The sequence below is a fragment of the Cucurbita pepo genome, chromosome 6 (assembly GCF_057944985.1).
Source record: "Cucurbita pepo subsp. pepo isolate OVF chromosome 6, ASM5794498v1, whole genome shotgun sequence".
Taxonomy (NCBI): Eukaryota; Viridiplantae; Streptophyta; class Magnoliopsida; order Cucurbitales; family Cucurbitaceae; genus Cucurbita; species Cucurbita pepo.
Window position 1 is genome coordinate 7,124,280 of NC_141803.1, and position 60,948 is coordinate 7,185,227.

Sequence of the window (60,948 nt, forward strand, 5' to 3'; positions counted from 1 at the left end):
GAGACCATGACACATGCATAGGCATCACTATACGAATGATGACGACATCGCAATTCGAGACCATGACACATGCATAGGGTAGATGCATTTATTTTCTTAGCCTTAGGCTAGAATATGATGTTTTTAATTTAAATATTTATTTATTTTATTTAGTCTTTCATTGTGTCGTTTTAAACATGTTTTCGAATACGTAAGTCCATGACAGTGTTTTAAGATAGAGTTTACGTTTTATGAAGAAGTTTAAATGCTAATTTATGCATAGAAATGATTATGCTGTGATAATGGTAACAACTCTAGCTAAGTAGAAATCTAGCGTGTAAAATAGGGTGTACTTACAAGAAAAACAGGGTGTACTTAAGAATATGCACGTAGATATGCACTTATCAGAAAAAACAGGTAAAATAGAGTATGTTAACTCGAGTTAGAAATATAGTTTTTTTTTTTTTTTTTTTTTTTTTTTTTTTTTTTTTTTTTTTTTTTTTTTTTTTATGGACCTAGAACAGTATAAGTTGTGTAAAATAGGGTGTACTTACTGTACATGGTTCCATTCACTCCGCCACTTAGATAAAAAGAGTAAACTTACTCAGAGTTGCTATCAATTTCATAATGTAATCATTTTTATGCGGAAATAACGTAATCAAAACAATGTCATAGACTTACGTGTTCGAAAATATCTTTAAAACGATACAGCAATAAACTATAGGCTAGAATAAGACGTTTTTAAGTCTAAGAAAATAAATGCGACTACCTTATGCATGTAAAATGATCTTGAGTTGCGATGTCGTCGTCAGTAGTACAGGGATGACTTGCCTTTACCTGAAACAAGCAGGTGGCTTGAGTATTTTAAGAAATATTTAGTAAGTGACCCATTTGTTGAGGTTAAATGGAAACACATAGAATCATGAATGGGACCTATCATATCAGTCTATTTTTCTACGGCGACTATCCTAAGCGGGGTATTGGATGTGTACTTAATTTTCCAACACATGGTTTATATGTGCGAATATGGACCCACCAGTATGTTTGCATACCTCCTAGGCCTTTTTTTGTTCGGGCGAGCATTCTCTAGTAGTTGTTGAAGCTAGACATCCATTAGGAATAGTGACCGTCATGGTAGCATTATGGTAAACATAATGATCATTTTCCTGCCTTGGTACTGTATGCGTCCATACTATCGTAAAAGGAGAAGGGGTATCCCCCGATGCATGAACACACAATAATGCATGAGGTCACAACATTTTTTTCGTTTTCATTATCATGTACTACAACCCCGTTCACACAAGCTTTCCTCTCCAAATATGGTAATGGTAGCAAGTGTATGCTCATCATGACTTAGATCCTTTCTCAACTGTACTGCTAACACCATTTTCATCCCTCTAGGCTAATGGGTGTTTTTATGGATAATTATCGGGTTCGACCCCGTTATTACCAAGCTTTTTGCTAGGGGCATGGGAATAACTTTGTGTTCTAATAGGAAGTTCGTCCTTAACACGATGTCGAATTCGTCCATCTTGACTATCGCAAAGTCAGTTCATCCAATCAAAGTCCCCAACTTAATGAGAGTTCTTTTCGCAACTCCTAAGACGGGTAAAGCTGTCAAATTGATGATCTTCATCTTTGCTACATCTTGATGCCAAAGGATATTCAATCATTTTGCTTTGGTCTCTGTCATGGAGTTGTGGGTGGCTCTAGAGTCGCCAGTAGTGCTTCTGGTCACTCTATGGTTAACTCAGACCTCAACATACATAAAACTGCAATCCATTAGCTCGGTTGTGTCTTCCACTCTCTTCTGAAAAGGTAGACAGTATGTACCTTCCCGTCCTCAAGTTGCTGATATCTTCACAAAAAGTGTTTCTAGACCTCTTTTTGAACTGTTTAGATCCAAGTTTTACATTCGTTTAAGTTCAATGATCAACTTGTAGGGTGGTCTTAAGGATATTTAGCCTTGAATTATAATTTATCATATGTATCATATTTGACCGTTTATTATAAGTAAATATCCTGTATGATACTTGACTCCCATTACCGCTTATTATAAATATCATATTTGCCCTTTTATGATAGTCAAATATATTGTATTCATATATTACTCCTCCTCCTATGCAAGGTTCAATCCTTATCATTTCAAATTTTTTGTGAAGGATTTTGGACCGAAAATAACTGAAATGGCTAGGATCAGGTAACACTGGTCTACTTTAAACCATTTTTTCTTCTTTCTTCTTTTCTCTCTCTTGTTTCTTTTACCTTCTTTCATTAATTATGGTTTATGTTACTTTCATGTGCCTAATTAACAAAGTGGCACTAAAATGACCAAAATAACCCTCAACCCTTGAGGGTTGACTTTGAATTTTCTTTAATTTTTCTACCATTTTAGTTACAGAAAATTTTCTAAGAATATTTCTCTTCTACTGCATTTTAAAATTTTGCTTCTAAGATTCTAAAAAAATTTCTTGAATTAAAATTTTAAACTATGTTGGGACTTGTGTGTCACACTATTTCAATGCTCAGCTTGACAAGTGTCAAGCTGAATGCCCCTTAAGGTGCCACAGTGCAAAAAAAGCATGTGTCTATGTCTTGATGCTACCCAAAAATTTCTATATTATTCACGCATGTTTGGATAGCACCTTGACAGTGTACATATTTTTCCTATATATTCTTCTTTTTATAGTCGAATTGAGGGAGACCAATTTCACGAGAAAATTCGTATTTTTGATTTATAAATCTTTTTTGAAACTAGAAAACCTTTCGATACCATGAAAGAATTTTTAAGCTCGTGATTTAGGAGATCGCACATGACTGAAAATCAACACACGACATTAGTTCTCTCTTTCTCTTCTATTTTACCGTTTTTGTTATGTGTCTTACGTTTTCGTTAATATCATGTTTGTTATTGAAAACTAGACAACATGTTGGTTTCATAATCTTGCATGAGAGTCTAACATGCTAAATCAATTTCATAATGTCAAGGATTTCATTTTCAAGGTTTTGAAAATAAGACTGCGACTATAAATCAAAAGAAAATCTGATTGCAACTTAGTGTTGTTTCAGTTTATTACAAACGAGAATGAGTTTGGGTTATATTTATAAACAAATATCAAAAGACCAATATGATGTAAGAAATTATCAAAACACCCCTATGATGAGATTTGTTATGAATGTTGTTTTACGTGCTTTTCATTGTGTTAGAGAGAAAGATAGGCTATTGCGATCTGTGCTATAGGGGATTGATGGATGTTATCTCCCCATTGAGCATGTTTGCATGTATGTTTGCATTATACAATATGTTAGCTCCAGGTGTTTGACTATGTGTTCTCTCTGTAGAACATGTTTATCTGCACAAAACTAGGGCTTTAGAGTTAGGTTGACTAGATGATGACTTGGGTCAGGTTGCCTCCAATAGACTGAGCACTTTAGGATCGTGAGCGACGGCCAGAAGATCTAGACCCTAGTGCTTCAAGACTAAGAAATATTCAAGGAGTCAAAATAGAACAACCTAGAGCTAGAAGACCTTGTTAAGCCCTAGCTGCCTTAGGAACCCAATAGACCTTTTCAACTCCCAGATATGACCAAGGTGTAGTTCAAATTATGGATTATGCAATTAAGTGATCGATAGGTGTAACTACCTAGAAAAGCAAGCATGAGAGAACCAAGTTAAGATTAGGGCGCTATAGCTAGTGCGACTTACACGTTGACCAAGTTCAAAATGTGTTCCATTAGACCCTACACCCAGTATCATTAGTGGCGATTATAGGTCCCTAAGAACCTCGTAGGACTCCACATCCTAGAAACGAGAGATAGGTTTAAACTACCTAAAAGTCCCTAAGAACCTCGTAGGCCTCCACGACAACCAAGAATGATCATGGTAGCTCATTAGGCTATAGCAATGTGAACAGTCTCACATGTCTGTCCACTACCCTTTCCACTTCAGTATCGTATTGTTGAGACTCTACTTCGGGTTCCATACCATGGATCTAGGCGTTGCTTGTTAGGTTCATGCGACATGTGCCCCAACCTAGTGTAAATGACCAAGGGTCTCCTAAAACAGAACCCTTGTACTGTTGTTGGGTTTTATGTCCTAAAACTCATAGTTTGTAAACACAAACATATTCTATTTTCAATAAAGTTATTATTGTTCTTTATTCAGTAAAGATTGTTATTGAATAAAGTGAACTTTACGATCATTAATCTAAATCCAATAAACTAAGAACACTCTGGTTATAGTATGATTACTTGAACTATATGTAGAGACATGAGAGTGGATCAAGTTCAAGTATATAGTCAAAATGATCTATAGTATAAGGATAAGGCTGAGTACCTTATTTTGGGGACACTATGGATGCTGCCCACTTTTGTATATGATATAAACAATGTGATCACTAAATTGTACATGTGGAGACATGTGAGTGGGGGCGTCCTATGCAATGAGTATTGCCTAAGATCGGACCATGAAGAAAACCACTCTCACTTTATAATGTCGTTTACTGTTGAGACTGATTTTCTTTTCATTCGATAACCTAGATTTGCATGGGTGAGAGTGGCTCTAGTTCGCCGACTCAATAGGTCTCCCATTTCAGGGGTAAGACTGGGTGAATGGTTGGGGACGTGGGGTGCAAGATGGAATTCACTCCTACCAACTATTAGGGATAGAAGAGAGGTAGTTCCCTTAAGCATTGACTCCAGGTCTTGAACAAGGGGCCCCACCCTCTCATTGGCCTGAGAGGGATTCGTTTACTGGTTGGACCACAAACCAATTGTTCATTAGAGGATCAGTGAGACATAAGGAACAAGAAGTAACTTCAGGGGTAAAACGGTAAATTGACCCAGCTCTAGTTACAAACAACCTGTGAAGGATCGACTTGTTAGGCTTATGGAGCCTGATACTTATTTATAGCTTGGTCAACGGTTATATCCAGTAAAGCTATATCCAGTAAAGCTATATTTAGTAAAGCTATATATAGTAAAGCTATATCCAGTAAAGCTATATTTAGTAAAGCTATATATGGTAAATAGCTATATATATAGTAGATGGCTAAATCTGGTAAAGCTATATATAGTAAACTATACCATATATATATCTGGTCCGGTAGAGCTTTGAAAATGTACTTTTCTATTCTCTGTACTCTCTTGTTGTACATGCCTGAAGTCATCAATAAAAAATCCTTTTAGCCAGAGTTCTCCTTGCAACTTCTCTCTATCCTTCTCTTTGTGTTCATCTAGATCGAGCGTGTGCGTTGTTGTGCGATCCTAACAACTGGTATCGATCCTAACAACTGGTATCAGAGCCAGGCAGTGTCAGAGCCAGGCGGAAGTCAGAGCTAGGCAAAATTCACCACGATCTGTGAAGATGGAAAGTTCAAAGATTGGAATTGAGAAGTTCGATGGATCCGATTTCGGTTTCTGGAAGATGCAGATTGAAGATTATCTATACCAGAAAGATCTTCACGAACCTCTGTTGGGGGTGAAACCAGATACCATGACCACAAAACAGTGGAAGCTCAAGGATCGATAAGGCCTTGGGGCTGATCCGGTTGACGCTATCCAGAAACGTGGCGTTCAACATTATCAAGGAGAAGACAACGTCAGGTCTGTTGAAGACGCTGTCGAATATGTACGAAAAACCGTTGGCTATGAACAAGGTGTATTTGATGCGGAGATTGTTATGGTAGTTCTGGCTGATCCTATTGCTGAAGAACCAGACGTGGCTGATCCTATTGCTGAAGAACCAGACGTGGAGCAAGTTGCACCTGAACAGGTGTTGAGAAGATCATCCAGAACTACCAGAGCACCAGACAGATATTTGAGCTTCTGTTGTACCATCACTCTGATTTGTTGTACTCTCCTCCATTGTCAGACCTCAGGCATTTGATCTTCAAGCCGGTCTGATTTTCAACTTCAGCTTTCCACTTCTTGAAGGTGGTAAACACATCTGACTTATGTTTCAGAAAGTAAACCCATACCTTCCTGCTGAAGTCATCGATGAAGGTGACGTAGTACCTTGATCCACCAAGTGATGAAACTGGAGATGGTCCCCAGACGTCTGTATTGCTGAAACTCCAGAGGGGGTTGCGTCGCTGAAGCTCCAGAGGGGGTTGCGTCGCCCGGAAGCGTCGCTGAAGCTCCAGAGGGGGTTGCGTCGCCCGGAAGCGTCGCTGAAGCTCCAGAGGGGGTTGCGTCGCCCGGAAGCGTCGCTGAAGCTCCAGAGGGCGTTGCGTCGTCCGGAAGCGTCGCTGAAGCTCCAGAGGGGGTTGCGTCGTCCGGAAGCGTCGCTGAAGCTCCAGAGGGGGTTGCGTCGTCCGGAAGCATCACTGAAGCTCCAGAGGGGGTTGCGTCGCCCGGAAGCGTCGCTGAAGCTCCAGAGGGGGTTGCGTCGCCCGGAAGCGTCGCTGAAGCTCCAGAGGGGGTTGCGTCGTCCGGAAGCGTCGCTGAAGCTCCAGAGGGGGTTGCGTCGTCCGGAAGCGTCGCTGAAGCTCCAGAGGGGGTTGCGTCGTCCGGAAGCATCGCTGAAGCTCCAGAGGAGGTTGCGTCGGCCAAAAGCATCGCTGAAACTCTAGAGGAGGTTGCGTCGGCTGGAAGCGTCGCTGAAACTCCAGAGGAGGTTGCATGGGCCGGAAGACTCTTGCTGAAACACCAGAGGTGTAGCAAGTGGGAGTTGATGTTGAGTTGCTCAAAGATTCACAGACTGATGTTGTAGCAGATACTCATGAAACTCCTGAGACTCTTGCTGAGAAATCAGAGGTGAAGCAAGTGGGAGTTGATGTTGAGTTGCTCAAAGATTCACAGAGTGATGTTGTAGCGGATACTCATGAAACTCCTGAGACTCTTGCTGAGAAACCAGAGGTGAAGCAAGTGGGAGTTGAGGTTGAGTTGCTGAAAGATTCACATAGTGATGTTGTAGCAGATACTCAAGAAACTCCTGAGACTCATGCTGTTGGCGAGGAACCCGGTCTATCATTCAAAACACAGAAGGCGATACCATTTCACTCGGAGGTTAGTTGAAGATGGTGATGTGTTTTGAGAAGATAGAGGGTGCAAAGAATCCAGCAAACATGTTGACAAAATGTGTTGATGTTGGAATGTTGAGGTTGTGCAAAACCTCAATTGGTATGGTGCAGTGAAGATGCTCATGGTCGTTTGAGAGTGAAATTCTTGGTTGACTGGATCAGTCTCCAAGTGGGAGAATTGTTAGGCTTATGGAGCCTGATACTTATTTATAGCTTGGTCAACGGTTATATCCAGTAAAGCTATATCCAGTAAAGCTATATTTAGTAAAGCTATATATAGTAAAGCTATATCCAGTAAAGCTATATTTAGTAAAGCTATATATGGTAAATAGCTATATATATAGTAGATGGCTAAATCTGGTAAAGCTATATATAGTAAACTATACCATATATATATCTGGTCCGGTAGAGCTTTGAAAATGTACTTTTCTATTCTCTGTACTCTCTTGTTGTACATGCCTGAAGTCATCAATAAAAAATCCTTTTAGCCAGAGTTCTCCTTGCAACTTCTCTCTATCCTTCTCTTTGTGTTCATCTAGATCGAGCGTGTGCGTTGTTGTGCGATCCTAACAACTGGTATCGATCCTAACACGACTTACTAATCATGGTGATATCAAATAGACAGAAATATATCTATAGTGAGGGGAGTGCAACTACTAGGCTATAGTGGAGTGTCCTAGTAGTTAACGAATGTTGGTTAACTAGGTTAATAAGTTTAACTGGTTAATCTTGGATCGTTGGAGCCCATGATCTATAGGTCCAATAACAGTATATATTCATACAATATCAAGATCAGCTTGCAATTATGATCTGGAAGTGTATCCGGCCGGGACAAGTGTTCGTATCTATTATGCCATAGTCAAGAGGCGCTCAACGGACCTTGTTGAATCTTATCAACCCTTTATAGATAGAATTAGCTTTTTCTCAAATGGATTCTCTAATCTATCTCTGTATCGTTTACTACCCTTATACCAAAGGAAATTGAACGATCTTGCTTGCTTTGCTTGGTTCTTCCCTGCCTGAGAAATTCTCCCTTTTAGTTGATTTGACTGATGGATGCGGATTATAACAACTATATTCATTGCTAACTAATACTACTATATAAATATAATGGAATAGCTATGAAAGAAAGAGAGAGTTTTCTTATTTGAAACGCCTTGTGATCTTCAACCCATTATTTAGTGCTTCAATAGAATTACCGGGAGTCAGTACTATAGTATAGCTTGTTTCCAATACTCAGCTGATTGAACCAAGCCTCTGCAATTTCCGAATCTCCCTGTCGAATGGATTCTCTAATCTATCTCTGAATACGCTTTATTTATTTATTTCAATTCATAAGATGGAGATATCCCACCCACCGAAGTAAAGAACCGTTTCCCTCTACTAGCTCATATCGGGCTAAACCAAAGAACAGTGTGACGAGTGAGTTCGAAGTGTTCGAATTCAAATTGGGAATATGTGCTACATATATACGATATATTTAACCGCATTTTTGTTTTATTTACGAATTAAACAAAAAGAGAGAATCTGAAATATTTAAATAACATTTAAATATTTTAATCAATTATGTGTCAGAATTGATTGAGATTAACATTTGAATTAATATTAAATATTAATTAAATAGTTTAATTAATCATTAAATGTTACTTTAATTTGAAATTAATTGTTGAATTAAAATAAAGAAAGTCAAAATGTTGACTTCATTTAATGGAAAAGTACATGTTAGTGGAATTTTGAGGTGTCAAAATTTGGTTTAACCAAACTTGCATGCTTGCCAAATAAACCCCACAAGTTTGAGTGGAATTTTAACACCATCAACTATAAACTCGATCCTGAGCGTAGGTTAACCTAGTAGCTAACCGGCACACAGGGGATCGCTGCCCCCAAACTTTGAAGACTTTATGGTCCCGTGGGAGAGTTGTCAGGTAACCCCCATGGATAATGCTCAAATTGTTATTCAGATTCAGATCCAACTATACTGTCTTGCAACTTATGAGTTCCCGCCTCAACCTAGAACATTGATCATCCACTACATAAGCAAGACAAGCCACTTAAGTAGTAGAAAAGAAGAACGAAAAAATCGCACAGACCCCTATGTGTATGCTTCAGTTTAGAGTCCTACTCGAAAGTTGGGGTACCCAGTTGCTTAGAGAGCATTGAAACCTAAGCTCAAACTTCCTAGAGCAAAGAGTAAAGCCCGTGATACTTACTAAGTTAACGATGCATTGAGAGCCTACAAGTAGGTTGGTTATTGAGTATTATTATACTCACCCCTTTCTCTTTTCTTTTTCAGGTGTTTACAGGCTGCTGCTCGAGGTGAATGAGCGTTCACGAGTTGTGTGGTCATAGTGGGGGGTTGTTCTAGAGTGCTAGCCTATTTTTACATTTTTTAGGCTTTTATATTTTTGTTTTATAATGGATTCCTCGTACGAAACTTCGTCCTGTAATTGGACTTAATTTTTTATTTAATTTTTGTGTTCACTTTTCTTTTAATTTAAATTTTAGTGGATTTTATTTTTTTAAATTTTTTTTAATTATTTTCGCTTTCATCTTTTTAGTCTGTATTCGAGTCTCACATGCTAGAGCTCTCACTTTGCATGCAAGAGGTACCATAAGTAGGATTATCTACTTAGTAAGTAGCCTACCACACTCTTTTTTTCCTTGTTCTTGTTGTAAGTACTTAGGCTGACTTTGATCCTTTTATTTTGAGATCTCAACCTTAGTTTTAATTTAAGGGTCTTAGTCCTATTGTTTTTGGTGTGTACTCAGTAAGTAGCCTGTCATAGCGTGTCACACTCTTTCTTTCTTTGTTCTTGTTTTAAGTACTTGCGTGGACTTTGGTCCTTGAATTCTGTGATGTCAACCTTAGTTCTGATTTAAGGGTCTAAATACTATTTTTCTTGGATTGTAAGTGTACTTAGACAGACTTTGGTCAATGGATTCTAAAATCTCAACCTTTGTTCTGATCCGGGGGTTTTAATATTATTGTTCTGGGTTCTTGTCTTCAGAACTTGGATCTTGATTCTTATTCTATTCTTTGATCGTTGTCTTGCTCTTGGTCACTTTCTAGGTTGTTTTCTTTTTGTCTTGTTCTCTCATACACTCCCCCTAGGATTTATGGTACTAGTCATGAGCTTGACAACTTGTGTCCAATACTTCGTATATTCCAAGTGACACAGTCTGCATCATACGCTCCAAGCAACACAGTCTGAAACTACGTCCAAGGCTTCATGCATTCCAAGCGACGTAGTCTGACCCCGCATCTAGATTTCATACAAAATTTCGTAGCATTTAGAGGTTATCTAGATCATGAAATGAAGGTAAATTTCTTAAGGAGCATTATGGTCATTTTACACTGTTACTTGGTTTAACTAATTAACCATATCCAATGACAACCAAATTTCATATATAATCTTAACATGTCATTTTATGCTTAGTATTCAAAATTCATAGGCAGTAGAGTTCATTTAGTGAGATATTTGAACGTTACTTAAATCTCGAGCAATTTGATATATTTGGAGTCTTCACTCACGGTTCTAGGTATTTTTGTTTCATATTCCTTTAATTCATACTTGATTTAAGGTTTATACAAAGATCCAAGCAATTTCTACAAGTATTTCTTAAGAAGAATCCAAAATGGCTACTTACCTCGTTATGGACGTTCAGGACCTTTATTGTGTAAGGGGGTTGTAGCTCATATGGTATAGCGCTCGCTTTGCATGCAAGAGGAACAAGGTTCAATTCTGTTCTGATCTAAGGGTCTGGGTACTTTTTTTTTCTGCTTCTTATCTAAAAAACTTGGATCTTGATCCTTGTTCAGTCCTTGATCGTTGTCTTGTTCTCCAAGACACTCCCCTAGTATTTATGGCACTAGTCATGAACCTGGCATCCTGTGTGTCATGAACCTGACATCTTGTGTCCAAGGCTTCATACGTTCAAAGCGATAGTGTTAACCTACGTCCAAGATTTCATACATTTCAAGTAATAAAGTTTGAACCTATGCCATGGTTTCATGCATTCCAAGCGACATAGTCTGTACTCGAATCTAGGTTTAATAAAAAGTTCCATAGTATTTGGAGGTTCTCTAGAACATGAACCAAAGTTAAATTTTCTTATGTGCATTATGGTCATTTTAATGTTACTTAAATCACGAGCAATTTAATTGGTTCGGAGCCTTAACTCACGGTTCTTGGTGTTTTTCTTTCACATTTCTTTAATTCATACTTGGCTTAAGGTTTATACAAAGATCCAAGAAATTTCTACATGTACTTGTTAAGAAGAGTCCAAAATCGCTGCTTACCTCGTCATGGACGTTTAAGACATTTATATTATAGAGGGGGTGTAGCTCATATGGTAGAGCGCTCGCTTCGCATGCGAGAGGCACAGGGTTCAATTCCCTGCACCTCCATTGTGTTTGTTTTGAAATCTTAGGTTCTCCTTCTTCAGAGCTTCTTACCTCATCATGAAGTTCGAAACTTTATTCTATAAACGGGGTGTAGCTCATATGGTAGAGTGCTCGAGAGACACGAGGTTCAGTTCCTTGTACCTCTATTGTATTTATTTGTTTTTCAGATTCTTGTCTATTCTTGCCTATCACACTATTTCTTTCTTGTTGTAAGTACTTAAGACTCTTTATCATACTTGGTTTAAGGTTTATATAAAGATCCAAGCAATTTCTACAAGTATTTCTTAAGAAGAGTGCAAGATGGCTACTTACCTCGTCATGAACGTTTGGGACATTTGTTTTATAAAGGGGATGTAGCTCATATGGTTGAGCGCTCTCTTTGCATGAAGAAACACATGGTTCAATTTGGTGCTAACTCTATTTTGTTTGTTTTGAAATCTTAGGTTCAAATACTTATATTATTGTAAGGATCAGATGACTCGATAAGATGGGTAAATTTTATACTTTTATAATTTACAATACATTTATTTTATAGATTCATATGTAATTAAAACATGAAATTAATGAATGAGTATAAAGATTCTAGCCTATAACACTATTTCTTTTATTTCTTTTCTTGTTCATGTTGTAATTACTTGGACTCTTTAGTTCTTATCTTTAATTGTGAGTTCTTATCATGATCTATCTTTAGGACTTTGATCCTTAACTTATGAGGTCTCAACCTTAGTTTCGATCCAAGGGGCTTGGTACTATTGTTCTCGGTTCTTTTCTTAAGAACTTGGATCTGAATCCTTGTTCTAGTATTTGATCGTTGTATTGTTCTCCAAGAAACTCCCCCTAGTATTTATAGTACTAGTCATGAACCTGACATTCTGTGTCCAAGGCTTCCTACGTTCCAAGCGACACAGTCTGAACTTGCGTCCAAGGCTTCATACATTTCAACCGACATAGTCTGAACCTATGCCATGACTTCATGTGTTACAAGCAACGTAGTCTAAACTCGTATCTAGGTTAAATACAAAGTTTCATAGCATTAGGCAGTCGTCTAGATCATGAACCAATGGTAAATTTCCTTAGGTGCATTATGTTCATTTTACATCGTTACTTGGTTTAGCTAATTAACCGTATCCAATAACTACAAAATTTCATATAAACTATTAACATGTCGTATTATGCTCAGTATTAAAAATTCCTATGCAGCGAAGTTCATTTAGTATGTTATTTTAACGTTACTTAAATCCTGAGAAATTTGATCGGTTCGGAGCCTTAACTCATGGTTCTTGGTGTTTTTCTTTCACATTCCTTTAATTGAACTTGGTTTAATGTTTATACAAAAATCCAAGCAAATTCTAAAAGTACTTCATAAGAAGAGTCCAAAATGGTTTCTTACCTCACCATGAACGTTCGGGACCTTTATTATATTAAGGGGGTGTAGCTCATATGGTAGAGTGTTCGCTTCTCATGCAAAAGGCATGAGATTCAATTCCCTCCACCTCTATTGTTATTTGTTTTAAGATTCTTATCTTTAAAACTTGGATCTTGATCCCTGTTCTAATCCTTGATTGTTGCTTCATTCTCCAGGACACTCCCCCTAGTATTATGGTACTATTCATGAACCTGACATCCTTTGTTAAAGGCTTCATACGTTCAAAGCGACGTACTGTTAGCATACGTCAAAGACTTCATACATTAAAAGTGACACAATTTGAACCTATGCCATAGGTTCGTGCGTTGAAAAGCGACGTAGTCTAAACTCGAATCTAGGTTTAATAAAAAGTTTCATAACATTTGGAGGTCATCTAGATCATGAACCAAAATTAAATTTCCTTATGTGCATTATGGTCATTTTACACCATTACTTGGTTAGCTAATTAACCTTATCCCATGATTACCAAATTTCATATAAACTCTTAACATGTCATATTATTCTCAGTATTAAAAATTCATAGGCAGTCGAGTTCAGTTAGTGGGTTATATTAATGTTACTTAAATCACAATCAATTTAATCGGTTCAAAGCCTTAATTCACGGCTCTTGGTGTTTTTCTTTCACATTCCTTTAATTCATACTTAGTTTAAGGTTTATACAAAATTCCAAGCAAATTCTAAAAGTAATTCTTAAAAAGAGTCCAAAATGGTTTCTTACCTAATCATGAACGTTCGAGTCCTTTATTCTATAAAGGGGGTGTAGCTCATATGGTAGAGCGCTCGCTTCGCATGCGAGAGGCACGGGGTCCAATTACCTGCACCTCCATTCTTAATTTTTTAAAATTCTAGCCTATCGAACTTGAATCTGGATCCTTTAATTACACCGTTACTTGGTATAGCTAATTAACCTTATCCAATGACCACCAAATTTTTCATATAAACTCGTAACATATCATTACACCGTTACTTGGTATAGCTAATTAACCTTATCCAATGACCACCAAATTTTTCATATAAACTCGTAACATATCATATTATGTTCAGTATTAAAAATTCAGAAGCAGTAGAGTTCATTTAGTGGGTTATTTTAACATTAATTAAATCCTAAGAAATTTGATAGATTCGGAGCCTTAAATCACGGTTCTAGGTGTTTTTCTTTCACATTCCTTTAATTCATACTTAGATTAAGGTTTATACAAAAATCCAAGCAAATTCTATAAGTACTTCTTAAGAAGAGTCCAAAATGGCTTCTTACCTCATCATGAAAGTTCGAGACCTTTATTCTATAATGGGGGTATAGCTCATATGATAGAATGCTCGCTTCGCACATGAGTTTGTTTTTAATGAGAAATAAAACACAAGAATTTAAAACACAACTTTCAATACATTTATTTTATCCATACATAAGTAATTAACAAATGGAATGAGTACAAAGATTCTAGTCTATTACACAATTTTTTTCTTTTTTCTTGTTCTTACAGCCATACATTCTTTACAGCGCGGCATCATGATCTAGACACGCTCATGACCCACTTTAAGAGAAATTAAGTCTTAGATATATTTTTCGCCCCGACTTTTTTGCTTCGTCGGACCTTTGCGAGGTTTGTCTTCGCCAATCGAACATCGGTTGTGCAGAATCCAAGCTCGTTCGATCACACACTCCGCCTGCACGTGCATGTTCAATAGTATGCGACACAACTGACTTACCTCTACACTAGGCCAAGTCATTCGCCTCGACCTTGTCTCTGCTCGGGCAAAGGACTCTCAATGCACCATCGCGTCTCATCTTGTCATTTCGATCTCCATCGACATGGCTAATATGTCTTGATACCGTCTCGAGTCTCAGGGTGTCGTTGGCCATCAAAACTCACTTGGTCATGCTATCGAGAATGGGCCCGCGTGTCGCTCATCTCATCCGGACTTGTCGAACATCCATCCATCCGGGTTCTATCGAGGCATTGGCCCTCCCGTGCCCATGCCTTGTCACTTACCGATACCGTGTCGAATAGCGGGTGTATGTAGCAACCTCCAACACGCGGGCTAGAACGCAACACCGCACACCCGTGCCGCCCGGTACTGTCCTTGAAAAAACCCATTTCAAAGGAAGCTGCACGAGACACTAATCTCGACACGCTCGCCTACACTGTGACACACGTATGTGCCAGAGGGTAGCTCACTTAGGCCATAGGGTACCGGAGTTGTAAGTACTTGAACTCCTTAGTTCTGTTCTTGAATTGTATGTTCTTATCATGATCTATGTTTAAGATTTTGATCCTTGGAGTATGAGGTCTCAACCTTAGTTCTGGTCTAAGGATCTTGGTACTGTTATTTTATGTTCTTATCTTCAGAACTTGAATCTTGATTCTTTTTCTAGTCCTTGATTGTTGTCTTATTCTCGAAGACACTCCCCCTAGTATTTATGGTACTAGTCATGAACGTGACATCCTGAGTCCAAGGCTTCTACGTTCCAAGCGACACAATGTTAACCTACGTCCAAGACTTCATACATTTCAAGTGACACAGTCTGAACCTATGCAATGGTTTCATGCGTTCCAAACGACATAGTCTAAACTCACATCAAGGTTTAATACAAAGTTTCATAGAACTTGGAGGTCATCTAGATCATGAACCATAGGTAAATTTCCTTATGTGCATTATGGTCATTTTACACTGTTAATTGGTTTAGCGAATTAATCTTATCCAATGACCATCAAATTTCATATAAACTTCTAACATGTTGTATTATGCTCGTATTAAACATTTATAGGCAGTAGAGTTCATTTAGTGGGTTATTTTAACATTACTTAAATCCTAAGAAATTTGATCGGTTGGGAGCCTTAAATCACGATTCTAGGTATTTTTCTTTCACATTCCTTTAATTCATACTTGGTTTAAGGTTTATACAAAGATCCAAGAAAATTCTAAAAGTACTTCTTAAAAGAGCCCAAAATGGCTTCTTACCTCATCATGAACGTTTGAGACATTTATTTTATGAAGGGGGTGTAGCTCATATGGTAGAGCGCTCGCTTCGCGTGCCTGCACGGGGTTCAATTCCCTGCACCTCCATTGTATTTTTGTTTTAAGATTCTAGCCTATCACACTTGACAATTTGGATCTTGATTCTTTTTCTACTTCTAGATTGTTTTCATGTTCTAAAGACACTCCCTGTAGTATTTATGGTATAATCATGAACTTGACATCCTGTGTCCAAGACTTTATACATTCGAAGCAACACAATATTAACTTATGTCCAAGGCTTCATACATTTCAAGTGACACAATCTAAACCTATGTAATGGTTTCATGCGTTCCAAACGACGTAGTCTAAACTCGCATCTAGGTTTAATATAAAGTTTCATAGAATTTGGAGGTCATCTATATCATGAACAATAGGTAAATTTCCTTATGTGCATTATGGTCATTTTACACCGTTAATTGGATTAACTAATTAACCTTATCCAAGGACAACCAAATTTCATATAAACTCCAAACATATCATATTATGCTATGTATTAAAAATTCATTGGCAACAGAGTTCATTTAGTGAGTTATTTTAATGTTACTTAAATACTGGGAAATTTGATTGGTTCGGTGCATTAACTCACGGTTCTTGGTGTTTTTCTTTCACATCTCTTTAATTCATACTTGGTTTAAGGTTTATACAGAAATCCAAACAAATTCTAAAAGTACATCTTAAGAAGAGTCCAAAATGTCTTCTTACCTCATCATGAACATTTGGGGTCTTTATTCTATAAAAGGGGTACAGCTCATATGGTAGAGCGCTCGCTTCGCCATAGCATTTGGAGGTTTAGTTTAGCTAATTAACCTTATCAATGACTACAATTCGACAGAGGCTGGACTCGAATATAGATTTAATTACAAAGTTTCATAGCATTTGGAGGTCATCTAGATCATGAACTAAAGTTAAATTTACTCATGTGATACACCGTTACTTGGTTTAGCCAATTAATCTTATCTAATGACTACCAAATATCATATAAACTCTTAGCATGTCATATTACGCTCAGTATTAAAAATTCATAGGCAGAGGAGCGGAGAGTTCAGTTAGTGGGTTATTTTAATGTTACTTAAATCATGAGCAATTTAATCGCTTGGTGTTTTTCTTTCACATTCCTTTAATTCATACTTGGTTTAAGTTTAATACAAAGATCCAAGCACATTCTAAAAGTACTTCTTAAGAAGAGTCCAAAATGGCTTCTTACCTCGTCATGAACGTTTGGGACCTTTATTTTACAAAGGGGGTGTAGCTCATATGGTAGAACGATCGCTTTGCATGCGAGAGGCACGAGGTTTAATTCCCTGCACCTCCATTGTATTTGTTTTAAGATTCTAGCCTATCTAAGGGTCTTGGTACTATTGTTCTGGGTTCTTATCTTCAAAGCGACACAGTCTAAACCACCTATGCCATGGGTCTTGGTACTATTGTTCTGGGTTCTTATCTTCAAAGCGACATAGTCTAAACCTATGCCATGGTTGTAGTTTGAAATTGAATCTACTTTTAATAAAGTTTCATAGCAATGGGTGGTTATCTAGATTATGAACCAAATGTAAATTTCCTTATGTGCATTATGGTCATTAATTTCCTTATGTGCATTATGGTCATTTACATTTTACACCATTTTACACCGTTACTTGGTTTAGCTAATTAACCTTGTCCAATGACTACCAAATTTCATATAAACTCTTAATATGTCATATTATGTTCAGTATTAAAAATTTATAGGCAACCGAGTTCATTTAGTGGATTATTTTAATGTTACTTAAATCACGAGCAATTTGATCGATTCGGAGCCTTGACTCACGGTTCTTTGTGTTTTTCTTTCACATTTCTTTAATTCATACTTCTGAGGTTTATACAAAGATCCAAGAAAATTCTAAAAGTACTTGAAGAGTCCAAAATGGCTTCTTACCTCATCATGAACGTTTGGGACCTTTATTTTATAAAGGGGGTGTAGCTCATATGGTAGAGCGCTCGCTTCGCATGTGAGAGGCACATGGTTCAATTCCCTTATGTGCATTATAGAATTTGGAGGTCATCTATATTATGAGCCATAGCTAAATTTCCTTATGTGCATTATGGTCATTTTACACCGTTAATTGGATTAACTAATTAACCTTATCCAAGGACGAAACATATCATATATGCTCGCAGAGGTCATTTATTGAGTTATTTTAATGATCGTTCGGAGCATTAACTCACGGTTCTTGGTGTTTTTCTTTCACATTCCTTTAATTCATACTTCGTTTAAGGTTTATACATAGATCCAAGCATCCAAAATGTCTTCTTACCTCATCATTAACATTCGGGGCCTTAATTCTATAAAGGGGGTGTAGCTCATATTGTAGAGCGCTCGCTTCGCATGCGAGAGGCACGGGTTCAATTTCCTGCACCTCTATTGTATTTATTTGTTTCAAGATTCTAACCTATCACACTATTTCTTTTTCTTGTTTAAGTACTTGGACTCTTTAGTTCTGTTCTTGACTTGTGAGTTCATCTTGTGTCCAAGACTTCATACGTATTCGTTCATGCGTTCAAAGCTAATAGTCTGGACTCAAATATAGATTTAATTAAAAAGTTTCATAGCATTTGGGGGTCATCTACCTCTTGAACCAAAGTTAAATTTACTCATGTGCATTGTGGTCATTCTGCACCGTTAATTGGTTTAGCTAATTAACCTTATCCAATGGCCACCAAATTTCATATAACCTCCTAACATATCACATTATGCTCAGGATTAAAAATTCATAGGCAGCAGAGTTCATTTAGTGGGTTATTTTAATGTTACTTAAATCCTGAGAAATTTGATTGGTTTGGAGCCTTCACTCACGATTCTTGGTGTTTTTCTTTCACATTCCTTTAATTCATACTTGATTTAAGTTTAATACAAAGATCCAAGCACATTCTAAAAGTACTTCTTAAGAAGAGTCCAAAATGTCTTCTTACCTCATCATGAACGTTCGGGACTTTTATTTTATAAAGGGGGTGTAGCTCATATGGTAGAGCGCTTGCTTTGCATGTGAGAGGCACGGGGTTCAATTCCCTGCACCTCCATTGTATTTGTTTTAAGATTAAAATTGAATGAGTACAAAGATTTTAGCCTATCACACTATTTCTTTTTTGTTCTTGTTGTAAGTATTTGGACTCGTTAAGTCTGTTTTTCACTTGTGATTTCTTGTCATGATCTATCTTTAGGACTCTTATCCTTGGATTATGAGGTCTCAACCTTAGTTCTGGTGTACGGGTCTTGGTACTATTATTATGGGTTCTTATCTTCAGAACTTGGATCTTGTTCCTTGTTCTAGTCCTTGATCGTTGTCTTGTTCTCCAAGACACTCTTAGTATTTATGGTACTAGTCATGAACCTGACATTCTATGTTCAAGGCTTCGTATGTTCCAAGTGACACAGTCCGAAACTACATCAAAGGGTTCGAACATTTTAATTGACACAATTTAAACCTATGTCATAGCTTAGTGCGTCACAAATGATTTAGTATGAACTCGCATCTAGGTTTAATACAAGGTTACATAGCATTTAGAAGTCATCTATGTTAGGATCGCACAACAACGCACACGCTTGATCTAGATGAACACAAAGAATGGGATGGTGAAAATTGCAAGGAGAACTCTGGCTAAAAGAATTTTTTTTTTAATTTTTTATTGATGACTTCAGGTATGTGCAACAAGAGAGAGTACAGAGAATAGAAAGTACATTTTCAAAGCTCTACCGGACGAGATATATATATGGTTTAGTTTAATATATATATTTAGCCATCTATTATATATAGCTATTTACCATATATAGCTTTACCGGATATAGCTTTACCATATATAGCTTCACTATATATAACTTTACCAAATTTAGCTTTACCAGATATAACCGTTGACCAAGCTATAAATAAGGAGCAGGCTCTATAACCTAACAATTCTCCCACTTTGAGACTGATCCAGTCAACCAAGAATTTCACTCTCAAACGATCACTGCACCATACCAATTAAGGCTTTGCATAACCTTAGTTTTCCAACATCAACACATTTTGTCAACATGTCTGCTGGATTCTTTGTGCCCTCTATCTTCTCCAAACACATATCGTCTTCTTCCACTAACCTGCGAGTGAAGTGGTATCGTCTTCTAATGTGTTTTGTCCTTGAATGATAGACTGGGTTTTTCACCAACTGTATGGCTCTCTGACTATCTGTATAAAGGATCTTCTTGCACTGCTTCCTACCTAATTCTTCTAGATAGTCTGTCATCCATATCATCTCCTTTCAAGCTTCAACTATTGCTACGTACTCTACTTTAGTAGATGAAAGAGCAACGCATTTCTGAAGCTTGGACATCCAACTCACTGCTGTTCCATCTATAGTGTAGATATATCCAGATATGCTCTTGCTAGAGTCTACATCTCCACTCAGATCAGCATCCACAAAACCTTGCAAAACTACTTTGCCATTGCCATAACAAAGTGAAGTATTGAATGTACCTCTCAGATATCTCAGAAGCCACTTCACAGCTTCCCAATGTTCTTTCCCTGGATTTGCCATGTACTTGCTAACAACTCCCACTACATGTGTTATGTCAGGTCTAGTGCAGACCATAGCATACATCAAACTCCCAATTGCAGAAGCGTACGGAACTGATGCCATGTGCTCACGTTCCTCAACTTTCTTGGGAGATTGCCCCTTTGACAGTTTAATATGATTTGCCAAGGGGGTAGTCCTGGGTTTAGCATCATTCATCTTGAATTTGGACAACACCTTCTCAATGTACTGCTCTTGGGATAGATTTAATGTGCCAGCAGATCTATCTCGAGAAATCCTCACCCCAAGAATTTTCTTTGCTGCACCCAAATCTCTCATCTCAAATACTGAAGACAAGCTTGCCTTCAAGTGGTTTATCTCCCTCATACTTGATCCAACAATTAGTATATCATCCACATACAGGAGTAGAAACACATAAGAATCAGTGTATTCTTTGAGGTAGCAACACTGATTCTTTTCACTCCTGTGGAAACCACTCTTGCACATGAAGGAGTCAAACTTCTTGTACCATTGTCTCGGAGTCAAACTTCTTGTACCATTGTCTCGGTGCTTGTTTTAGTCCATACAAGCTCTGATAGAGCTTACACACCATGTGCTCCTTGCCTGGAGTTGCAAACCCTTCTGGTTTTTGCATATAGATCTCCTTATCTAGATCTCCATGTAAAAACGCCGTTTTTACATCCATTTGCTCAAGGTGCAAATTCTCCGATGCAACAATACTCAGCAGAATTCGGATAGTAGTTAATTTCACAACTGAAGAAAAGATCTCAGCATAATCAATGCCTTTTCTTTGTGAATATCCTTTAACTACTAACTGAGCCTTAAACCTCCTTCTGCCATCTGGTTCAACCTTGTTTTTGAACACCCATTTGTTCAACAGAGCTCTCTTTCCTGTAGGCAACTCAGTCAGCACCCACGTATTATTTCTTTCAAGTGAGCTCATCTCATCATCCATGGCTTCCTCCCACTTGGTTGAATCTTCCACTTGTAGGGCCTCATCAAAGAACTCTGGTTCTCCTTCGTCAGTCAGCAACAGATAATGTAATGAGGTTGAATATCTATCTGGTGCTTTGATAGTTCTGGATGATCTCCTCAACACCTGCTCAGGTGCAACTTGCTCCACGTCTTGTTCTTCAGCAATAGGATTAGAAGTTTCTTGAGCTTCTGTTGTACCATCACTGTGTGAATTTTCTTGCCACTCAAGTTCAACTCCCACTTGCTTCGTAGTCTCAGAGTTTATCTTCTCTCTGTCCTTGTACATGACATTTTCATCAAAGGTCACATCACAGTGTCTTAGAATTTTCATATTTTTCTCATCCCAAAACCTGTACCCGAACATGTGAGAGCCATAGCCTATGAAGTAGCATTTCACAGCCTTAACATCAAGCTTATCTCTCTTCTCTGGATCAACATGAACATACGCAGTACAACCAAAGGTTCTCAAGTGAGAGTACTTGAGTTCTTTTCCTGTCCATACTTCTTCGGGCAATTTGAACTTCAAGGGTACTGACGGCCCTCTATTAATCAAATATGCTGCTGTGTTCACAGCATCAGCCCAGAATGTCTTTGGCAGTCCAGAATGAATCCTCATGCTTCTTGCTCGCTCATTCAATGTTTTGTTCATTCTTTCTGCAATACCATTTTGTCTTGCCTTACCGGGAATTGTTCTTATTAATCTAATTCTCTCAGCTGCACAAAATGTTATAAACTCTGATTTGTTGTACTCTCCTTCATTGTCAGACCTCAGGCATTTGATCTTCAAGCCGGTCTGATTTTCAACTTCAGCTTTTCACTTCTTGAAGGTGGTAAACACATCTGACTTGTGTTTCAGAAAGTAAACCCATACCTTCCTGCTGAAGTCATCGATGAAGGTGACGTAGTACCTTGATCCACCAAGTGATGAAACTGGAGATGGTCCCCAGACGTCTGTATGGACCATTTCCAACCGCACTTTCTTCGGTTCTCTGGCAGCCTTTGTGAAACTAACTCGTTTCTGTTTGCCCATAACACAGCTCTCACAAAGACCCATATCAACAGATTTTAAGCCTTCTAAAGCTCCTTTCGTAGTCAGCATCTTCATTCCTTTGACGCTCATATGTCCAAGTCTATTGTGTCATAGACTTGAATTGGAAGCACTCTAAGCAGCAGCAGTCATGTTTATACACTCTGCAGTAGTGTATAAGGTTCCGGATTTTGTGCCACGTGCAACAACCATGGCGTCCTTCACAATCTTCCTGGAACTCTTTCCAAACTCTGCTGCATAGCCTGTGCTATCCAACTGACCAATAGAGATCAGGTTCTTCTTGAGACCAGGAATGTATCTGACATCTTGTAATGTCCACTGATTTCCTGCTGGAGTTTGTATGGAGACATCTCTCTTTCCTTCAATCTCCAAGGTTTTGTTGTCGGCAAGATACACCTTCCCGAAATTTCCTGATTTGAAATTTCGAAACAATTTCTTACTTGGAGACGAATGGAACGATGCACCTGAATCCAAAATTCAGGATTCAGCTGGGCTGTCCACACTAAGGATTAAAACGTCCTCAGCATCTTCTGTTGTATATATAGAATCATCATCATCTTCAGATTTATGATTCTGCTTCTTCTTCAGTTTTGTACAATCTGTCCGAAAGTGTTCTTTTCCCCCACAGCTCCAACACGTTACGTTGGGTTTGTTTGGAGATTTTCCCAGGTTCTTTGATTTTGAATGCCCATGTTTGTTTGAGCTCTTTGATTTGCTTCTTCCCCTTCGATCAATACTGAGAGCATTGCCTGATGAATCTCCAGTTTTCCATTTGCGAATACTTTCGTTGAGAACTACATCTTGAATTTCATCAAATTTCAGTTTATCAGATCCTCTAGAACTGCTGATTGCGGCAACAACAGTATCCCATGACTCGGGTAAGGATGACATCAAAATCAACGCTTTAATTTCATCTTCGAAATTAATTTCCACCGAACCCAGTTGACTTATGATCATATTGAATTCATTTATATGATCAGCAACACGTCCACCTTCTGACATCTGTAGATTGAACAATCTACGCATCAATTACACCTTGTTCCTAGCCGACGGTTTTTCATTCATATTTGACAGCGCCTTCATCAGATCTGACGTTGTCTTCTCCTTGATGATGTTAAACGTCACGTTTCTGGATAGCGTCAACCGGATCATCCCTAAGGCTTGTCAATCCTTGAGCTTCCACTGTTCCGTGGTCATGGTATCCGACTTCACCCCCAATAGAGATTTGTGAAGATCTTTCTGGTACAGATAATCTTCAATCTGCATCTTCCAGAAACCGAAATCGGATCCATCGAACTTCTCAATTCCAATCTTTGAACTTTCCATCTTCACAGATCGTGGTGAATTTCGCCTAGCTCTGATACCAGTTGTTAGGATCGCACAACAGTGCACACGCTCGATCTAGATGAACACAAAGAATGGGATAGTGAAAATTGCAAGGAGAACTTTGGCTAAAAGGATTTTATTTATTTATTTTTTTTATTGATGACTCCAGGTATGTACAACAAGAGAGTACAGAGAATAGAAAGTACATTTTCAAAGCTCTACTCGACGAGATATATATATGGTTTAGTTTACTATATATAGCTTTACCAGATTTAGTCATTTACTATATATAGCTATTTACCATATATAGCTTTACCGGATATAGCTTTACCATATATAGCTTTACTATATATAACTTTACCAAATATAGCTTTACCGGATATAACCGTTGACCAAGCTATAAATAAGGAGCAGGCTCCATAACCTAACAATCTAGATCATGAACCAAAGGTAAATTTCCTTATGTGCATTATGGTCATTTTACACCGTTACTTGGTTTAGCTAATTAACTTTATCCAAGACCACAAAATTTCATATAAATTCCTAACATGTCATATTATGCTCAGTATTAAAAATTCATAGTCAGCGGAGTTCATTTACTGATTTATTTTAACATTACTTAAATCTCGAACAATTTGATCGGTTCAGAGACTTAACTCATTGATCTTGATGTTTTTCTTTCACATACCTTTAATTCATCTTGGTTTAAACTTTATACAAAGATCCAAGCAATTTCTACAAGTACTTCTTAAGATGAGTCCAAATTGACTACTTACTTCGTCATAGACGTTCGGGACCTTTATTCTAATGAAGAGGGTATTGCTCATATGGTAGAGCGATCGCTTCGCATGCGAGAGACACATGGTTCAATTCCCTAGGTTTAATACAAAGTTTCATAGCATTTGGAGGTCATTTAGATAATGAACCAAAGGTAAATTTCCTTTAGTGCATTATGGTCATTTTACGCCGTTACTTGGTTTAGCTAATTAACCTTATCCAATGACCATAAAATTTCATATAAACTCTTAACATATCATATTATGCTCAATATTAAAAATAAATAGGCAGCGAAATTCATTTAGTGGAGTATTTTAACGTTACTTAAATCAGAAGCAATTTGATCATTTTGGAGCTTTAACTCACCGTTCATGGTGTTTTTCTTTCATATTCGTTTAATTCATACTTTTTTTAAGGTTTATACAAAGATAGATGTAATTCTACAAGTATTTATTATGAAGAGCCCAAAATGGCTACTTACTTCCTCATGGACGTTCGAGACCTTTATTTTATAAAGGGGGTGTAGCTCATATGGTAGAGCGCTCGCTTTGCATGCGAGAGGCACAGGGTTCAATTCAATTCCCTGCACCTCCATAATAATAAATTTATTTTATACATACATAAGTAATTATCATTTTTTTTAAAAACAAAAGGGCAAGTACTTAGCCACACTCTCAATTTTCTTGTTCGTTCTTGTTCTAAGTACTTACACCCTTTAGTTCATTTTTTTTTTTTAAACAAAAGGGCAAGTACTTAGCCACACTCTCTCTTTTCTTGTTCGTTCTTGTTGTAAGTACTTACACCCTTTAGTTCTGTTCTTGATAAATTTTTCATGAGAAATAAAACATAGTTTGAACCTTACGATAAATTTATTTACGGTAAATTTCCTTAGGGGCAATGTAGTCATTTTACATCGTTGCTTGGTTTAGCTAATTAACCTAATCCAATACCCACCAAATTTCATATATAATCTTAACATGCCAAATTTTATGATATGATTGACATGCAAAACGATGAGCTAGCATGAAATACAACCTCGACATATGCATGAAAGATATGATAAACGATATGAAAAATAATATGATATGAAGGAAGATTCTAGTTGTGCATTAAATGATAATGAAAATGAAAAAATGTTGGGACCTCATGCATTATTGTGCGCTCATGCATCGGGGGATACCCCTTCTTCTTCAATATATTATGGACGCGTATGCTACTAGGTAGGGGAACGCTCATTATGTTTATCATAATACTGGGTCACTATTCCTAACGAGTGTCTTGCATCAACAGCTACCACAGAATGCTCGCCCGACTAGAAAGAGGACTAGGAGATGTGCAAATCGATTGGTGGGTCCATACTCACATGTGTGAACCGTGTGTAAAAAAATTAAGCACACATCCAAATTGTCGGTTAGGATAGCCGCCATAAGAAAATAGACTCTTATGATAGGTCTCATTTATGAAATTGTATGAGTTTGCATTTAACCTCAATAGTGGGTCACTTACGAAGTATTTCTTAAAATACTTAAGTCAAATGCTACTTCTATTTAAGGTAAAGGCAAGGCATCACTGTACCAATGATGATGACATCGCAATTCGAGACCATGACACATGCATAGGGTAGATGCATTTATTTTCTTAGCCTTAGGCTAGAATATGAGGTTTTTAATTTAAATATTTATTTATTTTATTTAGTCTTTCATTGTGTCGTTTTAAACATGTTTTCGAATACGTAAGTCCATGACAGTGTTTTAAGATAGAGTTTACGTTTTATGAAGAAGTTTAAATGCTAATTTATGCATAGAAATGATTATGAGATGATGGTAACAACTCTAGCTAAGTAGAAATCTAGGGTCGTTACAATTTCCTAAATCGGAGAAAGTGCAAAAATGTCTAATTCCTATCGGGTTGACTTTGATTTTTTCTCTCATTTTATTTTATATTTTCTTTGGTCCCGGTGTATTATTTTAAACATTTTTCTCTTCTACCACATCCTGAAATTCAACTAAAGTCTTTAATAAAATTATTATATTTAATAATAAAAAGGAAAAGTAGGAGAATTTGTACCTATCTAATTTGAGTATAGCTTATTTGGTAAAGGTTTTTTTTGATGTGAGAGGCATCAAGGTACAATTGGAACACCCAAGGCATAGGGTTTATACTCACTTTTTTTTTTTTTTTTTTTTTTTTTTTTTTTTTTTTTTTTTAATATTTATTATTATTATTATTTTAAGACCTAGAACAGTATAAGTTACGTAAATAGGGTGTACTTACTTTACATGGTTCATTCCCTCCACCACTTACCTAAAAAGAGTAAACTTAACTAGAGTTGCTATCAATTTCATAACATAATCATTTTTATGCAGAAATAACGTAATCAAAACAATGTCATAGACTTACGTGTTCGAAAATATCTTTAAAATGATACAGCAATAAACTATAGGCTAGAATAAGACGTTTTTAAGTCTAAGAAAATAAATGCGACTACCTTATGCATGTAAAATGATCTCGAGTTGCGATGTCGTCGTTAGTAGTACAGGGATGACTTGCCTTTACCTGAAACAAGCAGGTGGCTTGAGTATTTTAAGAAATATTTAGTAAGTGACCCATTTGTTGAGGTTAAATGCAAACACAGAATCATGAATGGGACCTATCATATCAGTCTATTTTTCTACGGCGACTATCCTAAGCGTGGAATTGGATGTGTACATAATTTTCCAACACATGGTTTATATGTGCGAATATGGACCCACCAATATGTTCGCTTACCTCCTAGGCCTTTTTTTGATCGGGCGAGCATTCTCTAGTAGTTGTTGATGCTAGACACCCATTAGGAATAGTGACCGTCATGGTAGCATTATGGTAAACATAATGATTTTTTTCCTGCCTTGTACTATATGCGTCCATACTATCGTAAAAGGAGAAGGGGTATCCTCCGATGCATGAACACACAATAATGCATGAGGTCACAACATTTTTTTCATTTTCATTATCATGTACTACAACCCCGTTCACTCAAGCTTTCCTCTCCAAATACTGTAATGGTAGCAAGTGTATGCTCATCATGACTTAGATCCTTTCTCAACTGTACTGCTAACACCATTTTCATCCCTCTAGGCTAATGGGTGTTTTTCTGGATAATTATCGGGTTCGACCCCGTTATTACCAAGCTTTTTGCTAGGGGCATGGGAATAACTTTGTGTTCTAGTAGGAAGTTCGTCCTTAACACGATGTCGAATTCGTCCATCTTGACTATCGCAAAGTCAGTTCGTCCAATCAAAGTCCCCAACTTAATGAGAGTTCTTTTCGCAACTCCTAAGACGGGTAAAGCTGTCAAATTGATGATCTTCATCTTTCCTACATCTTGATGCCAAAGGATATTCAATCATTTTGCTTTGGTCTTCGTCATGGAGTTGTGGGTGGCTCTAGAGTCGCCAGTAGTGTTTCTGGTCACTCTATGGTTAACTCAGACCTCAACATACATAAAACTGCAATCCATTAGCTCTGTTGTCTCTTCCACTCTCTTCTGAAAAGGTAGACAGTATGTACCTCCCATCCCCAAGTTGCTGATATTTTCACAAAAAGTGTTTCTAGACCTCTTTTTGAACTGTTCAGATCCAAGTTTTACGTTCGTTTAAGTTCAATGATCAACTTGTAGGGTGGTCTTAAGGATATTTAGCCTTGAATTATGATTTATAATATGTATCATATTTGACCGTTTATTATAAGTAAATATACTGTATGATACTTTACTCTCACTAAGCTATAAATATCGGTTGAATCCCTATCATTTGAAATTTTTTGGGAAGGATTTTTGACCGAAAATAACTGAAATGGCTAGGATCAGGCGACACTTGTCTACTTTAAACCATATTTTTTCCTCTTTCTTCTTCTCTCTCTCTTTCTTTTACCTTCTTTCATTAATTCCGGTTTATGTTACTTTCATGTACCTAATTAACAAAGCGGCACCAAAATGACCAAAATAACCCTCAACCCTTGAGGGTTGACTTTGAATTTTCTTTCATTTTTCTACCATTTTTAGTTATAGAAGATTTTCTAAGAATTTTTCTCTTCTACCTCATTTTAAAATTTTGCTTCTAAGATTCTAAAAAAATTTCTTAAATTAATATTTTAAACTAGAAATTTGCTCGTGTTGAGACTTGTGTGTCACAATATCTCAATGCTAAACTAGTGTCAAGCTCAACGCCCCTTAAGGTGTCACGGTGCAAAAAAGCATGTGTCTATGTCTTGATGCTACCCAAAAATTTCTATAGTATTCACACATGTTTGGATAGCACCTTGATAGTGCACATATTTTTCCTATATATTCTTCTTTTTATAGTCTAACTGAGGGAGACAAATTTCACAAGAAAATTGGTATTTTTGATTTATAAATCTTTTTTAAAAACTAGAAAACCTTTCGATACCATGAAAGAATTTTCAAGCTCGTGATTTAGGAGAGCGCACATGACTGAAAATCAACACACGACATTAGTTCTCTCTTTCTCTTCTATTTTACCGTTTTTGTTATGTGTCTTACGTTTTCGTTAATATCATGTTTGTTATTGAAAACTAGACAACATGTTGGTTTCATAACCCTGCATGAGAGTCTAACATGCTAAATCAGTTTCCTAATGTCAAGGATTTCATTTTAAAGGTTTCGAAAATTAGACTGCGACTATAAATCAAAACAAAATCTGATTGTAACTTAGTGTTGTTCAAGTTTATTACAAATGAGAACGAGTTTGGGTTATATTTATAAACAAATATCAAAAGATCAATATGATGTAAGAAATTATCAAAACGCCCCTATGATGAGATTTGTTATGAATGTTGTTTTACGTGCTTTTCATTGTGTTAGAGAGAAAGATAGGCTATTGTGATGTGTGCTATAGGGGATTGATGAATGTTATCTCCCCATTGAGCTTGTTTGCTTGTATGTTTGCATGATACAATATGTGTTAGCTCCCGGTGTTTGACTATGTGTTCTCTCTGTAGAACATATTTATCTGCACAAAACTAGGGGTTTAGAGTTAGGTTGACTAGATGATGACTTGGGTCAGGTTGCCTCCAATAGACTAAGCACTTTAGGATCGTGAGCGACGGCCGGAGGATCTAGACCCTAGTGCTTCAAGACTAAGAAATATTCAAGGAGTCAAAATAGAACAACCTAGAGCTAGAAGACCGTGTTAAGCTACCAGCCACCTTAGGAACCCAATAGACCTTTTCAACTCCCAGATATGACCAGGGTGTAGTTCAAATTATGGATTATGCAATTAAGTGATCGATAGGTGTAACTACCTAGAAAAGCATGCATGAGAGAACTCAGTTAAGATTAGGGCGCTATAGCTAGCGCGACTTACACGTTGACCAAGTTCAAAATGTGTTCCATTAGACCCTACACCCCAGTATCATTAGTGGCGATTATCGGTCCCTAAGAATCTCGTAGGCCTCCACATCCTAGAAACGAGAGATAGGTTTAAACTACCTAGAAGTCCCTAAGAACCTCGTCCGCCTCCACGACAACCAATAATGATCAACGTAGCTCATTAGGCTATAGCAATGTGAACAGTCTCACATGTCTGTCCACTACCCTTTCCACTTCAGTATCGTATTGTCGAGACTCTACTTCGGGTTCCATACCATGGATCTAGGCGTTGCTTGTTAGGTTCATGCGACATGTGCCCCAACCTAGTGTAAATGACCAAGGGTCTCCTAAAACAGGACCCTTGTACTGTTGTTGGGTTTTATGTCCTAAAACTCATAGTTTGTAAACAAAAACATATTCTATTTTCAATAAAGTTATTATTGTTCTTTATTCAATAAAGATTGTTATTGAATAAAGTGAACTTTACGATCATTAATCTAAATCCAATAAACAAAGAACACTCTGGTTATAGTATGATCACTTGAACTATATGTAGAGACATGAGAGTGGATCAAGTTCAAGTATATAGTCAAAATGATCTATAGTATAAGGATAAGGCTGAGTACCTTATTCTGGGGACACTATGGATGCGGCCCACTTTTGTATATGATATAAACAATGTGATCACTAAATTGTACATGTGGAGACATGTGAGTGGGGGCGTCCTATGCAATGAGTATTGCATAAGATCGAACCATGAAGAAAACCACTCTCACTTTATAATGTCGTTTATTGTTGAGACTGATTTTCTTTTCATTCGATAACCTAGGTAACTCGGTTTTAATCCTAAGCTAACCATGAACTCCTTTTTATTCGGAATTATCCTTAGATTTGCATGGGTGAGAGTGGCTCTAGTTCGCCGACTCAATAGGCCTCCCATTTCAGGGGTAAGACTGGGTAAATGGCTGGGGACGTGGGGTGCAAGATGGAATTCGCTCCTACCCACTATTAGGGATAGAAGAGAGGTAGTTCCCTTAAGCATTGACTCCAGGTCTTGAACAAGGGGCCCCACCCTCTCATTGGCCTGAGAGGGATTCGGTTTACTAGTTGGACCACAAACCAATTGTTCATTAGATGATCAGTGAGACATAAGGAACAAGAAGTAACTTCAGGGGTTAAATGATAAATTGACCCAGCTCTAGTTACGAACAACCTGTGAAGGATCGACTTACTAATCATGGTTATATCAAATGGACAGAAATATATCTATAGTGAGGGGAGTGCAACTACTAGGCTATAGTGAAGTGTCCTAGTAGTTAACGAATGTTGGTTAACTAGGTTAATGAGTTTAACCGGTTAATCTTGGATCGTTGGTGCCCATGATCTATAGGTCCATTAGGTCCCTCTGCTAGCTCATATCGGACTAAACCATAGAACAGTGTGACGAGTGAGTTCGAAGTGTTCGAATTCAAATTAGGGAATATGCGCTACATATATACGATATATTTAACCGCATTTTTGTTTTATTTACGAATTAAACAAAAAGAGAGAATCTGAAATATTTAAATAAGATTTAAATATCTTAATCAATTATGTGTCGGAATTGATTGGGATTGGCATTTGAATTAATATTAAATATTAATTAAATAGTTTAATTAATCATTTAATGTTACTTTAATTTGAAATTAATTATTCAAATTAATTGTTGAATTAAAATGAAGAAAGTCAATATGTTGACTTCATTTAATGGAAAAGTACATGTTAGTGAAATTTTGAAGTGTCAAAATTTGGTTTAACAAAACTTGCATGCTTGCCAAATAAACCCCACAGGTTTGAGTGGAATTTTAAGTGATAAATTTGGTTAACTCAAACATGCATGCTTGACACATAATCCCAAACATTTGAGTGGAATTTTGAGTGTCAAAATTTGGTGAACTCAAATTTGCATGAACATGCAAACATGACTCTTTAAATAGAGTGATCATGGTACATGGAAGGTCTTCTTCTTCTTGGTGAAAAACCATAGAAAAAACCTCTCACAAACACTCTCTTCATATATACAAAATCCCTCCCAAGTTTAGTCACTCACCGAATTCCACAATCCCGTTCTAAGGTCGGAGGATAGTGGAGAAGACACTAGTGGTGGTTCGAAAACGGTTCGTAAGGAAAAAGAAGTTTGAACTACAAAAGATTAGTATTTAAACTCATTAAGTTTTAATAGTTATGAACATGCTAGTTATTTACTATAATTGATGTTCTAAAAGTGCCTAAGATCCAAAGCTTCCGCATGTGTTATATTAACACCATCAACTGTAAACCCGACCCTGAGCGTAGGTTAACCTAGTAGCTAACCGGCACACAGGGGATCGCTGCCCCCAAACTTTGAAGACTTTATGGTCCCGTGGGAGAGTTGTCAGGTAACCCCCTTGGATAATGCTCAAATTGTTGTTCAGATTCAGATCCAGCTATACTGTCTTGCAACTTATGAGTTCCCGCCTCAACCTAGAACATGGATCATCCACTACATAAGCAAGACAAGCCACTTGAGTAGTAGAAAAGAAGAACGAAAAAATCGCACAGACCCTTATGTGTATGCTTCAGTTCAGAGTCCTACTCGAAAGTTGGGGTACCCAATTGCTTAGAGAGCATTGAAACCTAAGCTCAAACTTCCTAGAGCAAAGAGTAAAGCCCGTGATACTTACTAAGTTAAGGATGCATTGAGAGCCTACAAGTAGGTTGGTTATTGAGTATTATTATACTCACCCCTTTCTCTTTTCTTTTCCAGGTGTTTACAGGCTGTTGCTCGAGGGGAATGAGCGTTCACGAGTTGTGTGGTCATAGTGGGGGGTTGTTCTAGAGTGCTAGCCCGTTTTTACATTTTTTAGGCTTTTATATTTTTGTTTTATAATGGATTCCTCGTACGAAACTTCGTCTTGTAATTAGACTTAATTTTTTATTTAATTTTGGTGTTCACTTTTCTTTTAATTTAAATTTTAGTGGATTTTATTATTTTATTATTTTTTTAATTATTTTCGCTTTCGTCTTTTTAGTCTGTATTCGAGTCTCACATGCTAGAGCTCTCACTTTGCATGCAAGAGGTACCATAGGTATGATTATCTACTTAGTAAGTAGCCTACCACACTCTTTTTTTTCCTTGTTCTTGTTGTAAGTACTTACGTGGACTTTGGTCCTTGAATTCTGAGATGTCAATCTTAGTTCTGATTTAAGGGTCTAAGTACTATTTTTCTTAGTTTGTAAGTGTACTTAGACGGACTTTGGTCCATGGATTCTAAGATCTCAACCTTTTTTTTCCTTGGTGCATGCAAGAGGAACAAGGTTCAATTCTTTTCTGATCTAAGGGTCTGGGTACTTTTTTTTTCTGCTTCTTATCTACAAAACTTGGATCTTGATCCTTGTTCAGTCCTTGATCGTTGTCTTGTTCTCCAAGACACTCCCCTAGTATTTATGGCACTAGTCATGAACCTGACATCCTGTGTGTCATGAACCTGACATCCTGTGTGTCATGAACCTGACATCTTGTGTCCAAGGCTTCATACGTTCAAAGCGATAGTGTTAACCTACGTCCAAGATTTCATACATTTCGAGTAACAAAGTTTGAACCTAGGTCATGGGTTCATGCATTCCAAGCGACATAGTCTGTACTTGAATCTAGGTTTAATAAAAAGTTCCATAGTATTTGGAGGTCCTCTAGAACATGAACCAAAGTTAAATTTACTTATGTGCATTACGGTTCTTGGTGTTTTTCTTTCACATTCCTTTAATTCATACTTAGCTTAAGGTTTATACAAAGATCCAAGCAATTTCTACAAGTACTTATTAAGAAGAGTCCAAAATCGCTACTTACCTCGTCATGGACGTTTAAGACATTTATTTTATAAAGGGGGTGTAGCTCATATGGTAGAGCGCTCGCTTCGCATGCGAGAGGCACAGGGTTCAGTTCCCTGCACCTCCATTGTGTGTTTGTTTCGAAATCTTAGGTTCTCCTTCTTCAGAGCTTCTTACCTCATCATGAAGTTCGAAAGTTTATTCTATAAAGGGGGTGTAGCTCATATGGTAGAGTGCTCGAGAGGCACGAGGTTCAGTTCCTTGTAAGTTCCTTATTTGTTTTCAGATTCTTGTCTATTCTTGCCTATCACACTATTTCTTTCTTATTGTAAGTACTTAAGACTCTTTATCATGATATATCTTTAGAACTTTGATCCTTGGATTATGACTCAACCATAATTCGGGTCTTAAGGGTTTTGGTACTATTGTTCTGGGTTCTTATCTTCAGAATTTGGATCTTGATCCTTTTTCTAGTCCTTGATTGTGTTCTTGTTCGTCAAGACACTCTCCCTAGTATTTATGATACTAGTCATGAATCTGACATCCTGTGTTCAAGGCTTCATACGTCCAAAGAGACATAGTGTTAACCTAAGTCCAAGGCTTCATATATTTCAAGTGACACAGTTTGAACCTATGCCATGCGTTCATGCGTTCAAAGCAGCGTTGTCTGAACTCGAATCTAAGTTTAATAAAAAGTTCCATAGCATTTGGAGGTCATCTTGAGTATGAACCAAAGATAAATTTCCTTATGTGCATTATGATTATTTTACACCGTTACTTGGTTTAGCTAATTAACCTTATCCAATGACTACCCAATTTCATATAAACTCTTAACATGTCATATTATGCTCATATTAAAAATTCATAGGCAGCGGAGTTCATTTAGTAAGTTATTTTAATGTTACTTAAATCACGAGAAATTTGATCGGTTCGGAGCCTTAACTCACGGTTCTTGGTGTTTTTCTTTCACATTTCTTTAATTCATACTTGGTTTAAGGTTTATACAAGGATCCAAGCAATTTCTACCAGTACTTCTTAAGAAGAGTTCTAAATGGGTACTTACCTCATCATGGACGTTCGAGACCTTTATACTATAAAGGGGGTGTAGTTCATATGGTAGAGTTCTCGTTCCGCATGCAAGAGGCACACGGTTCACCTCCTCCATTGTGTTTGTTTTGAAATCGTAGGTTCAAATCCTTCGAATGGTAAGGATCTCCAAGACACTCCCTCTAATATTAAGCTAGATCATGAACCAAAGGACCAAATACTGTGGAGATACTCCCTCTAATATTAAGCTAGATCATGAACCAAAGGACCAAATACTAATTAACCTTATCCAACGAGCACCGAATTTCATATAAACTCATGAGCAATTTAATCAGTTCAGAGCTTTAACTCACGATTCTTGGTATTTTTCTTTCCTTTAATTCATACTTGGTTTAAGGTTTATACAAAGATACATACAATTTCTACCAGCATTGATTATGAAGAGTCCAAAATGACTACTTATCTCATCGTGGACGTTCATTTCTATAAAAGGAGTGTAGCTCATATGGTAGAGCACTCGCTTTGCATGTGAGAGGCACATGGTTCAATTCCCTGCACCCCCCTCTATTGTGTGTTTGTTTTGAAATCTTAGGTTTAAATCCTTGGAATTGTAAGGATCTCCAAGACACTCCTCTAATATTAAGCTAGATCATGAACCAAAGGACTTCATGAGCAATTTGATCGGTTCGGAGCAGCGTTCATGGTTATACTTGCAATTTCTACAAGCATTGATTATGAAGAGTCCAAAATGGCTACTTACCTCGTCATGGACGTTCAAGACCTTTATTTTATAAAGGGGGTGTAGCGCTTCGCATGCGAGAGGCACAGGGTTCAATTCCCTCCACCTCCATTGTTGTGTTTGTTTTGATAACTCACGGTTCTTGGTGTTTTTCTTTCCTTTAATTCATACTTGGTTTAAGGTTTACAAGCATTGATTATGAAGAGTCCAAAATGGCTACTTACCTCTTCCATTTTTTCTTTCCTTTAATTCATACTTGGTTTAAGGTTTACAAGCATTGATTATGAAGAGTCCAAAATGGCTACTTACCTCATCATGGACGTTCGAGATCTTTATTCTATAAAGGGGGTCTAGCTCATATGGTAGAGCGCTCGCTTCGCATGCGAGAGGCACAAGTTTCAATCTTAGGTTCAAATCCTTGGAATTGTGTAAGGATTGGATGACTTGATGACTCTAAACTATAGAAAAAAAGATGCTTGGATATTGATCCTTGTTCTGGGTTCCTTGATCGTTGTCTTGTACTCCAAGACACTCCCTCTAATATTAAGCTAGATCATGAACCAAAGGACTTCATGAGCAATTTGATCGGTTCGGAGCATTCATGGTTATACTTGCAATTTCTACGCTCATATGGTAGAGCGCTTCGCATGCGAGAGGCACATGGTTCAATTCCCTGCACCTCCATTGTTGTGATTATGAAGAGTCCAAAATAGCTGCTTACCTCGTCATGGACGTTCAAGATCTTTATTTTTTCTTTCCTTTAATTCATACTTGGTTTAAGGTTTACAAGCATTGATTATGAAGAGTCCAAAATGACTACTTACCTCATCATGGACGTTCGAGACATTTATTCTATAAAGGGGGTGTAGCTCATATGGTAGAGTGCTCGCTTCGCATGCGAGAGGCACAGGGTTCAATTCCCTGCACCTCCATTGTTGTGTTTGTTTTGATAACTCACGGATCTTGGTGTTTTTCTTTCCTTTAATTCATACTTGGTTTAAGGTTTACAAGCATTGATTATGAAGAGTCCAAAATGGCTACTTACCTCGTCATGGACGAGATCTTTATTCTATAAAGGGGGTGTAGCTCATATGGTAGAGCGCTCGCTTCGCATGGCACAAGTTTCAATCTTAGGTTCAAATCCGTGTAATTGTGTAAGGATTGGGTGACTTGATGACTTTAAACTATAGAAAAAAAGATGCTTGGATATTGATCCTTGTTCTGGGTTCCTTGATCGTTGTCTTGTTCTCCAAGAAACTCCCTCTAATATTTACGATGCTAGTAATGAACCTAACATCCTGTGTTCAAGGCTTCATACGTATGCATTACAAGAAAATATTCAAGAATTTGATCGGTTCAGAGCTTTCACTCACAGTTCTTGGTATTTTTATTCCTTTAATACATACTTGGTTTAAGGTTTATATAAAGAGCCAAGCAATTTCTACAAGTATTTCTTAAGAAGAGTGCAAGATGGCTACTTACCTCGTTATGGACGTTCGGGACATTTGTTTTATAAAGGGGATGTAGCTCATATGGTTGAGCGCTCTCTTTGAATGAAGAAGCACATTGTTCAATTTCATGCAACTCCATTTTGTTTGTTTTGAAATCTTAGGTTCAAATACTTATATTATTGTAACGATCAGATGATTCGATAAGATGGGTAAATTTTATACTTTTATAATTTACAATACATTTATTTTATAGATTCATATGTAATTAAAACAGGAAATTAATGAATGAGTATAAAGATTCTAGCCTATAACACTATTTCTTTTCTTGTTCATGTTGTAATTACTTGGACTCTTTAGTTCTTATCTTTAATTGTGAGTTCTTATCATGATCTATCTTTAGGACTTTGATCCTTAAATTATGAGGTCTCAACCTTAGTTTGGATCGAAGGGGCTTGGTACTATTGTTCTGGGTTCTTTTCTTAAGAACTTTGATCTTAATCCTTGTTCTAGTATTTGATCGTTGTATTGTTCTTCAAGAAACTCCCCCTAGTATTTATAGTACTAGTCATGAACTTGACATTCTGTCTCCAATGCTTCATACGTTCCAAGCGACACAGTCTGAACTTGCGTCCAAGGCTTCATACATTTCAACCGACACAGTCTGAACCTATGCCATGACTTCATGTGTTACAAGCGATGTAGTCTAAACTCGTATCTAGGTTTAATAAAAGTTTCATAGCATTAGGCAGTCATCTAGATCATGAACCAATGGTAAATTTCCTTAGGTGCATTATGTTCATTCTACATCGTTACTTGGTTTAGCTAATTAACCTTATCCAACAACTACCAAATTTCATATAAACTATTAACATGTCGTATTATGCTCAGTATTAAAAATTCATATGCAGCGCAGTTCATTTAGTATTTTATTTTAACGTTACTTAAATCTTGAGAAATTTGATCGGTTCTTGGTGTTTTTCTTTCACATTCCCTTAATTCATATTTGGTTTAAGGTTTATACAAAAATCCAAGCAAATTCTAAAAATACTTCATAAGAAGACTCCAAAATGGTTTCTTACCTCACCATGAACGTTCGGGACCTTTATCTTATTAAGGGGGTGTAGCTCATATGGTAGAGTGTTTGCTTCTCATGCAAAAGGCACGGGATTCAATTCCCTGCACCTCTATTGTTATTTGTTTTAAGATTCTTATCTTTAAAACTTGGATCTTGATCCTTGTTCTAGTCCTTGATTGTTGCTTCGTTCTCCAGGACACTCCTCCTAGTATTTATGGTACAATTCATGAACCTGACATCCTTTGTTAAAGGCTTCATACGTTCAAAGCGACGTACTGTTAACATACGTTCAAAGCGACGTACTGTTAACATACGTCAAAGGCTTCATAAATTAAAAGTGACACAATTTGAACCTATGCCATGGGTTCATACGTTGAAAAGGGACGTAGTCTGAACTCGAATCTAGGTTTAATAAAAAGTTTCATAACATTTGGAGGTCATATAGATCATGAACCAAAGTTAAATTTCCTTATGTGCATTATGGTCATTTTACACCGTTACTTGGTTTAGCTAATTAACCTTATCTAATGATTACCAAATTTCATATAAACTCTTAACATGTCATATTATTCTCAATATTAAAAATTCATAGGGAGTCGAGTTCATTTAGTGCGTTATATTAATGTTACTTAAATCGCAATCAATTTAATCGGTTCAAAGCCTTAATTCACGGCTCTTGGTGTTTTTCTTTCATATTTCTTTAATTCATACTTAGTTTAAGGTTTATACAAAAATCCAAGCAAATTCTAAAAGTAATTCTTAAAAAGAGTCCAAAATTTTTTTTACCTCATTATGAACGTTCGAGACCTTTATTCTATAAAGTGGGTGTAGCTCATATAGTAGAGCGCTCGCTTTACATGTGAGAGGCACGGGGTTCAATTTCCTGCACCTCCATTCTTATTATTTTTTTAAAATTCTAGCCTATGGAACTTGAATCTAGATCCTTTTTCTAGTGATTGTTGTCTTATTCTCCAAGACACTCCTATTTATGGTATTAGTCATGAACCTGAGATCTTGTATTCAAGGCTTCATACATTTCAATTCATATCTAGGTTTAATGCAAGGTTTCTTAGCATTTGGCAATCATAAAGATCATGAACCAATGGTAAATTTTAAATTTCCTTAGGTGCATTATGTTCATTTTACACCGTTACTTGGTTTAGCTAATTAACCATATCCAATGACCACCAAATTTTTCATATAAAATCGTAACATATCATATTATGTTCAATATTAAAAATTCATAGGCAGTAGAGTTCATTTAGTGGGTTATTTTAACATTAATTAAATCCTGGGAAATTTGATAGATTCGGAGCCTTAAATCACGGTTCTAGGTGTTTTTCTTTCACATTCCTTTAATTCATACTTGGATTAAGGTTTATACAAAAATCCAAGCAAATTCTATAAGTACTTCTTAAGAAGAGTCCAAAATGGCTTCTTACCTCATCATGAACGTTCGAGACCTTAATCTATAAAGGGGGTCTAGCTCATGCTCGCTTTGCACATGGGTTTGTTTTTAATGAGAAATAAAACACAAGAATTTAAAACACAACTTTCAATACATTTATTTTATCCATACACAAGTAATTAACAAATGGAATGAGTACAAAAATTCGAGAATATTACACAATTTCTTTCTTTTTTCTTGTTCTTACTGCCATACATTCTTGATCGCGTGGCGTCATGATCTAGACACGCTCATGACCAGCTTTAAGAGAAATTAAGTCCTAGATATATTTTTCGCCCCGGCTTATTGGCCTCATCGGACCTTTGCGAGGTTTGTCTTCGCCAATCGAACATCGGTTGTGCATAATCCAAGCTCGTTCGATCACACACGCCGCCTGCGCGTGCATGTTCAATAGTATGCGACACAATTGACTTACCTCTACACTAGGTCAAGTCATTTGCCTCGACCTTGCCTCTGCTCGGGCCAAGGACTCTCAATGCACCATCGCGTCTCATCTTGTCATCTCGATCTCCATCGACATGGCCAATATGTCTTGATACCGTCCTGAGTCTCAGGGTGTCGTTGGCCATCAAAACTCACTTGGTCATTCTATCAAGAATGGGCCCGCGTGTTGCTCATCTCATCGGGACTTGTCGAACATCCATCCATCCAGGTTCTAACGAGGCATTAGGCCTCCCGTGCCCATACCATGTCACTTACGGATACCGTGTCAGATAGCGGGTGTATGTAGCAACCTCCAACATGCGGGCTAAAACGCAACACCGCGAACTCGTGCCGACCGATACTGTCCTTGAAAAAACGCATTTCAAAGAAAGCTGCACGAGACACTAATCTTGACACGCTCGCCCACACTGTGACACACGTATGTGCCAGAGGGTAGCTCACTTAGGCCATAGGGTACAGGAGTTGTAAGTACTTGAACTCCTTAGTTCTGTTCTTGAATTGTATGTTCTTATCATGATCTATGTTTAAGATTTTGATCCTTGGAGTACGAGGTCTCAACCTTAGTTCTGGTCTAAGGGTCTTGGTACTGTTATTTTAGGTTCTTATCTTCAGAACTTGAATCTTGATTCTTTTTCTAGTCCTTGATTGTTGTCTTATTCTCAAAGACACTCCCCCTGGTATTTATGGTACTAGTCATCAACGTGGCATCCTGAGTCCAAGGCTCCTACGTTCCAAGCGACACCAAGTTAACCTACGTCCAAGACTTCATACATTTCAAGTGACACAGTCTGAACCTATGCAATGGCTTCATGCGTTCCAAATGACATAGTCTAAACTCACATCTAGGTTTAATACAAAGTTTCATAGAACTTGGAGGTCATCTAGATCATGAACCATAGGTAAATTTCCTTATGTGCATTATGATCATTTTACACTTTTAATTGGTTTAGCGAATTAATCTTATCCAATGACCATCAAATGTCATATAAACTTCTAACATGTCGTATTATGCTCGTATTAAACATTCATAGGCAGCAAAGTTCATTTAGTGGGTTATTTTAACGTTACTTAAATCCTTAGAAATTTGATCGGTTCGGAGCCTTAAATCACAATTCTAGGTATTTTTCTTTCACATTCCTTAAATTCATACTTGGTTTAAGGTTTATACAAAGATCCAAGAAAATTCTAAAAGTACTTCTTAAAAGAGTCCAAAATGGCTTCTTACCTCATCATGAACGTTTGAGACATTTATTTTATGAAGGGGGTGTAGCTCATATGGTAGAGCGCTCGCTTCGCATGCGAGAGGCATGGGGTTCAATTCCCTGCACCTCCATTGTATTTTTGTTTTAAGATTCTAGCCTATCACACTTGACTTGTGAGTTCTTATCATGATCTATCATTAAAACTTGGATTAAGATTCTAGCCTATCACACTTGACTTGTGAGTTCTTATCATGATCTATCATTAAAACTTGGATTATGACTCAACCTTAGCATGATCTATCATTAAAACTTGGATTATGACTCAACCTTAGTTGTCCTTGTGATCTAAGGGTCTTGGTACTATTGTTCTGGGTTCTTATCTTTCGAATTTGGATCTTGATTCTTTTTCTACTTCTGGACTTGTGAGTTCTTATCATGATCTATCATTAAAACTTGGATTATGACTCAACCTTAGCCTGATCTATCATTAAAACTTGGATTATGACTCAACCTTAGTTGTCCTTGTGATCTAAGGGTCTTGGTACTATTGTTCTGGGTTCTTATGTTTCGAATTTGGATCTTGATTCTTTTTCTACTTCTGGACTTGTGAGTTCTTATCATGATCTATCATTAAAACTTGGATTATGACTCAACCTTAGCCTGATCTATCATTAAAACTTGGATTATGACTCAACCTTAGTTGTCCTTGTGATCTAAGGGTCTTGGTACTAATGTTCTGGGTTCTTATCTTTCGAATTTGGATCTTGATTCTTTTTCTACTTCTGGATTGTTTTCATGTTCTAAAGACACTCCCCGTAGTATTTATGGTATAATCATGAACTTGACATCCTGTGTCCAAGACTTTATACGTTCGAAGCAACACAATATTAACTTATGTCCAAGGCTTCATACATTTCAAGTGACATAGTCTAAACCTATGTAATGGTTTCATGTGTTCCAAATGACGTAGTCTAAACTCGCATCTAGGTTTAATATAAAGTTTCATAGAATTTGGAGGTCATCTATATCATGAACAATAGGTAAATTTCCTTATGTGCATTATGGTCATTTTACACCGTTAATTGGATTAACTAATTAACCTTATCCAAGGACAACCAAATTTCATATAAACTCCAAACATATCATATTATGCTATGTATTAAAAATTCATTGGCAGCAGAGTTCATTTAGTGAGTTATTTTAACGTTACTTAAATACTGGAAAATTTGATTGGTTCGGTGCATTAACTCGTGGTTCTTGGTGTTTTTCTTTCACATCCCTTTAATATAAAGTTTCATAGAATTTGGAGGTCATCTATATCATGAACAATAGGTAAATTTCCTTATGTGCATTATGGTCATTTTACACCGTTAATTGGATTAACTAATTAACCTTATCCAAGGACAACCAAATTTCATATAAACTCCAAACATATCATATTATGCTATGTATTAAAAATTCATTGGCAGCAGAGTTCATTTAGTGAGTTATTTTAACGTTACTTAAATACTGGAAAATTTGATTGGTTCGGTGCATTAACTCGTGGTTCTTGGTGTTTTTCTTTCACATCCCTTTAATTCATACTTGGTTTAAGGTTTATACAGAAATCCAAACAAATTCTAAAAGTACTTCTTAAGAAGAGTAGAAAATGTCTTCTTACCTCATCATGAACATTCGGGGTCTTTATTCTATAAAGGGGGTATAGCTCATATGGTAGAGCGCTCGCTTCGCATGCGAGAGGCACGAGGTTCAATTCCTTGCACCTCCACCTGCACCTCCATTGTATTTGTTTCAAGATTCTAGCCTATCACACCATAGCAGTATCAATGACTACAATTCGACACAGATGAACTAAAGTTACTTGGTTTAGCTAATTAATCTTTTAATCTTATCTAATGACTACCAAATATCATATAAACTCTTAGCATGAACTAAAGTTACTTGGTTTAGCTAATTAATCTTTTAATCTTATCTAATGACTACCAAATATCATATAAACTCTTAGCATGTCATATTACCCTAAGTATTAAAAATTCATAGGGAGTGGAGCGGAGTTCAGTTAGTGGGTTATTTTAATGTTACCTAGGACAAGATCTGTGACCAGTCTACAAGCAATTTAATCACTTGGTGTTTTTCTTTCACATTTCTTTAATTCATAGTTGGTTTAAGTTTAATACAAAGATCGAAGCACATTCTAAAAGTACTTCTTAAGAAGAGTCCAAAATGGCTTCTTCACTCGTCATGAACGTTTGGGACTTTTATCTTACAAAAGAGGTGTACCTCATATGGTAGAACGCTCGCTTGCTTGCGAGAGGCACGAGGTTTAATTCCCTGCACCTCCATTGTATTTGTTTTAAGATTCTAGCCTATCATACTATTTCTTTTTTTCTTTTTTTCTTATTTAAGTACTTGGACTCTTTAGTTTTGTTCTTGACTAAGTTCTTATCATGATTTTTCTTTAGGACTTATACATAAGTAATTAAAATCTTTAGGACTTATACATGAGTAATTAAAAGATTGAAGGAGTACAAAGCCTGTCACACTATTTCTTTTCTTTTCTTCTCTTTTCTTGTTCTTGTTGTAAGGATTTGAATTCTTTAGTTCTGTTGTTCACTTGTGATTTCTTGTCATGATCTATCTTTAGGACTCTTTATCCTATGATTATGAGGCCTCAACCTTAGTTCTGGTCTACGGGTCTTGGTACTATTATTATGGGTTCTTATCTTCAGACCTTGGATCTTGATCCTTGTTCTAGTTCTTGATCGTTGTCTTGTTCTCCAAGACATTCCTAGTATTTATGGTACTAGTCATGAACTTGACATTCTATGTTCAAGGCTTCATAAAGTGACACAGTCCGAAACTACATCCAAGGGCTCAAACATTTCAATTGACACAATTTAAACCTATGTCATAGCTTAGTGCGTCCAAAGGGATATAGTCTGAACTCGCATCTAGGTTTAATACAAGGTTTTATAGCATTTGGATGTCATGTAGATCATGAACCAAAGGTAAATTTCCTTATGTGCATTATGGTCATTTTATACCGTTACTTGGTTTAGCTAATTAACCTTATCCAATGACCACAAAATTTCATATAAATTCCTAACATGCCATATTATGCTAAGTATTAAAAATTCATAGTCAGCGGAGTTCATTTAGTGATTTATTTTAACATTAAATCTCGAACAATTTGATCGGTTCAGAGACTGAACTCATTGTTCTTGATGTTTTTCTTTCACATACCTTTAATTCATCTTGGTTTAAGCTTTATACAATGATCCAAGCAATTTCTACAAGTACTTCTTAAGAAGAGTCCAAATTGACTACTTTGTCATATACGTTCGGGACCATTATTCTAATAAAGGGGGTGTAGCTCATATGGTAGAGCGATCGCTTCGCATGCGAGAGACACATGGTTCAATTCCATAGGTTTAATACAAAGTTTCATAGCATTAGAAGGTCATTTAGATAATGAACCGAAGGTAAATTTCCTTTGGTGCATTATGGTCATTTTACACCATTACTTGATTTAACTAAGTAACCTTATCCAATGACCACAAAATTTCATATAAACTCTTAACATATCATATTATGCTCAGTATTAAAAATAAATAGGCAGCGAAATTCATTTAGTGGAGTATTTTAATGTTACTTAAATCAGAAGCAATTTGATCAATTTGGAGCTTTAACTCACAGTTCATGGTGTTTTTCTTTCATATTTGTTTAATTCATACTTTGTTTAAGGTTTATACAAAGATACATGCAATTTCTACAAGTATTTATTATGAAGAGCCCAAAATGACTACTTACCTCGTCATGGACGTTCGGGACCCTTGTTCTAATAAGTTAGTGTAGCTCATATGGTAGAGCACTTGCTTTGCATGTGAGAGACACAGGGTTCAATCCTCTGCACCTCCTTAATAAATTTATTTTATACATACATAAGTAATTATCATTTTTTTAAAATAAATTTAATACATACATAAGTAATTATCATTTTTTTAAAAACAAAAAGGTAAGTACTCAGCCACCCTCTCTCTTTTCTTGTTCTTGTTGTAAGTACTTACCCTCTTAGGATAAATTTCTTTAGGGGCATTGTAGTTTTTCATGAGAAATAAAACTTGGTTTGAACCTTAGGATAAATTTCTTTAGGGGCATTGTAGTCATTTTACATCGTTGCTTGGTTTAGCTAATTAACCTAATCCAATAACCACCAAATTTCATATATAATCTTAACATGCCAAATTTTATGATATGATTGACATGCAAAACGACGAGCTAGCATGAAAACCTTAGGATAAATTTCTTTAGGGGCATTGTAGTCATTTTACATCGTTGCTTGGTTTAGCTAATTAACCTAATCCAATAACCACCAAATTTCATATATAATCTTAACATGCCAAATTTTATGATATGATTGACATGCAAAACGACGAGCTAGCATGAAATACAACCTCGACATATGCATGAAAGATATGATAAATGATATGAAAAATGATATGAAGGAAAATGCTAGCTGGGTTGCACTAAATGATAATGAAAATGAAAAAATGTTGGGACCTCATGCTTTATTATGCGCTCATGCATCGGGAGATACCTCTTCTTCTACAATATATTATGGATGCGTATGCTACTAGGCAGGGGAACGCTCATTATGTTTATCATAATACTGGGTCACTATTCCTAACGAGTGTCAGGCATCAACAGCTACCACAGAATGCTCGCCCGACTAGAAAGAGGACTAGGAGGTGTGCAAATCGATTGGTGGGTTCATACTCACATGTGTGAACCATGTGTAAAAAAATTAAGTACACATCCAAATTGTCCGTTAGGATAGCCGCCATAAGAAAATAGACTCTTATGATAGGTTTCATTCATGAAATTGTATGGGTTTGCATTTAACCTCAACCTTGGGTCACTTACTAAGTATTTCTTAAAATACTTAAGCCAAATGCTACTTCTATTTAAGGTAAAGGCGAGGCATCACTGTAGGAATGATGACGACATTGCAATTCGAGACAATGACACATGCATAGAGTAGATGCATTTATTTTCTTAGACTTAGGCTAGAATATGAGGTTTTTAATTTAAATATTTTTTTATTTTATTTAGTCTTTCATTTTGTTGTTTTAAACATGTTTTCAAATACATAAGTCCATGACAGTATTTTAAGATGGAGTTTATGTTTTATGAAGAAGTTTAAATGCTAATTTATGCATTGAAATGATTATGCTATGATGATGGTAGCTAAGTAGAAATCTAGGGTCGTTACAAATTCCTAAATCGGAGAAAGTGCAAACATGTCTAATTCCTATCAGGTTGACTTGGATTTTTTCTATCATTTTATTTTATATTTTCTTTGGTCTGTGGGTAGATTTTAAACATTTTTCTCTCCCATTACATCCTCAAATGAACAATTGGTTTCTGATCTAACCAGTAAACCAAATCCCTCTCAGGCCAATGAGAGGGTGGGGCCCCTTGTTCAAGACCTGGAGTCAGTACCGAAGGGAACTACCTCTCTTCTGTCCCTAAAAGTGGGTAGGAGCGAATTCCATCTTGCACCCCACGTCCCCAGCCATTCACCCAGTCTTACCCTGAAATGGGAGGCCTATTGAGTCGGGAACTAGAGTCACTCTCACCCATGAAAATCTAAGGATAATTTCGAATAAATAGGAGTTCATGGTTAGCTCAGGATTAAGATCGAGTTACCTAGGTCATCGAATGAAAAGAAAATCAGTTTCAACAGTAAACGACATTATAAAGTGAGAGTGATTTTCTTCATGGTCCGATCTTATGCAATACTATTGCATAGGACGTCCCCACTCACATGTCTCCGCATGTACAATTTAGTGATTACATTGTTTATGTCATGTACAAAAGTGGGCTGCATCAATAGTGTCCCCAGGATAAGGTACTCAGCCTTATCCCTGTACTATAGATAAATTTCCTTCTGTGCATTATGGTCATTTTACACTATTAATTGGTTTAGCGAATTAACCTTATCCAATGACCACCAAATGTCATTTAAAATTCTAACATGTCATATTATGCTCGTATTAAAAATTCATAGGCAGCAGAGTTCATTTAGTGGGTTATTTTAACGTTACTTAAATCCTGAGAAATTTGATCAGCTCGAAGCCTTAAATCACGATTCTTGGTATTTTTCTTTCACATTCCTTTAATTCATACTTGGTTGAAGGTTTATACAAAGATTCAAGAAAATTCTAAAAGTACTTCTTAAAAGAGTCCAAAATGGCTTCTTACCTCACCATGAACGTTTGGGACCTTTATTTTATAAAGGGGGTGTAACTCATATGGTAGAGCGCTCGCTTCGCATGCGAGAGGCATGGGGTTCAATTCCCTGCACCTCCATTGTATTTTTAAGATTCTAGCCTATCTAAGGGTCTTGGTACTATTGTTCTAGGTTCTTATCTTCAAAGCGACACACTCTAAACCACCTATGCCATGGGTCTTGGTACTATTGTTACATAGTCTAAACCCATGCCATGGTTGTAGTTTGAAATTGAATCTACTTTTAATAAAGTTTCATAGCAATGGGTGGTTAAATCTACTTTTAATAAAGTTTCATAGCAATGGGTGGTTATCTAGATTATGAACCAAGTGTAAATTTCCTTATGTGCATTATGGTCATTAATTTCCTAATGTAAATTTCCTTATGTGTATTATGGTCATTAATTTCCTATGTGCATTATGGTCATTTACATTTTACACCATTTTACACCGTTACTTGGTTTAGCTAATTAACCTTGTCGAATGACTACCAAATTTCATATAAACTCTTAACATGTCATATTATGTTCAGTATTAAAAATTTATAGGCAACCGAGTTCATTTAGTGGATTATTTTAATGTTACTTAAATCACGAGCAATTTGATCGATTCGGAGCCTTGACTCACGGTTCTTTGTGTTTTTCTTTCACATTTCTTTAATTCATACTTCTGAGGTTTATACAAAGATCCAAGAAAATGCTAAAAGTACTTGAAGAGTCCAAACTGGCTTCTTACCTCATCATGAACGTTTGGGACCTTTATTTTATAAAGGGGGTGTAGCTCATATGGTAGAGCGCTCGCTTCGCATGTGAGAGGCACATGGTTCAATTCCCTTATGTGCATTATAGAATTTGGAGGTCATCTATATCATGAGCCATAGCTAAATTTCCTTATGTGCATTATGGTAATTTTACATCGTTAATTGGATTAACTAATTAACCTTATCCAAGGACGAAACATATCATATATGCTCGCAGAGGTCATTTATTGAGTTATTTTAATGTTACTTAAATCATTGGAAATTTGATCGGTTCGGAGCATTAACTCACGGTTCTTGGTGTTTTTCTTTCACATTCCTTTAATTCATACTTCGTTTAAGGTTTATACATAGATCCAAGCAAATTCTAAAGTACTTCTTAAGAAGAGTCCAAAATGTCTTCTTACCTCATCATTAACATTCGGGGCCTTAATTCTATAAAGGGGGTGTAGCTCATATTGTAGAGCGCTCGCTTTGCATGCGAGAGGCACGGGTTCAATTTCCTGCACCTCCATTGTATTTATTTGTTTCAAGATTCTAACCTATCACACTATTTCTTTTTCTTGTTTAAGTACTTGGACTCTTTAGTTCTATTCTTGACTTGTGAGTTCATCCTGTGTCCAAGACTTCATACGTCATTCATTCATGCGTTCAAAGCTAGTAGTCTGGACTCAAATATAGATTTAATTAAAAAGTTTCATAGCATTTAGGGGTCATCTACCTCTTTAACCAAAGTTAAATTTACTCATGTGCATTGTGGTCATTATGCACCGTTAATTGGTTTAGCTAATTAACCTTATCCAATGGTCACCAAATTTCATATAACCTCCTAACTGTTGAGTTATGAAGTCTGCTCCCTGTATTTATAGCTTGGTCAATGGCTATATCCGGTAAAGCTATATATGGTACATAGCTATATATAGTAGATGGTTAAATCTGGTAAAGCTATATTTAGTAGACTGAACCATATGTATATCCCGTCCAGTAAAGCTCTTAAATGTACTTTTCTATTCTCTGTACTCTCTTGTTGTACATGCCTGAAGTCATCAATAAAAAATTCTTTTAGCCAGAGTTCTCCTTGCAACTTCTCTCTATCCTTCTCTTTGTGTTCATCTAGATCGAGCGTGTGCGTTGTTGTGCGATCCTAACAACTGGTATCGATCCTAACAACTGGTATCAGAGCAAGGCAAAATTCACCACGATCTGTGAAGATGGAAAGTTCAAAGATTGGAATTGAGAAGTTCGATGGATCCGATTTCGGTTTCTGGAAGATGCAGATTGAAGATTATCTGTACCAGAAAGATCTTCACGAACCTCTGTTGGGGGTGAAGCCGGATACCATGACCACGGAACAGTGGAAGCTCAAGGATCGACAAGCCTTAGGGATGATCCGGTTGACGCTATCCAGAAACGTGGCGTTTAACATCATCAAGGAGAAGACAACGTCAGATCTGATGAAGGCGCTGTCAAATATGTATGAAAAGCCGTCGGCTATGAACAAGGTGTATTTGATGCGTAGATTGTTCAATCTACAGATGTCTGAAGGTGGACGTGTTGCGGATCATATAAATGAATTCAATATGATCATAAGTCAACTGGGTTCGGTGGAAATTAATTTCGAAGATGAAATTAAAGCGTTGATTTTGATGTCATCCTTACCCGAGTCATGGGATACTGTTGTTGCCGCAATCAGCAGTTCCCGAGGATCTGATAAACTGAAGTTTGATGAAATTCGAGATGTAGTTCTCAGCGAAAGTATTCGCAAACGGGAAACTGGAGATTCATCAGGCAATGCTCTCAGTGTTGATCGAAGGGGAAGAAGCAAATCAAAGAGCTCAAACAAACATGGGCGTTCAAAATCAAAGAACCGGGGAAAATCTCCAAACAAACCCAACGTAACGTGTTGGAGCTGTGGGGGAAAAGGACACTTTCGGACAGATTGTACAAAGCTAAAGAAGAAGCAGAATCATAAATCTGAAGATGATGATGATTCTATATACACAACAGAAGATGCTGAGGACGTTTTAATCCTTAGTGTGGATAGCCCAGCTGAATCCTGGATTTTGGATTCAGGTGCATCGTTCCATTCGTCTCCAAGTAAGGAATTGTTTCGAAATTTCAAATCAGGAAATTTCGGGAAGGTGTATCTTGCCGACAATAAAACCTTGGAGATTGAAGGAAAGGGAGATGTCTCCATACAAACTCCAGCAGGAAATCAATGGACATTACAAGATGTCAGATACATTCCTGGTCTCAAGAAGAACCTGATCTCTATTGGTCAGTTGGATAGCACAGGCTATGCAGCAGAGTTTGGAAAGAGTTCCTGGAAGATTGTGAAGGGCGCCATGGTTGTTGCGCGTGGCACAAAATCTGGAACCTTATACACTACTGCAGAGTGTATAAACATGACTGCTGCTGCTGAGAGTGCTTCCAATTCAAGTCTATGGCACAATAGACTTGAACATATGAGCGTCAAAGGAATGAAGATGCTCACTGCGAAAGGAGCTTTAGAAGGCTTAAAATCTGTTGATATGGGTCTTTGTGAGAGCTGCGTTATGGGCAAACAGAAACGAGTTAGTTTCACAAAGGCTGCCAGAGAACCGAAGAAAGTGCGGTTGGAAATGGTCCATACAGACGTCTGGGGACCATCTCCAGTTTCATCACTTGGTGGATCAAGGTACTACGTCACCTTCATCGATGACTTCAGCAGGAAGGTATGGGTTTACTTTCTGAAACATAAGTCAGATGTGTTTACCACCTTCAAGAAGTGGAAAGCTGAAGTTGAAAATCAGACCGGCTTGAAGATCAAATGCCTGAGGTCTGACAATGGAGGAGAGTACAACAAATCAGAGTTTATAACATTTTGTGCAGCTGAGGGAATTAGATTAATAAGAACAATTCCCGGTAAGGCAAGACAAAATGGTATTGCAGAAAGAATGAACAGAACCTTGAATGAGCGAGCAAGAAGCATGAGGATTCATTCTGGATTGCCAAAGGCATTCTGGGCTGATGCTGTGAACACAGCAGCATATTTGATTAATAGAGGGCCGTCAGTACCCTTGAAGTTCAAATTGCCCGAAGAAGTATGGACAGGAAAAGAACTCAAGTACTCTCACTTGAGAACCTTTGGCTGTACTGCATATGTTCATGTTGATCCAGAGAAGAGAGATAAGCTTGATGCTAAGGCTGTGAAATGCTACTTCATAGGCTATGGCTCTGACATGTTCGGGTATAGGTTTTGGGATGAGAAAAATATGAAGATCCTAAGACACTGTGATGTGACCTTTGATGAAAATGTCATGTACAAGGACAGAGAGAAGATAAACTCTGAGACTACGAAGCAAGTGGGAGTTGAATTTGAGTGGCAAGAAAATTCACACAGTGATGGTACAACAGAAGCTCAAGAAACTCCTGATCCTATTGCTGAAGAACCAGACGTGGCTGATCCTATTGCTGAAGAACCAGACGTGGAGCAAGTTGCACCTGAACAGGTGTTGAGAAGATCATCCAGAACTACCAGAGCACCAGACAGATATTCAACCTCATTACACTATCTGTTGCTGACTGACGAAGGAGAACCAGAGTCCTTTGATGAGGCCCTACAAGTGGAAGATTCAACTAAGTGGGAGCAAGCCATGGATGATGAGATGAGCTCACTTGAAAGGAATAATACGTGGGTGCTGACTGAGTTGCCTACAGGAAAGAGAGCTCTGTTGAACAAATGGGTGTTCAAAATCAAGGTTGAACCAGATGGCAGAAGGAGGTTTAAGGCTCGGTTAGTAGTTAAAGGATATTCACAAAGAAAAGGCATTGATTATGCTGAGATCTTTTCTCCAGTTGTGAAATTAACTACTATCCGAATTCTACTGAGTATTGTTGCATCGGAGAATTTGCACCTTGAGCAAATGGATGTAAAAACGACATTTTTACATGGAGATCTAGACGAGGAGATCTATATGCAACAACCCGAAGGATTTGCAGCTCCAAGCAAGGAGCACATGGTGTGTAAGCTCAATAAGAGCTTGTATGGACTGAAACAAGCACCGAGACAATGGTACAAGAAGTTTGACTCCTTCATGAGCAAGAGTGGTTTCCACAGAAGTGAAAAGGATCAGTGTTGCTACCTCAAGAAATACACTGATTCTTATGTGTTTCTACTCCTGTATGTGGATGATATACTAATTGCTGGATCAAGTATGAGGGAGATAAACCACCTGAAGGCAAGCTTGTCTTCAGTATTTGAGATGAAAGATTTAGGTGCAGCGAAGCAGATCCTTGGGATGAGGATTTCTCGAGATAGATCTGCTGGCACATTAAATCTATCCCAAGAGCAGTACATTGAGAAGGTGTTGTCCAAATTCAAGATGAATAACGCTAAACCCAGGACTACCCCCTTGGCAAATCATATTAAATTGTCAAAGGGGCAATCTCCCAAGACAGTTGAGGAACGTGAGCACATGGCATCAGTTCCGTACGCTTCTGCAGTTGGGAGTTTGATGTATGCTATGGTCTGCACTAGACCTGACATAACACATGCAGTGGGAGTTGTTAGCAAGTACATGGCAAATCCAGGGAAGGAACATTGGGAAGCTGTGAAGTGGCTTCTAAGATATCTGAGAGGTACATCCAATACTACACTTTGTTATGGCAATGGCAAAGTAGTTCTGCAAGGTTTTGTGGATGCTGATCTGAGTGGAGATGTAGACTCCAGCAAGAGCACATCTGGGTATATCTACACTATAGATGGAACAGCAGTGAGTTGGATGTCTAAGCTTCAGAAATGCGTTGCTCTTTCATCTACTGAAGCTGAGTACGTGGCCATAGCTGAAGCTGGAAAGGAGATGATATGGATGACAGACTATCTAGAAGAATTAGGCCGGAAGCAGTGCAAGAAGATCCTTTATACAGATAGTCAGAGTGCCATACAGTTGGTGAAAAACCCAGTCTATCATTCAAGAACAAAACACATTAGAAGACGGTACCATTTCACTCGCAGGTTAGTGGAAGAAGGCGATATGTGTTTGGAGAAGATAGAGGGTGCAAAGAATCCAGCAGACATGTTGACAAAATGTGTTGATGTTGGAAAATTAAAGCTATGCAAAGCCCTAATTGGTATGGTGTAGGATCAGTCTCCAAGTGGGAGAATTGTTGAGTTATGGAGTCTGCTCCCTGTATTTATAGCTTGGTCAATGGCTATATCCGGTAAAGCTATATATGGTACATAGCTATATATAGTAGATGGTTAAATCTGGTAAAGCTATATTTAGTAGACTGAACCATATATATATCCCGTCCAGTAAAGCTCTTAAATGTACTTTTCTATTCTCTGTACTCTCTTGTTGTACATGCCTGAAGTCATCAATAAAAAATCCTTTTAGCCAGAGTTCTCCTTGCAACTTCTCTCTATCCTTCTCTTTGTGTTCATCTAGATCGAGCGTGTGCGTTGTTGTGCGATCCTAACAACTGGTATCGATCCTAACACTAACATATCACATTATGCACAGGATTAAAAATTCATAGGCAGCAGAGTTCATTTAGTGGGTTATTTTAATGTTACTTAAATCCTGAGAAATTTGATCGGTTTGGAGCCTTCACTCACGATTCTTGGTGTTTTTCTTTCACATTCCTTTAATTCATACTTGATTTAAGTTTAATACAAAGATCCAAGCACATTCTAAAAGTACTTCTTAAGAAGAGTCCAAAATGGCTTCTTACCTCATCATGAACGTTCGGGACTTTTATTTTATAAAGGGGGTGTAGCTCATATGGTAGAGTGCTCGCTTTGCATGTGAGAGGCACGGGGTTCAATTCCCTGCACCTCCATTGTATTTGTTTTAAGATTAAATATTGAATGAGTACAGATTTTAGCCTATCACCCTATTTCTTTTTTGTTCTTGTTGTAAGTATTTGAACTCGTTAAGTCTGTTTTTCACTTGTGATTTCTTGTCATGATCTATCTTTAGGACTCTTATCCTTGGATTATGAGGTCTCAACCTTAGTTCTGGTCTACGGGTCTTGGTACTATTATTATGGGTTCTTATCTTCAGAACTTGGATCTTTATCCTTGTTCTAGTCCTTGATCGTTGTCTTGTTCTCCAAGACACTATTAGTATTTATCGTACTAGTCATGAACCTGACATTCTGTGTTCAAGGCTTCGTATGTTCCAAGTGACACAGTCCGAAACTACATCAAAGGGTTCGAACATTTTAATTGACACAATTTAAACCTATGTCATAGCTTAGTGCGTCAAAAACGATTTAGTATGAACTCGCATCTAGGTTTAATACAAGGTTACATAGCATTTAGAAGTCATCTATGTTAGGATCGCACAACAACGCACACGCTTGATCTAGATGAACACAAAGAATGGGATAGTGAAAATTGCAAGGAGAACTCTGGCTAAAAGATTTTTTTTATTTTTTTTTATTGATGACTTCAGGTACGTATAACAAGAGAGAGTACAGAGAATAGAAAGTACATTTTCAAAGCTCTACCGGACGAGATATATATATGGTTTAGTTTACTATATATAGCTTTACTAGATTTAGCCATCTACTATATATAGCTATTTACCATATATAGCTTTACCGGATATAGCTTTACCATATATAGCTTTACTATATATAACTTTACCAAATTTAGCTTTACCGGATATAACCGTTGACCAAGCTATAAATAAGGAGCAGGCTCCATAACATAACAATTCTCCCACTTGGAGACTGATCCAGTTAACCAAGAATTTCATTCTCAAACGATCACTGCACCATACCAATTAAGGCTTTGCATAACCTTAATTTTCCAACATCAACACATTTTGTCAACATGTCTGCTGGATTCTTTGTGCTCTCTATCTTCTCCAAACACATATCGCCTTCTTCCACTAACCTGCGAGTGAAGTGGTATCGTCTTCTAATGTGTTTTGTCCTAGAATGATAGACTGAGTTTTTCACCAACTGTATGGCACTCTGACTATCTGTATAAAGGATCTTCTTGCACTACTTCCTACCTAATTCTTCTAGATAGTCTGTCATCCATATCATCTCCTTTTCAGCTTCAGCTATTGCTACGTACTCTACTTTAGTAGATGAAAGACAACGCATTTCTGAAGCTTGGACATCCAACTCACTGCTGTTCCATCTATAGTGTAGATATATCCAGATGTGCTCTTGCTAGAGTCTACATCTCCACTCAGATCAGCATCCACAAAAACTTGCAAAACTACTTTGCCATTGCCATAACAAAGTGAAGTATTGGATGTATCTTTCAGATATCTCAGAAGCCACTTCACAGCTTCCCAATGTTCTTTCCTTGGATTTGCCATGTACTTGCTAACAACTCCCACTGCATGTGTTATGTCAGGTCTAGTGCAGACCATAGCATACATCAAACTCCCAATTGCAGAAGCGTACGAAACTGATGCCATGTGCTCACGTTCCTCAACTGTCTTGGGAGATTGCCCCTTTGACAGTTTAATATGATTTGCCAAGGGGGTAGTCCTGGGTTTAGCATCATTCATCTTGAATTTGGACAACACCTTCTCAATGTACTGCTCTTGGGATAGATTTAATGTGCCAGCAGATCTATCTCGAGAAATCCTCATCCCAAGAATTTTCTTTGTTGCACCCAAATCTCTCATCTCAAATACTGAAGACAAGCTTGCCTTCATGTGGTTTATCTCTCTCATACTTGATCCAACAATTAGTATATCATCCACGTATAGGAGTAGAAACACATAAGAATCAGTGTATTCTTTGAGATAGCAACACTGATCCTTTTCACTTCTGTGGAAACCACTCTTGCACATGAAGAAGTCAAACTTCTTGTACCATTGTCTCGGTGCTTGTTTCAGACCATACAAGCTCTTATTGAGCTTACACACCATGTGCTCCTTGCCTGGAGCTGCAACCTCTTCTGGTTGTTGCATATAGATCTCCTTATCTAGATCTCCATGTAAAAACGCCGTTTTTACATCCATTTGCTCAAGGTGCAAATTCTCCGATGCAACAATACTCAGCAGAATTCAGATAGTAGTTAATTTCACAACTGGAGAAAAGATCTCAGCATAATAAATGTCTTTTCTTTGTGAATATCCTTTAACTACTAACCGAGCCTTAAACCTCCTTCTGCCATCTGGTTCAACCTTGATTTTGAACACCCATTTGTTCAACAGAGCTCACTTTCCTGTAGGCAACTCAGTTAGCACCCACGTATTATTCCTTTCAAGTGAGCTCATCTCATCATCCATGGCTTGCTCCCACTTGGTTGAATCTTCCACTTGTAGGGCCTCATCAAAGAACTTTGGTTCTCCTTCGTCAGTCAGCAACAGATAATGTAATGAGGTTGAATATCTATCTGGTGCTTTGATAGTTCTGGATGATCTCCTCAACACCTGCTCAGGTGCAACTTGCTCCACGTCTTGTTCTTCAGCAATAGAATCAGGAGTTTCTTGAGCTTCTGTTGTACCATCACTACGTGAATTTTCTTGCCACTCAAGTTCAACTCCCACTTGCTTCGTAGTCTCAGAGTTTATCTTCTCTCTGTCCTTGTACATGACATTTTCATCAAAGGTCACATCACAGTGTCTTAGGATTTTCATATTTTTCTCATCCCAAAACCTGTACCCGAACATGTGAGAGCCATAGCCTATGAAGTAGCATTTCACAGCCTTAGCATCAAGCTTATCTCTCTTCTCTGGATCAACATGAACATACGCAGTACAACCAAAGGTTCTTAAGTGAGAGTACTTGAGTTCTTTTCCTGTCCATACTTCTTCGGGCAATTTGAACTTCAAGGATACTGACGGCCCTCTATGAATCAAATATGCTGCTGTGTTCACATCATCAACCCAGAATGTCTTTGGCAGTCCAGAATGAATCCTCATGCTTCTTGCTCGCTCATTCAATGTTTTGTTCATCCTTTCTGCAATACCATTTTGTCTTGCCTTACCGGGAATTGTTCTTATTAATCTAATTCCCTCAGCTGCACAAAATGTTATAAACTCTGATTTGTTGTACTCTCCTCCATTCTCAGACCTCAGGCATTTGATCTTCAAGCCGGTCTGATTTTCAACTTCAGCATTCCACTTCTTGAAGGTGGTGAACACATCTGACTTGTGTTTCAGAAAGTAAACCCATACCTTCCTGCTGAAGTCATCGATGAAGGTGACGTAGTACCTTGATCCACCAAGTGATGAAACTGGAGATGGTCCCCAGACGTCTCTATGGACCATTTCCAACCGCACTTTCTTCGGTTCTCTAGCAGCCTTTGTGAAACTAACTCGTTTCTGTTTGCCCATAACACAGCTCTCACAAAGACCCATATCAACAGATTTTAAGCCTTCTAAAGCTCCTTTCGCAGTCAGCATCTTCATTTCTTTGACGTTCATATGTCCAAGTCTATTGTGCCATAGACTTGAATTGGAAGCACTCTCAGCAGCAGCAGTCATGTTTATACACTCTGCAGTAGTGTATAAGGTTCCGGATTTTGTGCCACGTGCAACAACCATGGCGCCCTTCACAATCTTCCAGGAACTCTTTCCAAACTCTGCTGCATAGCCTGTGCTATCCAACTGACCAATAGAGATCAGGTTCTTCTTGAGACCAGGAATGTATCTGACATCTTGTAATGTCCACTGATTTTCTGCTGAAGTTTGTATGGAGACATCTCTCTTTCCTTCAATCTCAAAGGTTTTGTTGTCGGCAAGATACACCTTCCCGAAATTTCCTGCTTTGAAATTTCGAAACAATTCCTTACTTGGAGACGAATGAAACGATGCACCTGAATCCAAAATTCAGGATTCAGCTGGGCTGTCCACACTAAGGATTAAAACGTCCTCAGCATCTTCTGTTGTATATATAGAATCATCATCATCTTCATATTTATGATTTTGCTTCTTCTTCAGTTTTGTACAATCTGTTTGAAAGTGTCCTTTTCCCCCACAGCTCCAACACGTAACGTTGGGTTTGTTTGGAGATTTTCCCAGGTTCTTTGATTTTGAATGCCCATGTTTGTTTGAGCTCTTTGATTTGCTTCTTCCCCTTCGATCAACACTGAGAGCATTGCATGATGAATCTCCAGTTTTCCATTTGCGAATACTTTCGCTGAGAACTACATCTCGAATTTCATCAAATTTCAGTTTATCAGATCCTCGGGAACTGCTGATTGCGGCAACAACAGTATCCCATGACTCGGGTAAGGATGACATCAAAATCAATGCTTTAATTTCATCTTCGAAATTAATTTCCACCGAACCCAGTTGACTTATGATCATATTGAATTCATTTATATGATCAGCAACACGTCCACCTTCAGACATCTGTAGATTGAACAATCTACGCATCAAATACACCTTGTTCATAGCCGACGGTTTTTCATTGATATTTGATAGCGCCTTCATCAGATCTGACATTGTCTTCTCCTTGATGATGTTAAACGCCACGTTTCTGGATAGCGTCAACCGGATCATCCCTAAGGCTTGTCGATCCTTGAGCTTCCATTGTTCCGTGATCATGGTATCCGGCTTCACCCTCAACAGAGATTTGTGAAGATCTTTCTGGTACAGATAATCTTCAATCTGCATCTTCTAGAAACCGAAATCGGATCCATCGAACTTCTCAATTCCAATCTTTGAACTTTCCATCTTCACAGATCGTGGTGAATTTCGCCTAGCTCTGATACCAATTGTTAGGATCGCACAACAGTGCACACGCTCGATCTAGATGAACACAAAGAATGGGATAGTGAAAATTGCAAGGAGAATTTTGGCTAAAAGGATTTTTTTATTTATTTATTTTTTATTGATGACTCCAGGTATGTACAACAAGAGAGAGTACAGAGAATAGAAAGTACATTTTCAAAGCTCTACCGGACGAGATATATATATGGTTAGTTTACTATATATAGCTTTACCAGATTTAGTCATTTATTATATATAGCTATTTACCATATATAGCTTTACCGGATATAGCTTTACCATACATAGCTTTACTATATATAACTTTACCAAATATAACCGTTGACCAAGCTATATATAAGAAGGAGGCTCCATAACCTAACAATCTAGATCATGAACCAAAGGTAAATTTCCTTATGTGCATTGTGATCATTTTACACCGTTACTTGGTTTAGCTAATTAACTTTATCCAAGACCACAAAATTTCATATAAATTCTTAACATGTCATATTATGCCCAGTATTAAAAATTCATAGTCAGCGGAGTTCATTTACTGATTTATTTTAACATTACTTAAATCTCGAACAATTTGATCGGTTCAGAGACTTAACTCATTGATCTTGATGTTTTTCTTTTACATACCTTTAATTCATCTTGGTTTAAACTTTATACAAAGATCCAAGCAATTTCTACAAGTACTTCTTAAGACGAGTCCAAATTGACTACTTACTTCGTCATAGACGTTCGGGACCTTTATTCTAATGAAGAGAGTATTGCTCATATGGTAGAGCGATCGCTTCGCATGCGAGAGACACATGGTTCAATTCCCTAGGTTTAATACAAAGTTTCATAGCATTTGGAGGTCATTTAGATAATGAACCAAAGGTAATTTTCCTTCGGTGCATTATGGTCATTTTACGCCGTTACTTGGTTTAGCTAATTAACCTTATCCAATGACCATAAAATTTCATATAAACTCTTAATATATCATATTATGCTCAATATTAAAAATAAATAGGCAGCAAAATTCATTTAGTGGAGTATTTTAACGTTACTTAAATCAGAAGCAATTTGATCATTTTGGAGCTTTAACTCACCGTTCATGGTGTTTTTCTTTCATATTCGTTTAATTCATACTTTTTTTAAGGTTTATACAAAGATAGATGTAATTCTACAAGTATTTATTATGAAGAGCCCAAAATGGCTACTTACTTCCTCATAGACATTCGGGACCTTTATTTTATAAAGGGGGTGTAGCTCATATGGTAGAGCGTTTGCTTTGCATGCGAGAGGCACAGGGTTCAATTCCCTGCACCTCCATAATAATAAATTTATTTTATTACATACATAAGTAATTATCATTTTTTTAAAAAACAAAAGGGCAAGTACACATACATAAGTACTTAGCCACACTCTCTCTTTTCTTGTTCGTTCTTGTTGTAAGTACTTACACCCTTTAGTTCTGTTCTTGATAAATTTTTCATGAGAAATAAAACATAGTTTGAACCTTACCATAAATTTCTTTACGGTAAATTTCCTTAGGGGCAATGTAGTCATTTTACATCGTTGCTTGGTTTAGCTAATTAACCTAATCCAATACCCACCAAATTTCATATATAATCTTAACATGCCAAATTTTATGATATGATTGACATGCAAAACGACGAGCTAGCATGAAATACAACCTCGACATATGCATGAAAGATATGATAAACGATATGAAAAATAATATGATATGAAGGAAGATGCTAGTTGTGCATTAAATGATAATGAAAATGAAAAAATGTTGGGACCTCATGCATTATTGTGCGCTCATGCATCGGGGGATACCCCTTCTTCTTCAATATATTATGGACGCGTATGCTACTAGGTAGGGGAACGCTCATTATGTTTATCATAATACTGGGTCACTATTCCTAACGAGTGTCTTGCATCAACAGCTACCATAGAATGCTCGCCCGACTAGAAAGAGGACTAGGAGATGTGCAAACTGTTAGGATAGCCACCATAAGAAAATAGACTCTTATGATAGGTCTCATTTATGAAATTGTATGAGTTTGCATTTAACC

The 60,948-nt window shown here is 37.3% G+C and overlaps 8 non-coding genes across 8 annotated transcripts; all 8 read left to right on the forward strand.

The window, feature by feature from the left end:
• Window positions 1-11,336: 11,336 nt before the first annotated feature.
• Window positions 11,337-11,409, forward strand: TRNAA-CGC (transfer RNA alanine (anticodon CGC)). Its single transcript has one exon. It is a non-coding gene; the product is annotated as a tRNA-Ala (tRNA).
• A 13,625-nt stretch (window positions 11,410-25,034) lies between these two features.
• TRNAA-UGC (transfer RNA alanine (anticodon UGC)) lies at window positions 25,035-25,112 on the forward strand. Its single transcript has one exon. It is a non-coding gene; the product is annotated as a tRNA-Ala (tRNA).
• An 8,674-nt stretch (window positions 25,113-33,786) lies between these two features.
• TRNAA-CGC (transfer RNA alanine (anticodon CGC)) lies at window positions 33,787-33,859 on the forward strand. The gene has a single exon. It is a non-coding gene; the product is annotated as a tRNA-Ala (tRNA).
• A 2,518-nt stretch (window positions 33,860-36,377) lies between these two features.
• TRNAA-CGC (transfer RNA alanine (anticodon CGC)) lies at window positions 36,378-36,450 on the forward strand. Its single transcript has one exon. It is a non-coding gene; the product is annotated as a tRNA-Ala (tRNA).
• Window positions 36,451-41,216: 4,766 nt separating this feature from the next.
• Window positions 41,217-41,289, forward strand: TRNAA-CGC (transfer RNA alanine (anticodon CGC)). Its single transcript has one exon. It is a non-coding gene; the product is annotated as a tRNA-Ala (tRNA).
• Window positions 41,290-42,853: 1,564 nt separating this feature from the next.
• TRNAA-CGC (transfer RNA alanine (anticodon CGC)) lies at window positions 42,854-42,926 on the forward strand. The gene has a single exon. It is a non-coding gene; the product is annotated as a tRNA-Ala (tRNA).
• Window positions 42,927-53,956: 11,030 nt separating this feature from the next.
• Window positions 53,957-54,029, forward strand: TRNAA-UGC (transfer RNA alanine (anticodon UGC)). The gene has a single exon. It is a non-coding gene; the product is annotated as a tRNA-Ala (tRNA).
• A 6,097-nt stretch (window positions 54,030-60,126) lies between these two features.
• On the forward strand, window positions 60,127-60,199 carry TRNAA-UGC (transfer RNA alanine (anticodon UGC)). Its single transcript has one exon. It is a non-coding gene; the product is annotated as a tRNA-Ala (tRNA).
• Window positions 60,200-60,948: the final 749 nt, after the last annotated feature.